At 34.1% G+C, this 72,089-nt stretch overlaps 4 protein-coding genes across 6 annotated transcripts in view; 2 read left to right on the top strand and 2 right to left on the bottom strand.

The window, feature by feature from the left end:
* The window catches only part of LOC124935183 (protein FAR1-RELATED SEQUENCE 5-like), a 2,425-nt gene extending 927 nt beyond the window's left edge, over positions 1–1,498 (bottom strand). The window contains exon 1 of the mRNA XM_047475633.1: positions 1–1,498. This exon is cut by the window's left edge and continues 665 nt beyond it. Within this exon, the coding sequence (XP_047331589.1) occupies positions 1–1,498 (1,498 nt within the window).
* A 4,777-nt stretch (positions 1,499–6,275) lies between these two features.
* On the top strand, positions 6,276–12,576 carry LOC124934996 (serine/arginine-rich splicing factor SR34A-like). Of its 2 annotated transcripts, none has more exons than XM_047475464.1 (12): positions 6,276–6,462; positions 7,377–7,493; positions 8,413–8,478; positions 8,561–8,635; positions 8,766–8,922; positions 9,039–9,085; positions 9,179–9,236; positions 9,401–9,450; positions 9,581–9,637; positions 11,148–11,215; positions 11,278–11,394; positions 11,496–12,576. In XM_047475464.1, exons 2-12 carry the CDS (start codon positions 7,404–7,406, stop codon positions 11,527–11,529), a joined length of 819 nt encoding a protein of 272 aa, XP_047331420.1. In that variant the 5' UTR covers positions 6,276–6,462; positions 7,377–7,403; the 3' UTR covers positions 11,530–12,576. The 2 variants fall into 2 exon arrangements, with proteins under 2 accessions (XP_047331420.1, XP_047331421.1); XM_047475465.1 differs by having other exon boundaries at positions 6,278–6,462; positions 11,311–11,394.
* A 33,366-nt stretch (positions 12,577–45,942) lies between these two features.
* On the top strand, positions 45,943–51,135 carry LOC124935862 (serine/arginine-rich splicing factor SR34A-like). 2 transcript variants are annotated; one of them, XM_047476295.1, is made up of 12 exons: positions 45,943–46,206; positions 47,129–47,194; positions 47,277–47,351; positions 47,485–47,641; positions 47,758–47,804; positions 47,896–47,953; positions 48,117–48,166; positions 48,294–48,350; positions 49,841–49,908; positions 50,004–50,087; positions 50,189–50,218; positions 50,887–51,135. In XM_047476295.1, exons 1-12 carry the CDS (start codon positions 46,117–46,119, stop codon positions 50,951–50,953), a joined length of 849 nt encoding a protein of 282 aa, XP_047332251.1. In that variant the 5' UTR covers positions 45,943–46,116; the 3' UTR covers positions 50,954–51,135. The 2 variants fall into 2 exon arrangements, with proteins under 2 accessions (XP_047332251.1, XP_047332252.1); XM_047476296.1 differs by lacking the exon at positions 50,189–50,218 and having other exon boundaries at positions 45,944–46,206.
* Positions 51,136–71,190: 20,055 nt separating this feature from the next.
* On the bottom strand, positions 71,191–72,051 carry LOC124935182 (keratin, type II cytoskeletal 1-like). Its single transcript, XM_047475632.1, has one exon. The coding sequence runs from the start codon at positions 72,049–72,051 to the stop codon at positions 71,191–71,193; it is 861 nt and encodes a 286-aa protein (XP_047331588.1).
* Positions 72,052–72,089: the final 38 nt, after the last annotated feature.

Genomic DNA, 72,089 nt, shown 5'->3' with positions numbered 1-72,089 from the left:
ACAATGGATGTTTTTTCAAAATTTGTGAAGGCTTACCATGACGACAACGAGTATCTTCGGTCTTCTCTTTTACCCGCCAATTATCTTCAATCTTTAGATAATTCATCACAAATTCATACAAAGAACTCATTTTATTACCTGCCTTTTTCAAAACCATATTTGTTACCTCGCTCCTTGAAGTAGCCACAAGTCCCGCACTGAACTTTTCATTACTAAACGCAGTAGCCCATTTTCTCCTAAGTTTGTATATTCCATTCAACCAATTATGATCATCTAGATGATATTTATCAATCATATATTTCCATATGGTCTCAAATTCAATTTCAGACTCACAATATGTCATGCATTTATGCCACAAACTTTTAAAAGCTCGATCACCATTTAAACTTCCAAAGTGTGAGGGCGCATTTTGATTTATATGCCATTGACATAAACGATGATGTGAATCTGGAAAAACTGTTTCAATGGCATTCATCATGGCTTGGCATTGGTCTGAAAAGATTGTTTGAGGTTGTTTGTCATTCATAGAATCAAGAAATGTTCTAAACAACCATTCAAAAGAACTTTCGGTTTCATCTGACATAAATGCCAAGCCAAACAAAACATTTTGCATATGATGATTTATACCAACAAATGGAGCACATATCAAATTATACTTGTTTGTTCTATAGGTTGTATTAATCGATAGAACATCACCAAAATATTCATAATCAACCGCACATCTATAGTCCCTAAAGAAAAAGTTCATCATCCTATCGTCATCATCCAATTGCACATTCCAGTAAAAGTAAGTCTCTTTATTCGCCTTACTTATAAAATATTGAATAAGTGCAGTAGCATCTCCATTCTCAACTTTCGTATGTCTTCTCAACCGATTCAAATGATCATATGCATCCTTTCTAACAAAACCTAAATTTTCTGGCCCACATGCTTCATTTTCCATAAAAGAAACAGCATTAGAGATAGATATTCCAGCATTTACCATAGCTTCTAGAGTAGACTTTTTTGCATATGATATATTGCGTGCTGATCTCAACAAATGAGTTTGATCAGGTGCAAACATCTCATGGTTATGCTCCATAACAAATCTACTCACCTTCCATTCACCCGCTTTCTCCCTTGTAATTTTCAATTTGGCTTTGCAGTTAGTTCTAGTGACCAATTTTTGATAAACTGGAATTTTATTACTAGACCTTTTTTCGTCTTTTAAACCTTCACATGAACAATTAAATTCCTTTGATTGAAGCTCGTTAGTATGAGGAAAACATCTTTGATCACTTTTTCTCACACTAAATCCTTTGGCATGTGCATATTGACAATATAATAAATAAACATCTTCAAGATTACTCACAATCGTACCCACTAATAGTTTACTCTCCAAAACATCAACAACAAAGTTCTCAGTTTGTTCTTCAATATTTTCTGGCATGGATAAATTTGAGGCTTCTTGACTATAGTGTCTCTCCAACTTTTCAAGTGACACTAAGTTATCTTCCATTTTAAATCAAGAAATCAATTGATTTTCTGAAATCATAAAAAAATTTAAAACATAAATACTTAAAATGAAAAAATTCAATCACATAATAAACAAGGTGTAAATTAAATCTAATTCAATTTTTTTACAAATCATATATGAAATTAACTAAAAACTTCATCACAAGGAGATAAAACTCATTCATTAAGACATTTAAGGATAAATAGGAATAAACATACTTTTCACTAAATGCCCTAAAGTAGAAATTCCTAAAACAGACAATAACATTAAATAACATTAAATTTTTTGAGATTATGAAACTAGTTAATTAAAAAACAATATTAAGAGATGATACGTACCTATGAGCTCTGTATTGATCATCATCTAGCGGTGTTTCGAAGACGATCGACAACGGACAACGATTCTATTGCAGCAACGAAGAATCCCGAATCCCGCTTCTGGTGCAGCAACAGACGGGAGACAGGTTAACTTATGACGAAGTCGATTCTAAAGCAGCTGGGAGGAGAGTAGCGGCGGACAGGAGCAGCAGTATATGCGGGGTTAGCCGAAGAAGAAGCAACAGCATAGGCAGGTTAGCTGAAGAAGAAGCAACAGCATAGGCGGAAGAAACAGCAGCATAAGCCAGTAAAAAGTTAATATTTACTTTTTACCTACTGTGGTTTAACTAAGAAGAAGACAAACTGTAGTAAAGTTAATATTTAACTTTACTTGAGATTTAAATGAGTAAAAGATAAACTATAGTTACTTTTTGTTTGGGTTAAAGGTTAAATATAATGTTACACGTGTCAGGTAATGAATGGAATGGGGCACTGCCCAGAGGGGTAGCGTCGAATGAACCCAGATTTGGTTAGGTCACCCATGATTTTTGACACGTGCCTTCTTTCTTGCCCCTATTACTAGGGTTAGTCAAAAAATCCGATCCGAACAAATTTGAATCTGATAGATCAGATTCGGATATTGATTTCATTTGATATTTTTATCGGATTTTTGGATCGGATACGGATCAGAAAAAAAAATTTAAATATTTGAGGCGATCCGATAATTTTTAAAATTTAAAAATAAAATAACATATCTATATATATATAATGATGTTTAATTTTTAAAGTGTCCGGATTGGCGGGTCGAGAGCTGTGGTTAATTTGGATACTTGGGTCGGATTGTGGGTTGACCCGTTTTTAAATTTAAAACGGTTAAAAATAAAATTAAAAATGCTAGAGGTATGTTTCGAACTTGCAACCTAACAAAACAAGTACAACTCTTTAACCAACTAGGCTACAAAGACTTTATATTTTAAATTCAACACCAAATTTGATAAACGCGGGACGTTTTAATATTAATATAAGTTCAACTTTTTAACTAACTAATCTATATATATATAATGATGCTTAATTTTTAAAGTGTCCGGATTGGCGGGTCGAGAGCTGTGGTTAATTTGGATACTTGGGTCGGATTGTGGGTTGACCCGTTTTTAAATTTAAAACGGTTAAAAATAAAATTAAAAATGCTAGAGGTATGTTTCGAACTTGCAACCTAACAAAACAAGTACAACTCTTTAACCAACTAGGCTACAAAGACTTTATATTTTAAATTCAACACCAAATTTGATAAACGCGGGTCGTTTTAATATTAATATAAGTTCAACTTTTTAACTAACTAATCTATATATATATATATATATAATGATGCTTAATTTTTAAAGTGTCCGGATTGGCGGGTCGAGAGCTGTGGTTAATTTGGATACTTGGGTCGGATTGTGGGTTGACCCGTTTTTAATTTTAAAACGGTTAAAAATAAAATTAAAAATGCTAGAGGTATGTTTCGAACTTGCAACCTAACAAAACAAGTACAACTCCTTAACCAACTAAGCTACAAAGACTTTATATTTTAAATTCAACACCAAATTTGATAAACGCGGGACGTTTTAATATTAATATAAGTTCAACTTTTTAACTAACTAATCTATATATATATAATGATGCTTAATTTTTAAAGTGTCCGGATTGGCGGGTCGAGAGCTGTGGTTAATTTGGATACTTGGGTCGGATTGTGGGTTGACCCGTTTTTAAATTTAAAACGGTTAAAAATAAAATTAAAAATGCTAGAGGTATGTTTCGAACTTGCAACCTAACAAAACAAGTACAACTTTTTAACCAACTAGGCTATAAAGACTTTATATTTTAAATTCAACACCAAATTTGATAAACGCGAGACGTTTTAATATTAATATAAGTTCAACTTTTTAACTAACTAATCTATATAGGTTTTGAGTAAATGGATACTTGGGTCGGATTGTGGATTGACCCACCCATAAACTTAAAACGGTTAAAAATAAAATAAAAAATGTTATCCGTAATTTTTTTTCACGATTTTTATATTAATACTCGTGCAAATGCACGGGAAAAATGCTAGTTTATAATAATTACAAATCCAAACAAAAATTTATCTTTTCCTTCTCGTTTCTCTTTACAAACTCAAACAAAAATATTATTAAATAATTATAAATCCAAACAAAAATCTCAATTCCTTTTGTTTTCTCTTGATTCCCTTTACAAACTCACAAACCCAAACAAAAATATATTTCTTCCTTTTGTTTTCCTTCCCGTTTCCTTTTATATCTGTTTGTAAATCTGTTCTCTTTAGATGGAGACCTAATTTTAGAGTTTAAATAGTCATTAATCATTGGAGGCTTGAAAGCTGGAGCTTATGAAAAAAAAATAGAAATATGAAGAAAAAAAATTAGAAATATGAAAAAAAAATTAGATCGGCGGTATCCGGCTAGCCGATCCGATCTGGTATTTTCGGATCGGATAGTGGTCGGATACTGGGTCAGATACGAATCGCAATTTAAAAAAAAAAATAGAGGCGGATATCCAATCTGAAATACCGAATCGAATCAGATCGATAAGTTTGTCCACCTCTACTACCGCATGAATGACCCGTGACAATAATAACCAAGTGAGGAAAACTATGAAGTAATCTTACAAATTTCAATCTCAAATGACAATCATAAAATCACCTCAAACTCTAAAATACTAATTTTTCTCTAATTCTTTTATAAATAAAATTAACTAAGAAATCGAAATGAATTTAAATTATTTGACCAAATTTAATGGGTTTAACTTTTGTTGATGAAGAACATGGGTACGGGGAGAGGAAACGGTGGGGGATAAAGCCATAGATTAAGAAACTATATAAGGAGGAAAAAAGAGAATTTATAAAAGTGAATAAAAAAAAACTACATCAATCATTATCATTAAAAAAAAAATCTCTCCTCTTTCTCTTTCTATCGTTTATCTTATTATTTTTTATTTAATTTTTAAAAATTAAAAGAACAAATTGAAAATAATTAAAATGTGATATATATTATTTTAAATTTTAATATATATATATATATATATATATAATTAATGAATGATCTAGATAGATTAATTCTTTTTTAAAATTTAATGAATTTTTTAATAAGAAAGGATAGTGTAACGAAATTATTGTAACAAAAAATATTTTATTTAGTTAATTTTTAGTTTAACTATTTACAACTTACCCAATTTATATTCATATTATTAAACATAATATTAGTCCATTAATATTATAAAATTACAGTTTTATATAACAAAATTATAAAAAATCACAATTTTTTTATTATATCCCAACAATTATTTTATTTAATATATATATATATATTAAAAATTAAATAATAAATTTAAATATTATTTAAAAAGATCCGTTAATGGGAAAAAAAATTTAAACACAACAAAAAAGAATGACATGAAAAAATAAGAAGAAGAAAAACGGTACTTAATAAATTATTGTGTTCGTAAATCCTCTAGTAGACGATTAATTTCCCGACAGACTTTTTAGACTTTTCTGAACTAATTTCTTGATAAAGCGTTATAATAATAGTATATGAAAACTTTTCTGAACTAATTTCTTGATAAAATGTTATAATAATAATAATATTATGAATGATAAGCATGGGACAACTATCATCATTGAATGTTCGATGATTTCTTTCCAACCAGATAATTCACCAAAAAATAATTAAGATAATAAATCAAATATGTATATCTGTCATATTAGCCATATAAATCCAAATTTTCTAGTAATTACCTAAAGACTCAGACATCACCCAATTAATCTTAGTAATACTCAACAAAAGACTTCAAATATTAGTCACCTCTAGTTAATACAAAAGTAAGTGAGTTGTGAATTCATCATCTTTATAATACAAACGATTAACTATAATATAACATTTTTTTATACACAGATTAGAATTGAACCATTAATATTACTCATCTAAAAAAATATATAAATTTATTAACCACTTTGAAAATAACATATTAAAAATACTTTATTTTATAAATTTAAATAAATTAACAATTATTTAAATATAATAAATTAACAATTATTTAAATATAATAATGAGTTCAGTTGAAATATTATAGTTTAATAATTTATTAGTTTTATTAAATTACTTTGTTGTCCAGTACTGTTTTTTTTTTAAGTTGTTATTTTGCGCGGGAACTTTTAATTTAATAACTAATGCCCTCCAATAGACATGACTTTGGATAAAAAAAATTATACTTATAATATTACAACGGTTATGGTTTTATAGATGATGAATAATTTAAAGAATTCTTCTTTAAATTCATGAATAAATATAATATTTATCTTATTTTTTTATATAAAACTTTCTTAAAAGAAAGAAAAAGTAGAAATAAAAAGTACTATAAAAGACAAATCTCTATCTATGTTTTCTAACCCATACTTATTGCCATCCCTAGGTTCATCATACCATGATGATGGTCTTCTTCTTGGCTTTTGAATAGATTAAGGCTGGTTTTCTAGTTCTCTCTCTTCCCATAGTTTAGTGTTATCCTCTCTTACGCCTGAGCTGCCGATTCTGTTGTTCCCGACGAAACCGCAACTTCTGGGTTTGCCTTTACTCCGGTTAGCATTTCCTCTTTGCGGTAAGCTCCATCTCCTAATACTTTTTTAACAGCTGAAAACAGTTTGCATGTAATCCAAAGTGCTCGCTGGATCTGTATTGTGACCGATTAATGATATTGGTACTGTTGTTTTAGTTAGCCGAGTATTAAATGAATGTGAAATTTTCATCATAGTCCGGTTCTATTAATGATCTTTGATTGGATGACCATTTGAAACTTTCTGTAGAATTATTCCATCACTGGTGATCTGGGTTTGTTTTTTTGGTTTAGATTTGTTGATTGCTATTGGGGTCCGATGACTTTGTTAACTCTTTTGTTGGATCACTAGAATTGTCATAAGTTCACTCAGGTCTTACAGATTCATACCAGCACCTGTGGCCTTCTATCCCCCAGGAGAGCATTTTCCAACAGAATCTACAAACGGGTCCATTTACAAACCTAGCCCATTGCTTGTAGGACCCAATCTGAACCTAGCTTAGACCAAGCTAAACCTGCTTCATTGAATAATAGAAGTCCTCCATATTCTCATAGCACATATGTTTGCTTGATGTTAGATGCCAAACGCTTGGGGAACAATGAGCTTTGGAGTAATGAATAGGGATGTAGTGTTGGTTGTTTGTCTATAGTTGAAGGTTCTTGCTCACTCCTACAAGATCTCTTCACCTGTCATAATTTAAAGATGATGAGGAATTCGATTTTTATTGACCAGCAACTTATAGTTGTAGAGCATCTTGGCAAATATTGCCAATGGATCTTGTGGAGTACTGCTCACTTAAAGGATTGCTTTCTTGGTTAGCTTCATGGTGTTTTTTTTTCTTAATTCTGTTATTTCAAAAAATTTACAGGGTTGCGATGATTGATCTTCATGATGTTCCAGGAAATTTAGAATTCTTGTTAGGTTTGGTTATTTATAAGGTTTTGAATTCTTTGTGCAGGTGTAATTACTTTCTCAACAACTGAAAATGAGTGGCAGTCGCTTTCCGCATATTATTTATGTCGGCAATCTTCCTATGAATGTTAAGGAGTGGGAAATTGAGGACCTATTTTACAAGGTTTTTGTCATACAATTCTGTTCTAGCACATTGTTTTGTTGTAATCTGATATTAGTCATGCCAAATTAATTGTATCATTGAACATGATGAAGTGGAAGCAAAGTAAGCCAGTAGCACATCATATAATATCTTAGTTTTATTCATTAATTATTAGCAGGAACATATATAATCGAATCCCTCTTGTATTGTTTCCATATGAACTATTTTATGATAATGCCGGAGCTAAGGATACAAGTAAGTGATTTTAATAGATTCTTGAATAGAGTATTTAGTATATTAAAATGTCTAAGTAACAAGTAGACTCATACCATTAACTTGTAACTATAATTAGGAAAGATCAATAAGAACCACAAATTATTGTGACATAATAAAGCAATCACTGAAAAACTTCACTCTATTAAGTCTTCATGTTCGAACGAATCACATTATAGTATTATACCTTATAACACTCAAAGCACCTTGATTGAAGTGGGGGTCCATAGGAGCTTCCTCTAGGGAATAAAGCCTGATCTAAAAAACAAAAAAGTATTATACCTTAATTCACCTCATTCCTCTGCCCATATAGTGCAGCAATTGTTAAAGTTTTATCTGAATTCAAATTAATTTTCTTAGGGTATACATATTTATGCTTTCATATAAATAATTTATGTCTTAACTGACACATATCCAATTAGGGGGTTATAAAATCATGTAGTTCTATGCTGGATAATTATTGTGAAAGAAAACTGGTTTCCCTAACCTTTATCCATTGCAGATGTCACATGTTTGAGAAAATGATGCATGATTTTGGAATTGAATTACATCTAAAAATCGGTTATGTTATGTACTGTTGGCAGATTGTTGTAGTAATTATTGGCTGATATCGGCTACTTGATTTTATATTTTTGACCTTCTATTTCCCCTTTCATCCGCCCTGCAGTATGGCCGTGTATTGGATATTGAACTCAAGATCCCTCCACATTCCCCTGCTTATTGTTTTTTAGAGGTATTTTTCTATGTATTTTATTTTACCTCTGGGATGCTTCAGTAGAATGTTTAGTGACCTGAGTTTGCTGATTCACTGGTAGTTTCAAAACTCCTGCGATGCTCAAGATGCTATTAGGGGCCGAAATGGCTACTATTTGGATGGTTCTTACTTAATGGTAATTAATGTGAATTATTTATTTCATTGTTCTTCTTATATCTAAGTCAATACTTTTGCATAATCAACTTTGACATTATTTCTTCGTTTCAAACTCTGTCTGGTCTTCCTTTAACTTCATTTTTCATTAGGTCGAGCTTGCGCATGGTGGTGGAGGGCCATCCTCATCAAGTGATCCACACAGCAACTATGGTGGTGGAGGGCCATCCCCAACAAATGCTCCACACAGTAACTATGGTGGCGTGGGAGGCCATTACGGCATTGAACGCCGCCAATCTGAATATCGAGGTGGAATGAATGCTTTTATTTCTGACTAATTTATTAGATATCATTCAGCTCCACTACTATGAGAATTTTGAATATTCCTTCTTATGACTTCAATTGTCTATCTTACCTTGAAATAGTTATTGTTCGTGGGATTCCTTCATCAACTTCCTTGCAAGATTTGAAGGTAAGACATTTTTTAGTTTGTCTATCTTGTATTTTTTTCATTAGTGAACCCCCCATGGAAAGGGTTCTGATGTGAATGGGATGATTATTTCAGAATCATATGCAAAAAGCTGGTGATGTGTGCTTTGCTGAAGTTTCTCGTGATAGCGAGGGTATGATTCACAGATTAAGACCTTTTGTAATTGCATTTATATTACATGATAGTAGTTATCTTATTCTGTCCTTTCTGTGGTATATATTTTTTGTTTACTGAAAGTACTTATTGGTGAAATATTTTTCTTTGAGCCTCATTGTTACATTTTCATGGATTTTCCAGGAACTTTTGGTATAGTTGATTATACTAATTATGAGGATATGAAGTATGCTGTAAGTTGCTACTGCTGTTAATTCCAGTCCTTGATTTGTCATGTTACTTATTTCCCCTTATTCTCTACTATGCCACTTGTGTGTGGTATTATAAACTATTAATATTGGTCCATTTTGGATGGTTCTTCAGATCAGGAGGCTAGACAGAGCAGACTTTGGAAATCCTTGGACAAGGACCTACATCCGGGTATTAAAAGATCTCACACATTTGTTTCACTGTACTTTTTCTTGAACTGTGTTTGTGATTTCAATAATTTGCCTTATATATTTTTTCCGAAAGAACGAAACATCCATATTTTTTCAAACACTGCAAAAATTGTGTTGAAAACAACCCAACCAAAACAATTCAGCAAAAGGGATGACCTGAGTTTTCATAAGTTACAATCGAGCAAAAAAACTCAAAAAGATGGTGACAAACAACATCAAACAACAGATGGCATCCAAAGACGCCAACTTCTAGAAGAGCTAGGCTACACCACCGACAACTCCTTCGTCCCTTCTCCCTTCACCTCTCTAGTCATAAACAAGAAAATCACAATTAATTCCGCCCACAGGGAAATTTGATTCTTCATGAATTCTCAATTCTCAATCCTCCACTAAAGGCAAAGAATTCCATTGATCTTCAAGAAACAGAACTTGCTATGAAAGTTAGATTTCTTCATGAATTCTTCATTCTCAATCCCCCAAGTTGCCTTATATTCTGTTCCAGCAAAAGTACATATGTAGGTCCAGAAAAAAGGTATTTAGATACTGTCCGGCAAAAGTACATACATAGTGTCTCTTATTGCTGTCATCAGTTTAGATGTCCGTACCTAGCAGCATGTTCAAAGTTTGAACTTTTCTAAATCTAATAGCAGATGGATTGTGTTGGATAAATATTCCCTGATCTTTAACCCCGTTAAGACAAATTTTAGCTAGCTAAATGCTTCACCCTCTAAACTTTTAAAGAGAAAAATGTATTCAAGATCCATGCTTTTCCAGACTACTTTCAGATTGAATAATAATTCAATCGAAAGTACTCAGAGAATATTTATTTGGTTGATAGTTGATTTAATTTAATATTAAGCGTAATAATGCAATAACGAGATGCACATTCTTAGATTTATTCTCAACTGTAAATTATAATGTAAGGTGAACTTAGTTGCATAATTTTTTGTAGAAACTGTAGTTTGTGATATATTTGACTAATAAAATCCAGTTTTTCTTGATGATTTCTTAGAGTGTGTAGTATTGAATCATTAATTTATTTTTTGGTTTTGCTTTAAGGAATTATTGTTCAAATTTTATTTTAGGAGCTCTGGTCATTTCCCATATTCTCCACGGAATGTGTTGGCTTCCTTGGAGAAACAGCTAGATAATCTTGATTAACTGAATTGGAGTTTGGTAGAATAGTAGATGTTCCTGTCAACAAAAAAGAATCTAAATTATAGTAGAAAAAAAGGTGTAGGGTAGAATTTCTCTCTTCAAGGTAAGTAAAAGAAACTAACAATCAATAGTGGGTTTGATTCTAAATTTATTGGATACTAGAACATTATACTGAATGTTTAGATGCTAAGCTTATATTTATTTCCCTGTTTCTTAAAATACAATGTATCCATCCCTGTGGTGTTAGGGAAAATATCTTCCAACGCGGAAGTGATTTCTTCAAAAAAATATCTTTGAATTTGAGTGTTTTTTTCTGTCTGCTGGAATAACAGGTGAAGATGTATGAGGGGAGTCCGTCAAGAAGCCAAAGCAGAAGCCGAAGTCCAAGGAACAAAAGAAGGTAAGGCATACCAGACTGAAGTTGCTGTTTTACTTTCTCAATTCTTTATGTTTACGTTGTAGCAAGTATCTGAATTTCATTGCAAACCCCTTCAGCTTATCTTTGGAATTGTCGCTTTCAATGTCACCATCAACATCAAGATCTAGGTCTATATCTGCATCTCCTGAAAAAACACCCATGTAAGATGAATGTTGTCATCTGTTGTCAACAATTAAACTTTTGCATAAGCGCCATTCTTGACTTATGTTGTCATTTTTGTTTCTTTACCTTGAATATGCAGAGACGAACAAGATGATTATCTCCTTGCGAGGTAAAGTTATTGTTTGAGTTATATAGAAAAAATGAGCATTGGTTGTTATAAAATCTAGTTTTGTCAACCCACCCAGGTTAGCTGAAGTGGTAAGAAAATTCATACTAAAAGTACATTGATTGAAGTGGGAGGCCATTTTGGTGGGATACTGCGATAGCCTCCTCTAGGGAAAAAACACTAGTCTTTAAAAGGAATATGGTCTTGTCGGATATCAGAAAACCTTCGCCCTATCTTGTTTAGGTTGGGGAATTAAGTCAAGTAGTGTGTTGATGAGTTAGATTCCAAGTTATAGTTTAAAATTAGAACTTGTCTCCTATTAAGTTGATTTCATAATTCTAATCAAAGTATTATCTTCAATCAAAGTATCCCACGATCCAACCTCTACGGGATTGATTATCTTCATTGAAGAAGGGGTCATCCCATCTGGTTGAACATATTATAATGAATTGTGATCTCTTTTCAAAGAAAGGTTACTCAGTACAGATCTTGAATTTGTATACAATGCTTCAAGCCATTATAAGTTTAAGTGTTTCTCCTTTTAAGTTGATTTCATAATCTTATGAACTTGATCTCTAAAATTTGTATTTGTTCTAAAATATGTATTTCTGTCCAACCAGCCTTTTACATTGTGTGGTTCTGAAAACAATCTTATTTCAGGCTGGCTCAGGCACTACCTAATATGCAAGCAAAGCATTTTACAGGAAGTGTCACAAAGGATTTGTAGAGAGCTTTGTTGGGATAACTTTTGTTCTAGACAGTTTGCTTGGAAGTAGTTTCAAAAAATACTTTTATATGTTGTTTTTGTGTCAAATGGAATCATAAAAAACTTGCAGAACAGATACTATGAAGTTTCTTTCCAACAAGCTAGTTTTTATCTATGTTCATTTGGCTTAAACTATGTTAAACTACTACTGTATTTCTTGCTAGTCCTCTTTGGTGTCTATTTGATGGGTTTCAACTTCCTTGCCATATACTTGTGGACAATTTCACTTAAAGAAGATTGTGCTTCGGCTTGATTTATTTGTTATCCATTGGATTGAATTTTATGCAATGATTTGTCGTTTTTCTTTTTAGTGTATAAAATTCTGGTTTTTAACCCACTGTCGTAATTTAAGTGGTAAGAATTATGCCTAAGTAACCAAAAGGTAAAAATGTCTTGTGTTAGTTCCTAAATTCAAATTAATAATAATAAATAAATTATGCTTTCTAATTTTAAGGGGAAAACAAAGTTAATTGAAAAATGTAATGAAACATTATCACGAAACAATGGTAATGCATTTCTTTTGAGGATAGGATATAGTTGTAGAATCCTCATCGTCCACATTGCTTGGCATACACCTGAAGTAGCTGTAACAAGTTTCACCTCAGTTGTAGATAGAGTCACAGTTGGTTGCTTTTTTGACGACCAGGTCACGACTCATTTCCCAACATAAAGACCTCCCAAAGGTACTTTTGATCATTAGTATCTCCGGCACATATAGAATTCTCAGTTCCAAGGTGCCACATATGTACCTGAAAACTATTTTGATTTAGTCAAGGTGAAGTTCTGTTGGTGACTCGCTGTACTTATTGTCCAGACCAACCGAAAACATAATATCTAGCCTGATAACAATCAAATATCTCAAGCAGCCTATCATTTGTTTGTAGCCGGTTGAATCTACTTTATTTCCTTCTTCATCCTTATTGTATTTTACTCCATGGATTCCTTACTGAATTACATACTCAGTCCAAATATTTCTAGGATTTCATTTGTATACATTTTCTGATTGATAAAGATTCCCTCTTTGTTTTGATTGACTTCAATCCCAAGAAAGAACTTCATAAGGCCGACATTAGTCATTTCAAACTCATGTTTCATATCTTATTTGAAGGTCTTTATTATCACTTCATTGTTGTCTCTAAAGATAACAAGTAAGTTCTGAAGGATATTTCTCGAAGTCCTGTTGAGTGAAGTATATCTCAATTCTTCGTGTACCATGCTCTTGGGACTTGTTTTAGCCCATATAAAACCTTTTCAAGTTTGTAGACTTTCCTTCTCCTTTTTTTTTCTTCTCAAAACCTCTTCGAGGCTCTACATATACATCTTCAAATAACTTTTTCATGAAGAAATACACTCTTCATATCCATTTGATTAATATTATAGCTTCTGTGAGCTGATGTAGCTATTATCATTTTAATGGTATCTCATCTTCATATCCAAGAATAATATAATAATTGAAGCACACTTGTGACGAAAAAAGGATCCGTTCTTCCAGCAAGTTTCAGTTCGGAAGGCGGTTAGGAATCCGCTTGGGCTCTCACTCATAGTCGACAGATAAACTCCTTTTCACAAGGCATATCTCTTTCAAAAACATTTAAGGAAGAAAGACTTGAAACCATTTTCTATCTATAAGCCCGACTGTTTGCAAATCAATCAAGCTTATGTTTTCAAGTTCACAAGTACGAAAAGACTTGAGAGGGAAGAGCTGCATTGAGAGTTCCGAATTATTTATCAACTAGGAGAGCGGTTGATTCTTTTTCTTTCTAACCACAGTTTGTCTTTTATCCCTAGAGAGTCACTTGTGCTCGGAAATGGAATGGAATGTTAACCGCAACCTAGCGCTTATACATCAAAAGGTTGATCAATTTTCTATAGAAATTAGTATTCTACTTTAGATTATGGCGCAAAAATTAGTATTCTACTTTAGATTATAGCGCAAGGAAGATGGTGAGCACAAATAATAACAAGATACTTTGGATGGTTGCCACTTGTATCTTTATTGTTGTAGCTTTGGCCTTTCATCTCTCTTTGGTTAGCTTTTCTAAAATTAATACCTTAAGTTCGTTTGGGAGATTGGCCGAAAATGCGAAGGTGACGAAGGGTTCTCGATCTTTTGAATAAAAGTGTGGAAGTTAGAGTTTAGTTCTCTATGAAATCTTTCATATGTTCAGAAGGAAAGAGTCGCAACAGTTATGTCGGCTCCAATAAAGTGCAAGTATAAATGGAAGAAAAACCCATTTTTTCCATCAGGCCCTGGGGTCTTGTCCGGGTCAATATGCTTTATGACAAAGTTTATCTCTTTCACGGATATCTTTGCAGAGATAATTTTTTATTTTGGGTTTAAAGAATAGTTCCGTTTAAATCAACAATAAATTTGATAGAATTTCTAGCCTGTTTAGTTCGTTCAGCCGTATTAAAGAATGAATAGTTTGAATCCCTGAGGTTTAGCTAGAGGCATCTTTACTTTTTCCTAAGAGCAGATCAAGTAGTCCCAGATGAACCACCGTATCCAAACGATATGCTAGATCCATATGATAATAGGTGCCTATCCATCTATTTCCTGGGAGTTTGCAACAGTAGAAAGCGTATGAAAGTCAATTGACGATAGATTGGACACTGAATTCAGTATCGTGGCTTGATGCCCCGAATGATTTAGGTTTTTCTAACCAAGCTTTGTCTCGCCTAAAAAGAGGAAGATAGATTCCTACTGAGCATTGAAAGGAATATCTCTGAAACTAACCCCACAACTGAACTTTAGCGAGAGTGGAGCTACGTTCATTTCTAACTTGCTCGAAAGAAAGACCCGACAAATAAAGAGAATACACATTTCTTTCTTCCTCTTCTTTGAATTCACGGTCCTAAGGAAGAGTGTAAGGAGGCACAATTATCCATACATATTAGTCAGTCGTTCTCTTCTCAGCCTACTCTGCTAACAGGCTATCTTTTAGGCGCTATGCTTCCCTCATCCGCGGGCAGATTTCCCCCCTCTCTATGCCGATGCTATTGTCTTTTCTAGTCTTTCCATTGTCGTATATTGATATTCCTTCTATCGATCCCTCAGAATAACCATAAATAGTAGTTACCACTGAAGTATCCTCACCCGTGAAAGAAGATATATTTGATTCCCACGGAGCGATTTTTGATTCAATCAATCGAGCCGATCTTGATTTTTTAAATTGTCGAGCCCATTTCAGAGTAAGTTGTTGGGGACTTTGTAATGGCTACAAAGCAACTTTTGAGGGTGTGTAAGGCCTCTATCGGGCATATGTTAAGGACTACTCTTGTATCCACCAAGCTCTTAGGAACGTGTTGTGAAGGCGCAATAGAGTTTGCCATTAAAATTATGACTTTTGGTGTTTCTAAGATTCAAGGGCAAAATGCTAACGAACCAGGTTACAACACCTCTTTATCCTGAATCCCCCTTTTCAGATGTGGGTTCAATGGGAGGACCTTGTCAACTATAAGAATGCCCGATCAACTTTAGCGAGCTACGTCCTTTAGTGCACTTGACTTAGATGATTACGTATACACTACTCATTGAACATACTTGATTCTAATTTAATTTATTTAAGAGATCTTGATCTTGTTACATTCGAGTTATACTCGAACGTACTATAATTGGCTTAGATCCTGATTATGGGTTGACTCCTCACCCTATAATTCGTTTCAGTCTAATAACTAGAAAATCGCAAGGCCATATGAACTTACAGAGAAAGGGAGAAGGATGACCCTTGGGAGACATGGCCCGTCTGTGTTAGCCCTCGATGTCGATGGATTAATAAAGGGTTCCATTTCTCTTAATGAAGATCCAAAGGTAACCGAGGGAACGAGGTTTGTAGGAAGAGAAGTGATCTACGAAGGAAGTGGGATGTGAGAGAAAGTCTTACGATCCAACTATTTATGGTACCCATAAGATCCTTGGCATAGAGGAGTCTGAATCTTGGCATCCAATACAACTCCCCATATTGGTAAGTTGTAGGTCGCTCTGATCACTGATTAGTTCCAACATGCGCATATCAAAATGAGTCTTGAGGTCTTAGGTAGAAAGACTGGGTTAGCATATCAAAATGAGTCTTGAGGTCTTAGGTAGAAAGACTGGGTTAGGGAGCAACAAGTATAAGAGTTGAAATAGGAGTAGAGAAGGGTGCGCCGGACGTTGTTTTGGTTTCCATAGAGGGTTATGAAGAGGCTATCACCGATATGTTGTGGGTAGACCCGGTAGCACATCGACTTCTTGAGCGATTGAGAGGGAATCGCATTCAAGAATTAGAATCGGATCTAATTCGCAATACTTTCTTATAGTTCATGTCTTAAAGTAGTAGTTTTAAATCTTTCTATGACTTTCTTCGATAAGGCGAGTTAACTCTTTCTTCTTCGTGCTACCGGATGTTGGCAAGAGTTCTTCCTTTTCTTCCTAACCCTATCTGTAACCTTATTAGTCATTACAACATGTAACACAATAAAAAATAAGACTACCGATAGAAAGACAACTACAAACAAGAAAGCCCATGGAGCGGTTACAGTTCCTGTCCCAAAAGCGGAGGTAATTCAATTAGTCCCAGACTAGTTAAACACAATAGGAGATCATGCTTCCGGGAAAATTAATTGCTCTTATATAGGTGTCCAACAGATCTTGAGTTCTTTCTAGTAGCTCTCACTCCTTTCTTAACTTTAAGTAAGGTTTTCACTAGTGACAGTGAAGAATGTGGAAATCTAGCCTTCAATAATTCAATAGTAAGAATCAAGTGAACCAGATTGAAAGTCAAGAGCTCTTGTTACCGAGTACATTAGCTTATCTATGTTCGTTTATACCTTGGCCTACCAAAGTTTAGACAAGAAGTGAATTGGCTAACTCATTAGAACGCCCTAGTAAAGTGGTACCTCCATGCTTTAGACTAATTCGATGAAAATAAGTACACACAACTAGACCTGTGAACTCGGATAGCCAAGAGCAGATGAAAATAAAAGAAAGATGATAATAATTTATGCACACACCCGATGAGAGATAATTTTAATGGATCCTTCCATTTTTTAAGAAAGATACAAAAAAAAGTAGCCTAAGCTTATATAAGGCTAGGAAGGAAGAGCACCTACTTCTTGAATAAGACAAGCCCGCATCCGTTAAGGCTAGGTAATTTTAGTGAATTGGCCCGAACTACCTCTCGGGTGAGTTTTTCTTAATGTTCAGTGGGGTGGCGGTCCATGACGTAGGCGCAAGCGGAATTATTGGGCACACCACTTAGATGGCTGACAAAAATATCAAAGAGAGTGGTGGCAGATCCAAGGAGGAAAGCAATCAACTTGAACAAAGTAATAAAACAGTTTAAATTATGAATGGAGAGACTAATTCTCATATGAAATTGGAAAGTCAAGTGGCTAAGACTAAGATGAGCAATGGTGTGCACCCTAATAGAAGAGTAGTGTGGGCTTAACACATCTTTCTGAGACAAATGGGATATATTGGTTCAAGGCAGGAAGACCCAGAAGAAGACTTGGTATCCGATAATAAAAAAGAAATATGGGAAGATATGGATGAAGAGTATTGTCCTTAGTTTGATAAGAGAAGAAAAAGTACAAGTCCCGGTTCAAAGGCGAATCCTTCATACTATATATGGTCGAGCTGCCTTGGTTGGTACAGTAAGCATATCGGCATATTGATTGTTCGGTGTGGTACACATATCTTTCAATGTCAATTAAATTAATTCATACCCCGGGTTGAGGAAAATGTGAAGAATTGTTATGAGCTTGTAAGGCCCGTTGAAGTCCCTAAATAAAGGAGAAAATAGGGCTATAAGTGGGCCATTTTCTATTGCTAGTTGAGATGCTCACCTTTATATGGTTTGGCTTCGCTATCAATCCTTTGTAGTGGTCGACTAAAAAAGTGGTATTCCTACTAGAAAGTTAGCTGGTTCTAGAAGCTTTACCAGAAGCAAGCAAGACGAGGGTGCTCTACTTCTCCGATAAGGCTCGCTCGTTCCATTCTGGACTTACGATCTCGTGTAGTACTCGCCTCTCCGGGCTTATGTACTCCACTTCTCGTCTAATAAACGAGCATTAGAGCGAGCGAAGTCTGAAATTCTTTGTCTTCCCCCTATTTTATCACCTCTCATATAGTCTGTCCTCTATTCTCATATTGTCATTTTGTCTCTAAGCTTCCTCAATTTAATTGGTTTGGAGGGTTAATTGTTTTTATACCCGATCACTATAATCTTTCCTAAGAGAAGCTTTCACGACGATAGATACATGTCAAGATTTTTTGGAATATATGTCTCTTGCCCTCCATACAGTATATGAGCCATTCCGCTAATACTGCTCACACTCCTAAATCTTCACAGCACTTCCTCTACTTGTGAGTTAGGAGCAACGGAGAAAGGCGGGGCTACTTATAAATTTGTTTTCAATAACACCATGAAAAAAGTAAAGGTTGTCCATTGTTCTTCTCACTCTTTGTCCCAACATACCATTCATTGGTAGATCTATGATCGCCCATTTTTATGATCTAAGAAACACTAGAAATTAGGAAGTTATAAGGGCTGCTACAAGAAAGAGAGCGGGCTCTCCTCTAGAAGGATAGACTCCTATAAAGACTCAAGCAAAGTAAAGACTAGCTAGAAGTCTTGCATTGGCGATCTCTTAAGAGGAGGGTTATGTGGTGCCCGCACCCTTAGTGACCTCAGCAGACACTTTACAGGTGATAAATATAAGAGGGATTCCTACTACTATCTCTTTTGGTTTGAGCTACGTGAAAAGGGAAGCAAGGAGAAGGAGAGTGAAACCAAGTGGTTCAACTCAGGTAAAGAAGACCCTGATGTTGATATGCTTCGGAGCTTTTTATTGACGAATGATTGTCCCACCCCGCAAGTAGCCAACACAGTTCATTTTTGGTCTCTAACGAACAAATAATAGGTTTGAGACTCGATGTATCCGATAATAAGAAAGACATAGACTATTACAAGCCGGGTAGAGAGGGAAGGATATGCAAAGAAAAGGCCTTCCTCAAAAAGTATACTTCAACTGCCACTGTTCCGGGATAAGCAAAAAGTATACCAACAATTACTATATGTGGATAGGAATAGGATCCGGGTACAAAGATCATGGAGGTCCTTCTTCCACCTCTGGATCCAGACAAGTCGAAAGCTCATCTGTTTCTTCTTCTACAGCGAATCAATACGAGGAGGCGTAGTCGCCATTACTGCTGGTAGCGCTAGTTACAGGCAGAGATCAAGGCGCTATCCTATACTTCTTGATTAGGCTCCTCTTCGGTAACCATAAAATTTCTTCTCATGCTCGGATAGCCCATGAGAATCTCTAGTTTAACACGACTATATATAGAGGGGACCCCATCTCAATCAGTAGGATGCCCTTTCCTGCATAAGGAGTGTCATCTGGGCATTTTGAAAAGAGGAAATAGCCCAAGGTCTGGGCTAGGTCTACGAACTTCTCCTTCAACTCATTCTTAGTTGCAAGTCAAAGTTAATTGAGTATTGAGATTATGAAATCCGAGGTGGACTGACCTCATCCGCGAATGAAGGTGCGCTTAAAACTGACCCTAATGTAAGAAAGGGCCTAGCCCATGTGAGAGAGAGAAGAGTGAATTCTAATTCCTACTATGATAATTAAAAAAGCTAGCCGATGTTGAGAGCTAATGTAATGGTTTAAGGGTAGACGTTGTATCGATCTAAGGTTTTAATTCGTTGACTGTCCTCTGAAGGCAGGTTGTAAATACAGTGGAAGGGCGGACAAAGACTAGGTTTTAGCTTCTCTAGATCGGATGGTCTTTCAAGCAACTCATCAATTTCATCTAGGAAGAGAAACCATAAATATAAAATAAAAATGTCATAATCCCCTAATTTATTAATTTTTCTTGATTTACCACAAAGATGTAATTTTCAGTTCACACACTATTTTTTACAAGCAATTACTGACATCATTAAACGCATTAACGGATCTTAGTAACCACATTAACGAGTAGAATTTCCCATATTCATTAAAGACACAGGATAGACCAAAACTACACTCGTCACTACGGGAACTTATTTGCGATATTGAGTGTAGGGACACCTGAACCATCATCCTCTTGGAGTGATTCATGGCTTGAAAAATAGATTAATATGGAGGGGGGATCTTCATCCCCCAACGATGAAGGTCAAGCGATTGGGGGTAGTAGGGCCTTCCAATGCCAGACTTTCTACTCAGGATTCGGGCGAGGACACAGGTACATCATCAAAACGACAAAGGGTGGATTCAGGACCAGACTCAAATAGTGGGCCGCAATACTTCAACGTATTTAATGATACAGAGGGAAGGGCCACCCTCGAGAAATGTCCCCTTAAGTCTCCTACCCTAGAGCTGGAACAACTTCAAAGGCCAACTCTTGAAGATTTTCGCAAACTGCTTATGGAAAATCATCCCCGTATTTCCGATACCATTAGAAGAATATTCTAATATCTTCATATGCGGGTACCTGCGGGGTTCCAAAGTGAACGTCTAACATAGATGTTAAAGAAGAATGCTATGGAGACAAAAGTTTGGGAGTGATCCTTCGGATCCTACAGGAAGAGGGGCACAACATGTTGTTCCTTTTTTCAAGAAGTCCAAATAGACTTTCAATATCTGAGGGACAACGGAGGCATGGAGGCTGCTTTAAATAAAGAGTAGCAGGGTCGTCGATCCTGACCAAGAGGAAAACAATCCAGATCGTACACTAAGGTCCCTAAGCAATCACTTAGTGGAAAAGAAAGTGACTAAGCGATGACAATCAGAAGGTGGGCTTAGAAGCAACCATCCTTTGAAGAAAGTGTAATAGCTCACTAGTCTATCTCCATGGCACCAAAAATGTATCATGGCTCAAGTGATTCACCGAAGCGACGAGACCTTGAAAGGAGTTATGTTCTATTTAGAATGATAGTTATATCTCTTATGAGGGATTCGTTGATCTATACGATCGACCCTAGACATACCCATTGGTTGGCAGCGACCGTAGGAAACCGAGTAACCAAAGTTACGATCAGTCTAAGGTTGAAATCTCGAAGGAATTTTTTGACACTTTGGTTCGATTCCAGATCGTGACAAAACCTTGGTCATATAGATTTTTATGCACAATTATTATGGTGAAAAACTTAACTACCTTGTGAAGCAAACACTTGTGAGAACAAATAGTGGTGGCAGAGCTTTAGTATTCTCAATGCCACTTGTAGAGACTGTGAGACTATATTTCACATATATCACAAGCCATTATAGATTCTAGGTAGCCCATAGAACACTAGTATACAAGTATGCCACATCATTGTAAGTAGTAGAGTGGATCATGTTTACGTTTGTGACCAAGGGCTTACTGTCATTCCATGCGAACGGCCCCAGATGTAGTCTGTGCTTAGTCTTGTTTTTCACCTTTTATTGAAGACGAACCGGGTAAACAAAAGTTACGATCAGTAAGGCTGAAATCCAGATCTTGCATCACATCTAGAGCACGCTGGTTCGAGCCCAGGTCGTGACAAGGCCTTGGTCATATAGATGGGTGGATGTCCATTTTTTATTTTTAAGTGCGTTGGAAATATGATCTTTATCTTCATGCCATGTAGTAACCCAAATTAGGTTTCGAATAATTGAACACTATTATAGGTACATTTAACATGCATTTTTCTATTCCATTCCAACAAATCCTCAGTCCACTTAGGGCTTACAATAATAGTATACGTCCAATATTTTTGGCTATTATCAATGAAGGTAATATATTTTATAAGAGTTGATTGAGTTATTAACATGGAACCTCTTATTACTTGAGCAAGTGGAATGCTATCCCATGTTTCTGCTATTTCTATCCTCTTTTTTTTTGCTTTTTTCTTCTGTCTGTATAATCCGAAATTCTCGATTCTGCATAGTGTCGTCTGGTCTGTCGGGACACATGATGGATTCAAAAGTCTTATGTGTAATTGGCTTGGCCAACCTACGAAATAAACGTTGAACCAAGACAAATACATTTATTCTTAACGGTCATTCTTCTCATCCGATCTCATTATCATCTTTCTATGAAAAGATGGGATGATTCGAGGGTAGCCTGAACGAGGAGATGAACGTAGGTAACCAGGGCGCTTCCACTGGATCTCTACCATAAGCACGTTGCAGTGATGAACTGTACTGCTTCCGGTGGATAGTATAGGCGACCGGAGGACTGGAGCCAGATCCAACAAATCCCTCTTTCCCTCTGGTACCTTTCCCGTCTCATCTCATCTCTCGTATCCTCTTGTAGCTGCCACAGCTGAGCGCTTTCAAATATTAAGTCAGTCATGCACGTCTAGCTCAGCCCTTAGAAGAAACTACACTATGAGATTTCCATTGGTGGAATACATCGCATCAACCTGGGAGCATTAGCCTGTTTTCACTCCTCCAGTTCGATTATTATATTATTCTTGTTTAAGGGTAAGGGCGGCACCCCGTTTTTCTGAGTGCCACCTTCACAATAATAAGCCGGCGGCCTACCCGCTTTCCTTTCGGTCAGCTGCCCCAAAACCCGTAACTGTCCTTTCCTGCTCAATGATTCTCCCCAGCTAACTATGAGGATCCCTCCTCTTTTATCGATACTTTCTTTGTGAGGAACCGGACCATCATTTTAGAAAGAGTCATCTACTGATAAATAAATAATTCAACTGAGTTCTTTTCATTTCAGATCCAGTGAATGTGAGAGTTGGCAATGAAGCATTCCTCTTCACTGATGATATTTCTGAGTATTATATAATATCACTATACGAGTTCTTATTCTAATAGTGTTTTTTTTATTTCTACTTTCTTGTTAACCAAGTTTTTATTATATGGAGTTAGAAGTTGGACTTTCTTCCCCTACTAATCCCTTGTAGGCAGTCCCCTGATTAGGCAAGAAGGTAAGATATTGAATTAATTAAATGGTAATTATAGAATAGCAGAAGAAAGTTGAACATAGTGTACATCTTTTTGCTTCACTGAAAATGCTTCTCGAACATCATGGTAGATTTATGTGTCTTCATACTCATATTTAATGTGTAATTTTTCTCAATATTAAAGTGTGAACAATAGGGAGACTGCTTGTGAGACATCAAATCTGTCCCGTTTAAGATAGATCTAAAGAAAGATGATAATTCTACATAGTTTGTGAATTTAAGGTCTAGTTCTAGATCTAGAGATGAAGATTTTGATGAATTGCCCCGTTTAAGATAGATCAAAAGAAAGATGATAATTCTACATAGTTTGTGAATTTAAGATCTAGTTCTAGATCTAGAGATGAAGATTTTGATGATTTGCTAGAATATTCAAAAGCTGATATGTGAAGATGATATATTCTTCCTAAGGTATAGTGGGGATATATTTATTTCCATTCTCTCACCAGTAGAAAAATAGGCAATCTCTATGTAAGTCAGTATTGACCAAGTTTCAGTCAGAATTATAATATACCGACCAATTTATATTTAGTCGCCGATAATTGGTAAGCCTCGCTCAAGATTTGGGTGAAGAGGTAATATCCTCTGAAATCTGATATTTATAGTTCGTAGAGATCCGATTGATAAGTTTAAGATCTGGCCAATCCCAGGTTGTTTGTTACGAAGGTTGCGGGGGCTGACTTCCTATAAAAAAAAGGGTCGCCTTCGTTGGCAAATCCCTGGCCCCTTTCTTTCAACTACCCGCTCTAGCTCTAAGACAGAAATTTCACCCCTTCCCTAGTGGTGTTCAAGAGAAAATATAATTTTACGTCCAAAGTCAGACCATGTAAAGTATGATTGGTAGTTTGAAGCCACCAACTAGTAAGATGTTGCATTTATTTCTACACAGTGATGTGGCATACTTGTATACTAGTGTTCTATGAGGCTAGAATCTATAGTGGCACGTGATATATGTGAAATATGGTCTCACAGTCGCTGCAAGTGACATTGAGAATACTGAAGCTCTGCCATTACTGTTTGTTCACCCAGGACGTTTGCTTCGCAAGGTAGTTAGGTTTTTCACCATAATAATTGTGCCTAAAAATTTATATGACCAAGGTTTTGTCACGAGCTAGACTCAACCAAAATTTTTAGTGTGTATTAATCAATATCCACTGAAATTTTTTAATATGTATTGATTAATACCATCTAAATGTGTTTTTGTGAATTATTAATACTCATCAATTAATCTCTTTTAAAGTATTTTTTTTGGAATGGTATCTTATATTTTGAGATAACGATAGTTTATTTTAACTTTGTTTCAAATTCTTAGATGGCTCCTTAAAATGATTAGCATCTCATTTTGCTATCTATACTTGTAATAAAATCTGAATCACATGTTTTTGCTCACATTAATAGGCTACGTAATAATGATATGGATATTTTAATAAAAAATAATAATTATTCATGTGATATTTTTAATTTTTATTATATATATATTTTTAAACTTCGAGTTGGATATAATATTTTTAAACTTTAATTATTTTTATATAATTTTATATATATATTTTTTATTTTCTTTCAATTTTGACGGATTTTTAAAATTTATTTTATTTAATATTAAATATATATATAAAAAAATTAATTCCTTTTACTTAACAATAATAAATAATTTTAAAATAATAACTTAACAGCTACAAAAATATTATAAACCTATATAATAAACAAAAACATCAAATCCAAAAACTAATTACTTTATATAACCTCTTAAATTTTTAATAAAAAATATAATATTTGATTAATTATTATAAATTTGAAAGTGCAATTAAGTTACTATCATGAATTGAATAATGTAGTTCATCTCATTGATAGTTGTTCTCCTCAAACTCCTACAATGTGATGAAATGACCATAATAATGAACTTAATTGCGCAAATGATCAGCGCTTAATAAAAATTAAGCAAATGATTACTTCCCATTTTTCGGTCGAAAATAACTCCGTCGCATGACGCGACGGAATCCTAATTCGCTATATAAGTTCGTTTTTTTTCATTTCTTCATTATCCGTTCTCTCTTTTCTCTCTCTTCTCTGCAAACCCTAAGCGACGACCAACCCTCGCGAATGACAAACGACTATCGGCGAACGACGAACACAACGATGGACAAAACTCGTTCTAATGTCATGTGATTTATGTTTTTATTTTCATTATAGCTGAATTTAATGTTTTTGTGTTTAATTTTGAACACATTCGAGACTTGATTCATGTGATTCGAGATATTGTTGGTTGTTATTGCACTTTATAAGTTGTTGGTTGAATGCAGATGATAATATTGCTACACTTTTTAAGTTGTTGGTTGAATGCAGATGATAATATTGCTACACTTTTTAAGTTGTTGGTTGAATGCAGATGATAATATTGCTACACTTTTTAAGTTGTTGGTTGAATGCAAATGATGATGATGAGGTTGGATGCGCTTTCACGTTGATTCGGTCCCGTCTCGTGATTCATGTGATTCGGTCTCATCTCGCGATGGTAAACTCATGATAGTTGGTCGCGCTATGGCACGATTGCAGCAGCGTGGAAGGCAAAGAGGCAGCACGATTGCAGCAACATGGAAAGCGAAGTGGCGGCACTATAGCGGCACACGAAGCATGGAAGGCGAAGAGGCGTAACAGTCTCAGCACGGTTGATCGCGTCTTGCGATGGCGGTCGCGTCTCGTGATGTCACAGTCAATTCTTGCGACGACACGATCGCGACACGCTTATTTTAAGATCTGCTAATTTTTTTTTAATTCTCTTGAATATGTTTACCGTTAGTTTCTATTGAACAATGAGTTTGGTGTGTGAATGTTGATGCAAATTAATTCATTTATTTTATTATCTATCTGATTATTAGTTATAATAAGCAGTTGCATTCCCTAATCATTTTCTGTTGTTATAATTTAAAAAACACCTGAATTTGAAAGTTTACGTGGAGTGAATGTAAAAAAATATGAAGCGATCATTTCCGCAATTTTTATTAGGGCTGGTCATTTACACAATTAAGACGATGAACAGAATTATTACACCTAATTTTCTCTTATATTGTGGAAAACTAAAATATTCCAACCTAATATAATATTAATAAACAGAATTTATTTTAAATAAATAATATTATAAATTATAAAAGAAAAAATATTAAATTCTATCCTTATTCATTGTTTTGTGTGTTGGTCATTCTGTCACTCAATTAATACTCTTGTCATTATACTATAAGATTTTGTTTGGTTATAAATGAATTTTTTACACGTGACCTTCTTTTTTGCACCTAGTACGCATGGATGACCCGTGACAATAATATGCATTTGGACTATTTTGATGTAACAGTTCTTATGAGTTTTCTCAAAATTTTATTTTAAAATTCATCAATCGCCTTTTCTTAAATCATTTCAATGATCTAATATTCCTTTATATATTTAAATATTAAACTTATTCTTTATTTAATTATATAAAATTAATTTATTTTTAAAAAATAAAATATTTTGACCTTTAAACATAATTTTTTTTTTTTAAATTTAATTAATCAAAAAATTTAAAAAAAAAAACTATAAAAAATCCCAATAACCACTGCATCTAACTAGTCTCAAAGTAAGCATAGCTAGTAAGTAATCTTTCAAACTTAAAGCTCAAATGACAAACATAAATCACCTCAAACCCTAAACTATTATTTTTTCACTAATTCTTTTGTAAATAAATTTAACAAAGAAAACCAAATGAATTTAAATTATTTGACCAAATTTAATGGGCTTAACTATGCAATCCAGATCTTCTGCTACCGATTGCTGTGTTCCCCTGTGGCGGACCAATCAGATTGCAGCATTAATATTTTAATAATAAATCAATATGGGGAGGAGACGGAGGGAGGGAGAATCCGGAATCCGGGTTTCGTCCCGGGTTCACACAAGACGTCGTTAACGGCAGGGCCTGTTAACGCCAGGAAATAATATAATATTCATATAGCACACAGATAAGATATCTTCGCTCAGGGCACCGTGTTAGAGGGAAGGGTGAGATGCGATGGGAGCGAAGATTTACACGCCCGTTGCCCTGACCCTCATGTAAACCCCCCATACCCACCCATGAGAAGACCGCTTGCCGTTCATGAAAATACACTTACACGTCTATGTAAAGACCAAAATGACAGGGATTTTATATTTACGTTTATTAAATATTAATTTAATTTATTAAAAAACACATGCAGCGATATAATATTCGCTTCAAGTAATTCATTCATTTTTTTTCATTCAATTTTTTTGGCCTTCAGACACTCGGGAGCGAAGATATATTTGCTTCAATTAATTTTAATAATAACCTCATGTAAACCCCCAATACCCACCAATGAGAAGACCGCTTGTCTTCCATGAAAATACAATTACACGTCTATGTAAAGACCAATTTGACAGGGATTTTATATTTACGTTTATTAAATATTAATTTAATTTATTAAAAAACACATGCAGCGATATAATATTCGCTTCAAGTAATTCATTCATTTTTTTCTAGTAATTTTATTTAATTTTTTATTTCATTTTTTCGGCTTGGAGACCCTCAGGAGCGAAGATATATTTGCTTCAATTATTTTTAATAAAAACATCATGTCAACCCCCCAACCCACCCATGAGAAGACCGCCTGCTTGCCATGGAAAGACACTTACCCGTCTATGTCAAGACCAAAATGACATGGATTTTATATTTCCGTTTATGAAATATTAAATTAATTTATTAAAAATCACATGCATCAACCGAACAAATCTTCGCCTCAATTACTTGGCTATTTTATTTTTATTAATTTTATATTTCATTATTTTTGCCTGGAGACCCTCATGAGCGAAGATATATTTGCTTAAATTAATTTTAATGAAAACATCATGTAAAACCCCCATACCCACCCATGAGAAGACCGTTTGCCTACCATGGAAAGACACATACTCGTCTATGTAAAGACCAAAATGACATGGATTTTATATTTACGTTTAATAAATATTAATTCAATTAATTGAAGATGACATGCAGCAACCGAACAAATCTTCGCCTCAATTCATTGGCTATTTTTTTTTTTTGTTAATTTTAAATTTCATTATTTTTGCCTGGAGACCCTAATGAGCGAAGATATATTTGCTTAAATTAATTTTAATGAAAAAATCATGTAAAACCCCCATACCCACCCATGAGAAGACCGCTTGCCTACCATGGAAAGACACATACCCGTCTATGTAAAGACCAAAATGACATGGATTTTATATTTACGTTTATTAAATATTAATTCAATTAATTGAAGATGACATGCAGCAACCGAACAAATCTTCGCCTCAATTCATTGGCTATTTCTTTTCTTATTTTTTTAATTTCCGTTTATTAATAAATGTTAATTCAATTAATTTAAAATGACATGAAGCGATATAATATTCGCTTCAATTAATTCATTCCTATTTTATTTTTTTTAATTTAATTTTTTCGCTGGTAGAGAATATTTGTTCGCCTAGAACATGTTCCATGCAAAATGGATTGAATAGTCGCTTCTCGAGAGAACACTTCTTCGCCCCTGGTCCCTGTGTCATGTGACATGGAATGAATAGTCGCTTTTCGAAAGAAGACATATTCGCGCCGGTTACATTAATATATATACCCCTAATATGATTATTTTATAATCATTTCCGCCCGATTCATCTCTCTCTCTTCCTGCCTCCTTTCACGGCGATTCGTAACCGGCTCCCCGTCGACCAAACCTGAATCCACATCTTCACGACTCCACAATGGTACGTATTCCTGAATAGTAACTTTTCATATTTAGGATTATGGAACTACTAAACTAGATTCTGTTATGTGATGTTGTTGTCTCTTTAATATTTAGGAAACCCTATTCTCAAAATGTCACCTTCAATGTAAATCAATGTTATTTAGGAAAAAATACCTAGTGTTAGGTTTTGGGATATTATTTCCATGAAACCCTAGTACATACTAACAAAGACCGTTTTTTTTCATGCACGTGCAGGCAACCGCCTCAGCATCCGTCCAAAACTTTGGCAAAGACTGGATTTTATGCCCAAATCAATTAACAAGTGAAGAGATAGTACTCTTCGTGACATTTCTCCCTTTTTTCCATATTGTTTAAGTTTTCATCCTATTTAACTGAAATATTTATGATTGTTCTTAAACAGCACTTGATGCAACAATATGCTAACACATGTGGTGCCACCGGCCACGGTGACAATGAGGTGGCGAGACGATGTGACCCACGTCATAGCATCCACCGATTCTAATGGTGGATGCGGTCGCACTATCAAAGTATTGAAGGGCATATTGAACGGGAGTTGGGTCCTTACCATTGATTGTGAGACTCTGTTATTCTTAACCCTTTACTGTTAACTCAATATTCATTTTCACATATATGAAACTAAAAATACATATTGCTTTTATACAGGGATAAAATCATCAATCAGATTTAACTGTTATGTGGACGAGGAACCATACGAGGTGCAACGAGATAATCATGGGACTGTGGGCGGTCCAAGAGCTGGCAGAATGCGGTATTTGAACAATGTAAATTTTGTCTTATTCCTACTCCTCCATATGATATTCAATTCTCCATGATTACTAAAAATGTTTTGTATTTTCTTTCAGCTGCCGAAACTCTTCGACAGTTACACCTTCATATTTGCAGGGGAATTCATCCCGGCTTACAAACTGGATCTTATGAGGTTTGTAATTGCTGGAGGAGGTACAACTAAAGAAATGGAGAATCCATTTGTCGAGCCCGAGGACAACAAAACTATAGTTGTATACGACAAGTCTCGGCACGATGTTAATGAACTTGTTTGGGTATTTGAGGTAGAGAATCCTTTGAAGACATATTTGGATGTGTTTGGTGTTCCTCACACAAGTTTGCTAGAATCCATTGCTGCTTGTGATTTGCAGCCTTTGTTTTTGTAATAGACATGTGTTGGTTGAATTTGTTACTGAATATTTGAATATTTTGCATTCTTGAAAATTCAATGTCATATTTGATTTCAGATTTATCTTTTTTGTTCTTCGAATTGTTTTTTTTAAAACACCAGCCTTATATTTAACTAAATCTTGAAACATTAAGAAATAATGTATAACTTGAAGTATAAATTTGATAAATAATTAATATTTTTTAAAACAACTGTCAAAATAATATTTCTAAAACAATTGTCAAAATAATAATGTGAAGAAATCTTCGCTTACTGATTGATTGATTGATTTATTAATTTTAATTCATAATAATTTTTGTCATTTAATTATTAAAATGAAATAATTTTTTTAACAAGTCACCTCACCGCCACCTAACATCTGCCACCTTTTCATTAAATGCTGCATGCAGCAAGTCATGCTGCTAAGCTAGACAAAGTTTGTACTCTTCTCTCTCTCACCTGTACGACCATTTCTTCGCTGGAGTTATACTACATTGTCTACCATCGACCTCTCCTTCGCCGGAGACTTCATTATAATATCAATCCATCTTCCTAAATTATAAAATGGTATGTTTTTGAATGTCATCTATACCTTCTTTACTTTTCGTCCCAACCTTTTCTATGTTTTTTGAATACTCGACATGAAATGTTCTGTTCTGTTTGATTATCAGGAAGGAACACATATCAGCGAGAATGATATGGACGAGAATGATATTAATGATTTAAGGTAACATTGTTTAACTTCTCCAATTTTTTTAGTGCACATGTAAGCGAAGATCTCTTCACTAATATATTTTTAGATAATATCTTATAAAGCGAAACTCTATTCGCCTAATATTACAATGTTCATAATGTTGAAGTGAAGCTCTCTTCGCTTATATTGTCTTCATTTTAAAATAATCTACAAGTTCTGGTTAGTTGAACCTCTTTTTTCCACGTGTTCCAATTGAACAGCGAATCTGCTACTTGTCGACGTCAATTGAATTTCGATGGCAACGGCCAACCTTTGGAGGACATCGAAGCCAACTCAATTCCACATTTAGGTAGGGAATTTGAGAGTGAAGAAGAAGGCTACGTATTCTACTTAGCATACGCTAAACTAATAGGATTTGGTATAAGGCGCAGTTCAAAACATGTAGACAACGATGGTAAAATACTGGATAGAGTTTTTTGTTGTAGTGCACAGGGTGAACGGGGAAAAGACAAACGTGATGTCTATGTGAGACGTAGCCGTTCTGTGACGAGGTTCGGTTGTGAAGCGAAATTGAGGATAAAGAGGTCAGACAATGGAAAGTTCCAAGTGGTAAATTTTATTAGTGATCATAGTCATCCTCTTGCAAGTCCAAAGAAAACTCACCTGTATAGATGCCATAGGAATATTTCTGCAGTTGCAGGCTTACATATCGAGATGGCCACTAACGTGTGAATTCCTCCTAAGTCATCACATGCTCTAATGTCTAAACAAATCGGTGGAAGGGAGAATCTAGGTTTTCTTCCTGAGGATTACAAAAACTACCTGCGCACGAAAAGAACCAGAGAGTGTAATTTTGGGGAAACAGGGGGTGTATTAGAGTATTTGCAGAAAAAACAATCCAATGATCCTGGTTTTTATAATGCTTTTCAACTTGATGCGGACGATTTGATAACGAATATTTTTTGGTGTGATTCCAACATGCGGTCCGATTATTCATACTTCGGAGACGTTGTCAATTTTGACACCACATACAAGAAGAATAATGAAGGTCGTCCAGTTGCGCTTTTTGTAGGTGTCAATCATCACAAACAATCCATTATTTTTGGAGCAGCTCTATTATACGATGAAACTGCGATGACTTTTGATTGGTTGTTTGAGACTTTCACCAAAGCTATGCGTGGGAAAAAACCAAAAACCATTCTTACAGATCAAGACGCGGCCATGGCTAAGGCCTTGGCGTCTACATGGCCCGAAACAAATCATCGTCTCTGTATTTGGCACATATTTCAAAATGCAGCCATACATCTTAGCTCCGTGTTCCATAATTACAGAGAATTTTCTAAGGATTTTTCTTCTTGTATATATGATTTTGAAGAAGAGATAGAGTTTGTTGAAGCTTGGAATCAAATGTTGACAAACTACGGGCTTGAAAACAACGACTGGTTGAAACGCATGTTTAGCATTAGGCGAAAGTGGGCATTAGTCTATGCACGACAAATGTTTTGTGCTGATATGACGACAACACAGAGAAGTGAGAGTATGAACAGTTTGTTGAAAAGGTACTGCTCCTACAAACACAAGTTTTTAGAATTTTTCAAACACTTTGAAAGACTAATCGATGAAAGAAGATATGATGTGTTGAAGGCTGATTTCAAATCAATTACCAGCCAACCAAGTCTTAACTATCCAGTTTTGATCTTAAAGGATGCCTGCAAAGTTTACACCCCAGAGGTCTTTAAGTGCTTTGAACAACAATGGTTTATGTCGCATGATTGTGGTGTAGAAATGTTAGAGGATGTCGACACACACAGAAAATATAAGGTAACACCCCACACTAGGAGATGCTCTCATACAGTTACAGTTCATAAGAATGATGATAAGAATATCGAGTGTAGCTGCTGTAAATTTGAATTTGGAGGGATTTTGTGTGCTCACATCCTAAAGATTTTCACAACGATTGACGTGTTGAAGATTCCTCCGGCGTTGATATTGAAGAGGTGGACAAGAACAGCCAAAGATGGAATATTTGGAACTGATCCCATCGTGGACAGTAGTAATGTTGATCCGAGTGAACTTCATAACATAAGATACAGAGATTTGTGTGGCTTGTCCATGCATTTATATACCAAGGCAGCCGAAAGAGATGACACTTATAAGCATGTCAGGGAAATTATGCTTAGCCAGTGTACGTTTGTGGATAAAAAATTACAGGAGAGTATCAATATGCAAACTCCACCAACCGGTGTATCATGTTCTGCCGCGGGTGCCCCTATTCAAGCGAAAGGAATCAAAACTAAGAAGCCAACAAAGTCTGGTAAGAGAAGGAAAGGTGGACTGGAGAAGAACTCAAGAAAAAGAAAATCAACAAGAATAACTAGCGAATCAAAGATTCCGGTATGAATTTGCTGACTTACCTTCTTAGTTTAATAATTGGGTTATTAATATTCATATAATAACATACTTTTAAATAAATTTGATATTCATTTCCAGCCATCAAATGCAATGCCAACGACAACTCCTCAGTTCTCAACTCCTCAACAATGGGACGAAAGTTTCAGCATGGACGCCAATACTCCCTTCACTGTTCTTTTGTCATCTCAACTATCGAATTCCAGTTTCATGTGAAATCTGATATGTATATAGTATTGTATGTACGTTGGATTTGAGAATATGAAACATAAAACTGAGGCGAATATGCATTCGCTTCAACCTCAACAAGTCTCTGGGGCGAATATTTATTCTCCTCATATTTCTTTGATGAAAATGATATTTATGTGGAATTTTGTATTTACATGTCAGGGTAAGTGTAATGACATGACAAGTCATCCCGCTTCTCATGGTTGGGGTGTGGGTTTTACATTAACAATTATTTGAGGCGAATATGTATTCGCTTCATAGAAAATAAGTGTTTGAGGCGAAAATTTATTCTCTTCATATTTCTTTCATGAAATTCGAGTCTTCACATATAAATTTTATAAAAGTATATTAAATGAAGGAAAAGTATTTGAAGCGAATATTAATGCGCCTCATGTTTCTTTCACTTCATTTATTCATTTAACACATAAATGAACAAGTATTTGAAAATCAAATTTCATAAAAAACAATCTGCATGCTACATGTTCATTATTGTCAAGATGTGAAGTAACATTTTTGGAGAATGTAAATTACACCACATATTCTTTATTGTAACAATAAATGATTAAAATTATATGAATAGTTTAAATTACCCAATCTGTCTGCATCTTCATTATTGTACTCATGTCCACTAAAATTCTTTGTAAAATTTAATTACACAATATGTATACATTTCCTAATTCATGTACTTATCCATTTACGGCAGGAATTGTAGACCTTTCTCCTGGCATTGTTGAGCTCCGAGCCAATGACACGCCAACAATATTCCATCCTCAATGTCTTTATTTCGTTCCTTACATTTCTTTTAACGCCAAAGCCAGTTTTCCAACTCTTAACCTCACCTTCATACGTCTCCATGTGTCTCATGCAAAAAATGTCGCAGTCAGTGTAATTCTTGTAATCCTGCCATGGCAATTTCAAACATATCTTTTCCAAACCGCCATACTTTTCAGCAAGAGCGGGGTCTACGTCGTTCATATATTGTTGAATGTAGTCATCCTGATACATCATTACAAACAACATGATGTAATGTATTTTAGTGCTACTAGAATTCCAAAATTTAACTATTTGAAATTTTAATTGTAGTCATACCAAGATTTGTGCATTCTTATATCTTGTTTCGAAGGGCGATTGCATAGGTGACTGCCTGTTGTCAATTACTTGAAATTGCCTTTGTATGAAGTTATAGCAAACCAAGTAGAAATGTTTGTCATCAATGATTGGAAAATTTCAAAGAGACGAAGAAATGTCCGTTCGATTTACTAATTAGATACAATGTAATGAAGCGAACAACCAATCGATGGATCAATGTAAGGGGTTTACATGAACACATCAGTTGTTTTACATTATACTTTGAATTGATCATGACATCCAAATTGCAATCAAAGAATCAAACATAACGACAATGATTCGATTTATATCACTCCAGAATAAAGTAACTACATAATGTAAAATATAACTTCAGACTATAATCAAACATAACTTCATAATATTGTTGAATACACAAAAACCTTCCATAATCCTTTACATAAGTACTGCACAGATTAACAAACAAAATAGCTGTTCAAAAATACAAATGAAGCTCTAGTCTGATTCATGAGAGGATGACTCGTCAATCGGTCCTGTCAGCGACACGACCTCATGTTCGATGACGGGTGGAATGTATAGCTGAATGGCTTCGTTCACAGCATTGATCCATCGGTTGGGGATTAAAACCGTCAAAGAATTTTCAATTATTGATGCGTACTCTAGGTAAAGATGGTGAGGAGTAAGCATGAAGTCCTCCGGAGGATTGAGTCCATTCGAAGGTAGGGGATTCCGTAGGCCAAATTGTCTGTATATGACAGTTGTGCAGTAGGAGGTAGTTCCCTCAAGGCCCAACAAAATGATGAATGGAGAACCCCTCATCTCGTACATCATTACAGTAAAGAGATACCACGGAACAATGAACCTAATTGGGTGAATATCCGAAATAAAATTCGGAGGCACGAGTCCATTGACCATTTGCACTTGTAGATTGGCAAATGAAGTGTAGGGAATTCAAGGACAGGGCAACCAATGCAACTTGTCTAACAACCAGAGGTAGAGAACCAAAGGTGATCCACGGCGAGAATAGTTGTTTTCCTCTAGAACAAATTCGTTAAGACCAAGTAATGTCTCAGCAAGTACCAGGCTAGCCAGGTTTGGGGCGTTTCCCATCAGTGCAGGAACTACCTGCAGGATCCTTTCCGAAGGCCGTCGTCCGACAGCCGGACATAAAAAAAATGAGCCAGAACCACAAGCATGATCAGTTTGCTTTGTGTGTGGTTGATGGTCCTCTCAGCTCCCTGGACACGCCAAATGTGCTCGTCTATGTTTGTCATATTGAGAAATCCATGTTGGAGGGTAAACAAAAGAGCATCAAACATTGTACATCCATAGAAGCTGTCGCAAATGTGGACGGCCATATGAGGATCTTGATTGACAGGCAAAATCATGAGTGCAAGACTACCACATCTAAGGATTGAAGCAAAGTCCTCTATCGTCGGGAATATGTGCATTTCCCCAATAACAAAAGAACGAGAGTCCATATTCCATATGCTTTACATGTGGGCCATCAGTCCGTCGTTAACGTTTATTCGTAATAGAGGTAGAATCTCATCTACATGATAGACACTAAAAGGGACAGGGTCAACGTTGATCAGACTTAAGTATCGCTCCAGCTGTTGCTGCGATAAAACAAGCATGTCTGGGTCCATCTCTACATCCATCTTATGAGTTTTACACTAAATGACTGAAGGAAAGACACCGGTAGATAGAGATTTGGGAAGGAAAGGGTCAAAACAGAGAGAGAGGTGAGAGTGAGAGTGGAGTGTGAGAGTGAGAGTGAGAGTGAGGGTATGAGAGTGATGATGTTGATACAGCAGTAGTTGAAGTAATAAATGAGTTTTCATTCTTGAGTTGACATCAATACATAACTCGGGTAGGGGCATTACATAGTGCGAAGATATCTTCGTATTGTAATTCTTAGTTCATGTAGTTACGAAGATATATTCGTCTAGGAATTTGCAAACATATATTGAAGAAGATATCTTCGTCTTTTAATTTCAAAATATGGATTACACCAAAAAAGAACATAAGAAGATATCTTCGTTTAGAAATTTGAAAATTTATAGTTAAGAGGATATCTTCGTTTAGGAATTTGCAAACATATATTGAAGAAGATATCTTCGTCTCTTAATTTCAAAATATGGATTACACCAAAAAAGAACATAAGAAGATATCTTCGTTTAGGAATTTGAAAATTTATAGTTAAGAGGATATCTTCGTTTAGGAATTTGCAAACATATATTGAAGAAGATATCTTCGTCTCTTATTTTCAAAATATGGATTACACCAAAAACAAACATAAGAAGATATCTTCGTTTAGGAATTCGAAAATATATAGTTAGGAATAGGGGCACAAGATGGCATAAGAATATATCTTCGTTTGTGGTTTTAGAAATATGGGCACAAGAAGACATAAGAATATATCTTCGTTTATAAACTTCAAAACTAGAAGTTAAGAATATATCTTCGTTTAAGAATTTTAAAACATACACTTACAAAATTAACCTCGTTTGTGATTTTAAAAGTATGGGTACAAGAAAACATATCAAACATCAATACATTATAAGTTATAATTACATATCAAACATCCATACATTAAAAATATCTCAATTGACCTGTGTAAACATAAGAATTACTGTATAAGTATAATTCCGTATAACACATACAAATCTCTAATATCTTGATCTAATTGCAGCCTTTAACTTAAACCTATTGACATTGTGCTCCGATATAAGAATTCTGTATAAATATTTTATTCTCAATGTACTCAAAGCTTCTTCGGCCTTCAAAAGAACAAGAGAAAGTATAAGAACATTTCAAATTGTTAAATGTCAGAGAATAACATATGGTATAACACTTACATTATTATCGTTGATGTCAATAGACCAACCCTTCGTCACTCCTCTATATGTTTCCATATGTCTCATTAAATATACCCCACAGTCTTTCTTGTTGGTTTGGTCTTGCCAAGGCAGCTTTGGGGCCATGATCCTGTATTTCTTAACCTTTTCCGCCATTCTTTGTATGCCTTGCCTTTCCAAGAAAGTCGAAAAACCTTCTAGTTGTCTACTCAACTGTACATACTTGTCCAAAATTTTCATTCGAGGCGGACGACCGGAGTTGTCTAGTACAGTGATGTTGGAGTTTTTGATATTCACACACACAAGAAAGAAATGTCGGTAAATGACGACAGGTAGGAGTATCTGCAAAAATAACATAAACATTTATTATTTTATGGCATTCTCGTTACTTGGAATTGAGGGATATGTACATATCAGGTCAGCGAATATGAGGTCTTCTTTTGTGACATGGTAGTTTCTCATGTCTTCTTCAAGGGCTTGGAAAAATAAGAGAATATCATGCTGCAGACTAACCTGTAAAATAAGGGTGGAGACTCAAAGTCATGAACATTGAAGGATACATAGAACAAAACAAGAGAAGCACTTACATGTGAAATGGATGAAAAACAAATTATTCGTGGTTCATGCCTTGGCAACCTACGACATTTGGAGTGCACAATTATGGACCAAGCGTCCAACACTTCGCTTGCAATTTCTTCACCCATTTTCATTGTACGAAATAGCTGACGGGTGATATTACCCGGTGCACCTTCGTACAGAACGTCACTGCAAAATAGATTCAGTTAGAAGACCATAACTAACTAATTTCATATTTCAAATTTCTAAAAGCATGCTAAATAACTTACGATGGAGGCAGGTCTTGATCAAACACAAAATCGGCGAATCTCTGTTCCTTGTTGGTTATTTTGTGGTCCAACATATCCGCCACCTCTTTCATGTAAGGGGATCGAAGGTGCACAGGAATTTTCGAGATCTTCCTCTTAGGATATTCTCTAATGTTGATGCGTCCCCCCCATCATCTTCATCTTCATCTTCAGAAGATTCAACGGCCTTAGAAGCCTCAACCGGTTCCTTGCCTTCACCCTGATCATTTGGTGCAACAGACTGAGCTTGGGGTTCTGCAACATGTTCCTTCCCTTCACCCTGCTCATTTGGTTCAACATGCTGAGCTTTGGGTTCCTCAACCTGCTCCTTCCCTTCACCCTGATCATCGTCTTCAACAGTGGGTGTCTGCACTTTCTCTACCTCATCCGGTTCCTTCCCTTCACCATGATGATCAGTTGGTTCAACAATGGGTGAGTCATCTTTGTTGGGCAGAACTGCATCCTCAGGTTCGTCTTGTTGAGCAGGGGGGACTGGGCTTCAATGTGCTCAAATGCAGCGTCTACATCTGCCTGTTCAACATGTAGTGATTGATATTCAATGTCCTGACCTACCTCCTCAATATCTTTAGGATGAACAGGGAGTGATTGAGCTTCATTGGGCAGAACGGCATCATCGAGATCATTCAGTTCAACGTGTGCTGGTGGATTGTCTGCATTGTCCTCCACGACAGTCTCACATGTGTAATCAACCCGGGGACTATTGATTTTCAAGCCCGCACACTGTAAAGTGTCCCCAAGTGCCTCCCTTGGAGGATCTTCCACACCTACAAGAACCTCACCATCGTTCACCAACTTCACGTGTTTCATGAACCCTTCAGACTCTTTGAGGTTTAGGAACCCGGCCTCAAAAAAGGGCTTCGGATCGATGTTGCGTTTCTCCAACTCCCCTGATAGGTAATTCAGCTGTTGGGCTGTATCTTTAAAAGTTTGCAGGATTTTGGATGTCAACATCTGTACATTATGAAAAACAGATTTCATTAATCTTGAAAATAGGATAATAAAGAACAATGAGAGTCAATTTATTGTTTCCACATACCTCATTATCGTCTTCTTTTACTTCAACCGAGTCAACTGGATTCTCGGGTTGTTTAACTGCTAAGCGCGCCCTTGCCCTGCCCAGCCCAAAACCACCGGCACGAACTTCTAGGTTGGTGAACTCTAAAACGGTTACGTCATCCCAACAAGAGATTATTGGAAATTTTCTTTCATAGGGGATACGTTCGCCTTCCACAAAAACACCATCTAGGTAGCAAATCTGGAGTAAAGGAATGGGAAACATGTTAGAAAATATTACATATCTATAAATTATATATAAGAGAGGCAACAATACTTACCGATAAAAGGGTTATAGGTCCATCGAAATATGGATTTTTATCTTTACTTGCTTTTTCTTTCCAACTTCTTACACTGTCAAGCAATCGTTGTAGTGTGAAGTGGCACCAGTTCAGTTCCTTTATGTTATCAACATCCATTAAGGATTTGAGAATTTTGAACCTGAAATGAAAAAAATACATGTGTTAGTATTCACAAATACAATTAGATATATAATAGGTTTGAATACATGTTTACCTTGCTCGTGAATTTTGAACTGGACATAAAAAACTTGAGACAACAAAGACAACGAAGTCGATTTTGAAATCGTTGTCTGCACTTGTGTTACTTAATATCTTGGGGATCATAGAAAGTGTTTCGGGAGGTTTTGAGTCTTCCCCGGTCCATCTAGTCTTCCAATCCCTCAAGAAGTTAAAATAATCAGGGTCCTTAGTCTTGTCCCCCCCAACGGACTCGACTATGTTCATTGCCCCTCTAGGGAGGTTCATCACGAGCTGTACCAGATCTTCATCAATAAGGATCTCATCACCGTTGGCCAATACCAGAGAACTCTTATCCGGGTCAAAACATTGGATTACGTGTCTAGAAAAATGCGCCAGGCACTTGGAGACGCCCATTGTAAGAAGAGAACCAAACCCGATTTCCTTCACGGCTTCCCTCTGTTCTACGCTCAATTTAGGAATCAGTTGAGCGAGGCCATGAGGTGATGATCTTGTTAGAAATGTCAGTTTACGTTTCTTCATGGTTTTGGTTTTTTGGGGAGATGGTGGTAACTCTTCATCGAATGGGGTAGTACACGGAGAAATATTAGTGGTTTCTGGGGGTGGTTCTGGTAAATCTTCATCGACTGTTGTCGTGGAGGTAGGAATAACATTGAGTTTTTTTTTAGGGGGAAAAGGTGGTGGTAAAATATCATCAAAATGGGAAGTACCTGCAGCAACATCAGTAGCTTCGACAGCAACTGTGGAAACTGATTCAGCAGTCGATGACGACCTAGTATTCGTCTTCGGATTTCTCTTCCTCTTCCTTTCATATGTAAAGTTATTAAACCTCGAAGTCATTATTTTTGGTGGGATAGCATAAATCAGTATTCAACGAAATAAATTGAATAAACATGTGTAAAATTAGTATAAACACAATAAGATTAACATACCTCTCTGGTTTATTGCTGGGATTGACGTTGGATGCAGGAGTTGGGGCAGTTTCGTTTTCGTTTATGCTCCTACAGACTTCCAAGACGACCTCTTGGGAGTCGATGGTATCCACTTCCATGTTGTTGCCTTGGTTCCCTGACATCTTCAGAAGAAATCCTTGTAGAATAAAAGAAATATCTAGGGTTTCGACGTTGATTGTTTGGATTATCACCGGGAGATAGAGAGAGAAGAATATGAACAGTTGCTTATGAAAATGAAAATGATGGAGAGTGGGATTGTAGCGGGAAATTGAAATTATATCAACTAGTAATGGAAGCGAATAAATATTCGTTCGATATCGTAACTTCTTAAAAAAATTCAAAAATAAAATTGAAAATAAAAACTGTTAATCGAAGCGAAGATTTATTCGCGGGATGTAAATGCACGGGTAAGTGAATTTACATGACAGGCAAGTTGGCTTCTCATGGGAGGGGAGGGTGTTTTACATGAACGTCAGGCTAAAAATAATTGAAAAGAAGAAATCTTCGCTTTCAATCGTCTCCTCGAAAAACAAAATTAAAGCGAATATTTGGTCGTTTACTGCATGTCATTTTAAATTAATTGAATTTACATTTATTAATAAACGGAAATTTAAAATTAACAAAAAAAAAATAGCCAATGAATTGAAGCGAAGATTTGTTCGGTTGATGCATGTGATTTTTAATAAATTAATTTAATATTTCATAAACGGAAATATAAAATCCATGTCATTTTGGTCTTGACATAGACGGGTAAGTGTCTTTCCATGGCAGGCAAGCGGTCTTCTCATGGGTGGGTTGGGGGGTTGACATGATGTTTTTATTAAAATTAATTGAAGCAAATATATCTTCGCTCCTGAGGGTCTCCAAGCCGAAAAAATGAAATAAAAAATTAAATAAAATTACTAGAAAAAAATGAATGAATTACTTGAAGCGAATATTATATCGCTGCATGTGTTTTTTAATAAATTAAATTAATATTTAATAAACGTAAATATAAAATCCCTGTCAATTTGGTCTTTACATAGACGTGTAATTGTATTTTCATGGAAGACAAGCGGTCTTCTCATGGGTGGGTATTGGGGGTTTACATGAGGTTATTATTAAAATTAATTGAAGCAAATATATCTTCGCTCCCGAGTGTCTGAAGGCCAAAAAAATTGAATGAAAAAAAAAATGAATAAATTACTTGAAACGAATATTATATCGCTGCATTTGTTTTTTAATAAATTAAATTAATATTTAATAAACGTAAATATAAAATCCCTGTCATTTTGGTCTTTACATAGACGTGTAAGTGTATTTTCATGAACGGCAAACGGTCTTCTCATGGGTGGGTATGGGGGGTTTACATGAGGGTCAGGGCAACGGGCGTGTAAATCTCCGCTCCCATCGCATCTCACCCTTCCCTCTAACACGGTGCCCTGAGCGAAGATATCTTATCTGGGTGTTATATGAATATTATATTATTTCCTGGCGTTAACAGGCCCTGCCGTTAACGGCGTCTTGTGTGAACCCGGGACAAAACCCGGATTCCGGATTCTCCCTCCCCCCGTCTCCTCCCCAGATTGATTTATTATTAAAATATTAATGCTGCAATCTAATTGGTCCGCCACAGAGGAACACAGCAATCGGTAGCAGAAGATCTGGATTGTTAACTATGGTTGATGAAGAACATGTGTAGGGTGGAGATGAAACGGTGGGATAAAGCCATAGATGAAGAAACTCTAGAGAGAGGAGAGAGAGTAATGAATGGGGGAGAAAGAAGTTGTGTGCAGTGATTATTAGTTTTTTATTTTAATTTAAAAAAATTAAAAGAATATTTTTATAAATAATGTGACATATATTGTTTTGAATTTTAATATATATATATAATTTTAATTAATGAATGATCTCGATAGATGAGTTTTATTAATTTGATGAAATTTTTTAATTTTATTATATATAACATAAATATACATTTAGAATGGACTAAATTAATAAAAATAGTAAAAGTTATAAAAATGTTAAATAAAAATATTTAAATATATATTAATAAATTTAAATTATAGAAATAATTAAAATATAATATTTTAATAAATTATTTTTTAGTTTAACTTTTTAAATCATAAACTATCGATATTAATAATAATATTAATAATAATTAGCATGTAACTCGTTTAAAATGCACGAGTAATTATATAAAAAATCGTGAAAATAATATTACAATAAAAATATGATAGCATTTTAATTTTATTTTTAACCGTTTTAAGTTTATGGGCGGGGCAACCTACAATTCGACCTAAGTATCAATTTACTCTTACATATATATCCAAATTAACCACAGCTCTCAACCCGGCAATTCGAACACTTTAAAAATTAAGCATCATTATATATATATATAGATTAGTTAGTTAAAAAGTTGAACTTATATTGTTAAAATGTCCCGCGTTCATCAAATTTGGTGTTGAATTTAAAATATAAAGTGTTATTAGCATAGTTGGTTAAAGGGTTGTACTTGTTTTGTTAGGTTGCAAATTCGAACCATATTTATAGTTTTTTTAATTTTATTTTTAACCGTTTTAAGTTAATGGGTGGATCAACCCACAATCCGACCAAAAAATCTATTTACTCTATCATATATATCCAAATTAACCACAGCTCTCGACCCGTCAATCCGGACAATTTAAAAATTAAACATCATTATATATATATATATATATAGTTAGTTAGTTAAAAAGTTGAACTTATATTGTTAAAATGTCTCGCATTCATCAAATTTGGTATTTGGTATTGAATTTAAAATATAAAGTGTTATTAGCCTAGTTGGTTAAAGGGTTGTACTTGTTTTATTAGGTTTTAAGTTCGTACCATACTTATAGTTTTTTTAATTTTATTTTTAACTGTTTTATGTTTATGGGTGGGTCAACCCACAATCCGACCAAAATATCCATTTACTCTAACATATATATCCAAATTAACCATAACTCTCGACTCGGCAATCCAGACACTTTAAAAATTAAGCATCATTATATATATATATATATATATATATATATATATATATATATATATATATATATATATATATATATATATATATATATATATATATATATATATATATATATATATATATATATATATAATAGTTAGTTAAAAAGTTGAACTTATATTTTTAAAATGTCTCGCGTTTATCAAATTTGGTGTTGAATTTAAAATATAAAGTGTTATTAGCTTAGTTGGTTAATGGTTGTATTTGTTTGTTATGTTGAAAATTCGAACCATACTTATAGGTTTTAAATTTTATTTTTAACCGTTTTAAGTTTATGGGCGGGTCAATCCACAATCCGACCTAAATATTCATTTACTATCAGATATATATCCAAATTAACCACAACTCTCGACTCGGCAATCCGGACACTTTAAAAATTAAACATCATTATATATATTATTCAATCAATATTATAAAATTACATTATTATAAATAATAAAATTAAAATTTAAGTAAAATGATTAGAAAAATGATTTTAGAAAGAAGAATAAGTGTTTCTCTCTATACTCTCTTTTTATATTTTCTTATATTTTTTCATTTTCCAACAAATAATTTATATTTACGTCATTCTTTCTCATTTTTTTTTTAATTTTTCTTCTCATATCACTTTTAAAAAAATAAATCCAAATGTCTATTTAATTTAATATATATATTAAAATTTAAAATAATAAATATAAATTTATTAAAAACTTTAAAAAGAACATATTAAAAATATTTTATTTTATAAATTTATATAAATTAAAATTATTAAAATATAATAAATTATATTATTTAAAAATGAGGTCAGTTGAGATATTATAATTTAATAATTTAATAATTTTATTAAATTACTTTGTTGTCTAGGACTTCTTTTTTAAGTGGTTATTTTGGGCGGGAACTGTTATTTTAACAATTTTAATTACCAACTCCCTCCTTCCTTGGACATGACCTTTTATAAATAGAAATATTATACTTATAATACTGCAACTGTTATGGTTATACATATTTATAATATATATATATATATATATATATATATAAATTATGGATAAATGAAAAAAAAATTATTTATGCATTTTTTTATATAAATTTTTCTTAAAAAGAAAGAAGAAAAGATAGAAATAATAAAGTAACCCATACTTGTTGCCATCCCTAGGTTCATCATATGATGATATTCTTCTTCTTGGCTTTTGAATAGATTAAGGCTGGATTCTCTCTCCCATAGTTTAGTGTTATCCTGATCTGCTGAACTGTTGTTCCCGACGAAACCGCAACTTCTGGGTTTGCCTTTACTCCGGTTAGCATTTCCTCTTTGCGGTAAGCTCCATCTCCTAATACTTTTTTAACAGCTGAAAACAATTTGCATGTAATCCAAAGTGCTCGCTGGATCTGTATTGTGACCGATTAATGATATTGGCACTGTTGTTTTAGTTAGCCGAGTATTAAATGAATGTGAAAATTTCATCATAGTCCGGTTCTATTAATGATCTTTGATTGGATGACCATTTGAAACTTTCTGTAGAATTATTCCATCACTGGTGATCTGGGTTTGTTTTTTTGGTTTAGATTTGTTGATTGCTATTGGGGTCCGATGGCTTTGTTAACTCTTTTGTTGGATCACTAGAATTGTCATAAGTTCACTCAGGTCTTACAGATTCATACCAGCACCTGTGGCCTTCTATCCCCCAGGCGAGCATTTTCCAACAGAATCTACAAACGGGTCCATTTACAAACCTATCCCATTGCTTGTAGGACCCAATCTGAACCTAGCTTAGACCAAACTAAACATGGTTCATTGAATAATAGAAGTCCTCCATCTTCTCATAGCACATATGTTTGCTTGATGTTAGATGCCAAACACTTGGGCAACAATGAGCTTTGGAGTAATGAATAGGGATGTAGATGGGGAGTGGGAAAGATCAGGGTATAGTGTTGGTTGTTTGTCTATAGTTGAAGGTTCTTGCTCACTCCTACAAGATCTCTTCACCTGTAATAATTTAAAGATGATGAGGAATTTGATTTTTCTTGACCAGCAACTTATAGTTGTAGAGCATCTTGGCAAATATTGCCAGGATCTTGTGGAGTACTGCTCACTTAAAGGATTGTTTTATTGGTTAGCTTCATGGTGTTTTTCATTTTTTTTTACTTAATTCTGTTATTTCAAAAAATTTACAGGGTTGCGAAGATTGATCATCATGATGTTCCAGGAAATTTAGAATTCTTGTTAGGCTTGGTTATTTATAAGGTTTTGAATTCTTTGTGCAGGTGTAATTACTTGCTCAACATTTGAAAATGAGTGGCAGTCGCTTTTCTCATATTATTTATGTTGGCAATCTTCCTATTGATGTCAAGGAGTGGGAAATTGAGGACCTATTTTACAAGGTTTTTGTCATACAATTCTGTTCTAGCACATTGTTTTGTTGTAATCTGATATTAGTCATGCCAAATTAATTGTATCATTGAACATGATGAAGTGGAAGCAAAGTAAGCCAGTAGCACATCATATAAAATCTTAATTTTATTCATTAATTATTAAGAGGAACATATATTATCGAATCCCTCTTGTATTGTTTCCATATGAACTATTTTTGTGATAATGCCGGAGCTAAGGATTCAAGTAAGTGATTTTAATAGATTCTTGAATAGAGTATTTAGTATATTAAATTGTCTAAGTAACAAGCAGACTTATACCATTAAGTTGTAAATATAATTAGGTAAGATCTATAAGAACCACAAATTATTGTGACATAATAAAGCAATCACTGAAAAACTTCACCCTACTAAGTCTTCATGCTCGAACAAATCACATTATAGTATTATACCTTATAACACTCAAAGAACCTTGATTGAAGTGGGGGTCTATAGGAGCTTCCTCTAGGGAATAAAGCCTGATCTAAAAAACAAAAAAGTATTATACCTTATTGCACCTCATTCCTCTGCCCATATAGTGCGGCAATTGTTAAAGTCTTATCTGAATTCAAATTAATTTTCTTAGGGTATGCATATTTATGCTTTTATATAAATAATTTATGTCTTAACTGACACATATCCAACTAGGGGGTATAAAATCATGTAGTTTTATGCTGGATAATTATTGTGAAAGAAAACTGGTTTCCCTAACCTTAATATCCGTTGCAGATGTCACATGTTTGAGAAAATAATGCATGGTTTTGGAATTGGAATTACAACTAAAAATCGGTTATGTTCTGTACTGTTGGCAGATTGTTGTTGTAATTATTGGCTGACATCGGCCACTTGATTTTATATTTTTGACCTTCCATTTCCCCTTTCTTCTGTCCTGCAGTATGGCCGTGTATTGGATATTGAACTCAAGATCCCTCCAAATTCCCCTGCTTATTGTTTTTTAGAGGTATTTCTCTATGTATTTTATTTTACCTCTGGGATGCTTCAGTAGAAGATTTTGTGACCTGAGTTTGCTGATTCACTGGTAGTTTCAAAACTCTTGCGATGCTCAAGATGCTATTAGGGGACGGAATGGCTACTATTTGGATGGTTGTTACTTGATGGTAATTAATGTGAATTATTTATTTCAATATTCTTCTTGTTATATCTAAGTCAATACTTTTGCATAATCAACTTTGACATTATTTCTTCGTTTCAAACTCTATTTAGTCTTTCTTTAACTTCCTTTTTCATTAGGTTGAGCTTGCGCATGGTGGTGGAGGGCCATCCTCATCAAGTGATCCACACAGTAACTATGGTGGTGGAGGGCCATCCTCATCAAGTGCTCCACACAGTAACTATGGTGGCGCGGGAGGCCATTACGGCATTTCACGGCGACAATCTAAATATCGAGGTGGAATGAATGCTTATATTTCTGACTAATTTATTAGATATCATTCAACTCCACTACTATGAGAATTTTGAATATTCCTTCTTATGACTTCAAATGTCTATCTTACCTTGAAATAGTTATTGTTCGTGGGATTCCTTCATCGACTTCCTTGCAAGATTTGAAGGTAAGACATTTTTTAGTTTGGTTATGTCTTGCATTTTTTCATTAGTGAACCCATGGAAAGGGTTCTAATGTGAATGGGATGATTATTTCAGAATCATATGCAAAAAGCTGGTGATGTGTGCTTCGCTGAAGTTTCTCGTGATAGCGAGGGTATGATTCACAGATTGAGACCTTTGTAATTGCATTTATATTACATGAAAATAGTTATCTTATTCTGTCCTTTCTGTGGTATATATTTTTTGTTTACTGGAAGTACTTATTGGTGAAATATTTTTCTTTGAACCTCATTGACACATTTTCATGGGTTTTCCAGGAACTTTTGGTATAGTTGATTATACTAATTATGAGGATATGAAGTATGCTGTAAGTTGCTACTGCTGTTAATTCCAGTCCTTGATTTGTCATGTTACTTATTTCCCCTTTTCTCTACTATGCCACTTGTGTGGTATTATAAACTATTAATATTGGTCCATTATGGATGGTTCTTCAGATCAGGAGGCTAGACAGAGCAGACTTTGGAAATCCTTGGACAAGGACCTACATCCGGGTATTCAAAGTTCTCACACATTTGTTTCACTGTACTTTTTCTTGATCTGTGTTTGTGATTTCAATAATTTGCCTTATATTATTTTTTCCGAAAGAACGAAACATCCACATTTTTCAAACACCGCAAAGTTGTGTTGAAAACAAGCCAACCAAAACAATTCAGCAAAAGGAATGACCTGAGTTTTCATAAGTTACAATCGAGTCAAAAAACTCAAAAAAGATAGCGACAAACAACAACATCAAATGGCATTCAAAGACGCCAACTTCTAGAAGAGCTAGGCTATGCCACCGACAACTCCTTCATCCCTTCTCCCTCCACCTCTCTAGTCATAAACAATAAAATCACAATTAATTCCACCCACATGGAAATTTGATTTCTTCATGAATTCTCCATCTCAATCCTCCACTAAAGGCAAAGGATTCCAATATTATTCAAGAAACATAACTTGCTATGAAAATTAGATTTCTTCATGAATTCTTCATTCTCAATCCCCCAAGTTGCCTTAAATTCTGTTCCAGCAAATGTACATATGTAGGTCAAGCAAAAGTATTTAGATAGTGTCCGGCAAAAGTACATACATACTGTCTCTTATTGCTGTCATCGGTTTAGTTGTCCGTACCTAGCAGCATGTTCAAAAGTTTTAACTTTTCTAAATCTAATAGCAGATGGATTGTGTTGGATAAATAATCCCTGATCTTTTACCCTGTTAAGACAAATTTTATCAAGTTAAATGTTTTACCCTCTAAACTTTTAAAGAGAAAAATGTATTCAAGATCCATGCTTTTCCAGACTACTTTCAGAAATTGAATACTAATTCAATCAAAGGTACTCAAAGAATATTTATTTGGTTGATTTAATTTAATATTAAGCGTAATAATGCAATAAAGTGATGCACGTTCTTAGATTTATTCTCAACTGTGAATTATAATGTAATGTGAACTTAGTTGCATACTTTTTTGGAGAAACTGTAGTGCGATAGATTTGACTAATAAAATCCAGTTCTTGATGATTTCTTAGAGTGTGTAGTATTGACTCATTAATTTGTTTTTTGGTTTTGCTGTAAGGAATTATTGTTCAAATCTTATTTTAGGAGCTCTGGTCATTTCCCATATTTGCCACGGAATGTGTCGACTTCCTTGGAGAAACAGCTAGATAATATTGATTATCTGAATTGAAGTTTGGTAGAATAGATGGTCCTGACAACAAAAAAGAGTCCAAATTATAGTAGAAAAAAATATGTAGGTGAGAATTTCTCTCTTCAAGGTAAGTAAAAGAAACTAACAATCAATAGTAGGTTTGATTCTAAATTTATTGGATGCTAGAACGTTATACTGAACATTTAGATGCTAAGCTTATACTTATTTCCCTGTTTCTTAAAATACACTGTATCCATCCCTGTGGTGTTAGGGAAAATATCTTCCAACGCGGAAGTGATTTCTTCAAAAATATCTTTGAATTTGAGTGTTTTTTTCTGTCTGCTGGAATAACAGGTGAAGTTGTATGAGATGAGTCCCTCAAGAAGCCAAAGCAGAAGCAGAAGTCCAAGGAACAAAAGAAGGTAAGGCATACCAGACTTAAGTTGCTGCTTTACTTTCTCAATTGTTTATGTTTACGTTTTAGCAAGTATCTGAATTTCATTGCAAATCCCTTCAGAGAATCTTTGGAATTGTCGGTTTCGAAGTCACCATCAACATCAAGATCTAGGTCTATATCTGCATCACCTGTCAAGTCACCCATGTAAGATGAATGTTGTCATCTGTTGTCAACAATTAAACTTTTGCATAAGCGCCATTCTTGACTTATGTTGTCATTTTGGTTTCTTTAACTTGAAAATGCAGAGACGAACAAGATCCATATCTCCTTGCGAGGTAAAGTTATTGTTTGAGTTATATAGAAAAAATGAGCATTGGTTGTTATAAAATGTAGTTTTGTCAACCCACCCAGGTTAGCTGAAGTGTTAAGAAAATTCATACTAAAGTACATTGATTGAAGTGGGAGGTCATTTTGGTGGGATACTGTGATAGCCTCCTCTAGGGAAAAAACACTAGTCTGAAATGGAATGTGGTCTTGTTAGATATCATAAAACCTTTGCCCTATCTTGTTTAGGTTGGTGAATTAAGTCAAGCAGTGTGCTGATGAGTTAGATTCCTAGTTATAGTTTAAAATTAGAACTTGCTTTATTCTTAAAATTTTTATTTAATTTGATGCTTGCATTTTCTTCAATCAAAGTATCCCATGATCCAACCTCAACGGGATTGATTATCTTCATTGAAGAAGGGGTCATCCCATCTGGTTGAAGCATATTATAATGAATTGTGATCTCTTTTCAAAGAAAGGTATACAATACATATTATAATGCAGATCTTAAATTTGGTATACAATGCTTCAAGCCTTTATAAGTTTAAGTGTTTCTCCTATTAAGTTGATTCCATAATCTTATGAACTTGATCTCTAAAATTTGTATTTGTTCTAAAATATGTATTTCTGTCCAACCATCCTTTTACACTGTGTGGTTCTGAAAACAATCTTATTTCAGGATCGCTCAGGCACTGCCTGATATGCAAGCAAAGCATTTCACAGGAAGTGTCACAAAGGATTTGTAGAGAACTTTGGTGGGATACTTTTGTTCTAGACAGTTTGCTTGGAAGTAGTTTCGAAAAATACTTTTATATGTTGTTTTTGTGTCTGAATGAAATCGTAAAAAACTTGCAGAACAGATACTATGAAGTTTCTTTCCAACAAGCTAGTTGTTGCTTTTAATATCTATGTTTATTTGGCTTAAACTTCTGTATTTCTTGCTATTCCTCTTTGGTGTCTATTTGATGGGTTTCCTTGTGCTTTGGCTTGATTTATTTGTTATCCATTGGATTGAATTTTATGCTATGATCTTTCTAATAATTTATATAATTATTTGTTTTTCTTGTAGTATATAAAATTCTGATCCCATTAAAGTAATTTAAGGGGTATGAATAATGTACAAGGAGGTCTTAAATTAAAGTGGGATTATGAATGTTGGTTTGTGTTGGTTTCTAAATTAAAAATAATAAGGAAAAAAAGTTAATTAAAATTTAACGACTAACTATCCACTGCTTTTAATTAATGCATCAAATGAGAGTTCAAATGTGCTCGACTCAATTTTGTATTTATTAGCTCCACTCGAGTGAGTTTATAAAATCGAACTTGACTCAATTATTTTTCTACAAACTCGACTCGAAAAGTTTGAATTAACATTAAATTTTCAAATTCTTGTTCGAATTTAAACCAGAATTTATTTTAAGTGAAATATCAAACTTTGTATATGAAAATTTGATCTACCCTATTTTATAAAAAAAAGTATTATTATTTTATAATAATATTTAAAAATTTAAAATTTAAAATAATTAAAAAAAGATTAAAAATAAAATTAAGGATAATTCTTTTGATAATTAAACCATTAGAAAATTTAAAAAAAAAATTCAAAAAAAATTTAAAGTTAAAATATTATATTTATTTATTCAAATAAAATAAAAAATAGGTTGAAATAATTTAATTATAATTTTAAGCATAAATTATGTTTAACTTATGGCTTAAAACAATTAAATAAATACTCAAAAATTTCCAAAAATAAAAAGAATAATCATAATTTTTATTATATTTCCAAAAATATTATTTTTTGGAATTTTTGGAAAAGAAAAATGCAAGAAGAAGATTAAAAATAACTCTTTTTATTATAAATTCAACTAATAATCAGGTGTAGCCAAAATTATATTCAATTTTTGCAGTAGGAACTTGGCCATCGAATTAGCGCTAGATTTTCATCTAGCGTCCAGAAAAGCGCCAAGCAGCCCTCTGTAACGGAGTCAACGCGCACCCTCTCCACTAGATTAACCAATGGGATGGTTAACCCCATTAGCCTAGATCCTTTAGACGCTGACAAACACTAACAGAACGCCAAACGGCGCCACAAAACGATGTCGTTTTGGGTCTTCTTCTTCGTTGAGCAGGGACGCTCGCCGGAAACACGACAAAAACCGAAAGTTCTTCTAGAAGCTCCAGTTCCAGTTCCAGCTCTGCTTACACTCAACCTTATCCCTTCGTTTTTCTTCCTACGTGTTCGTCTTATCCTCGCCTACAATAGCCCTAAACCTATTAATCCTACCTTATCCTAGAAATAGGTTGCCACGATTTAGATAATTTTAGGGATAAGAACTTCGATCATCAATTTGGAGTTGATGCCATTGAATCAGCGCTAGATTTTCATCTAGCATCTAGAAACGGCCAAGCAGCCCGCTGTAACGGAGTCAACGCGCACCCTCTCCACTAGATTAACCAACGGGATGGCTAACCCCGTTAGCCTAGATCCCTTAAACGCTGACGGACACTAACAGAACGCCAAACGACGCCACAAAACGACGTCGTTTTGGGTCTTCTTCTTCGCTGAGAAGGGACGCTCGCCGAAAACACGACAAAAACTGACGACTCTTCTAGAAGCTCTAGTTCCAGCTCTGCATACACTCAGGGCCGGCCCTGAGGTAAGGCAACCAATGCACTTGCATAGGGCCCCCCTCTTTTATAGGGCCTCCATTTTTTTTATATTTAATAATATTATATTATTAATATAATTTTTTCCTCTTTTTTCTCCTTTAATATTAAATATATATTATAAAAATAACTTTTTTTTATCTCCTTTTCTCGTATTATAATATATTAATTATTTATATTTTATTTTATTAATTAAAATTATTATTTTTTTACTATTTTAGGGGCCCCAAAATTTAAATTTGCATAGGCCCCCAAAATCTCAAGGCTTCTCAGGGCCGGCACTGCATACACTCAATCTTATCCCTTCGTTTTTCTTCCTACGTGTTCGTCTTATCCTCTCCTACAATAGCCCTAAACCTATTAATCCTACCTTATCCTAGAAATAGGCGGCCACGATTTAGATAAGTTTAAGGACAAGAACTTCGATCATCAATTTGGAGTTGATCCATTCTTCTTCTTCAACCGACCTAGATCGGGTATAAATAGTAACTCATCATTCTTCTATCAATCCATCAAACAATTATCGAATATTACAGTCCAAATTGAAGATCCAAAGAACTCCAACGAATTGTTTTTTTGAAAACTTGCTCTGACGATCCAAGCTTCGATCCAGGCTTCGGGAAAGCTTCCAACACATCCAAGGAGTGTTCTCCAACTATTGGTATGCTTCTAGATCATTTGTAAATCGATTTGTGATTGAAGATTTGAGTTTTTCAAAATTTTCAAGTTTGACCAGTTTGATTTGTTCAAGAGATTAATTATGTGTGTTCTTTGCTTAGAATCACTCCATATATCGTGTATGAACTTTGCGTTGAAAGAGAATGGATCAAATCAACCTATACAAAATTTTCGAAAAATTAGTTTGAAAATCTAGATTTTTTAAAATTGATGTTCTGGAGCTTTTAGGCTTGAATTTTGATTCAAGTAGTTGCTAAACATGTTTGTGAATATGTTAGGATGAATTCCAGATAACTGTAACATCATTTCGATCATGTTTAATCAAACTGTATTTTTGAAATTTTTGAGTTTGAATTTCATATTCAAAAATTGTTATAGTGATGTTTTGATGTTCTTGTTTTGGTTGTGTTCAACTATATTTATCATTTCAAAGCTAATGGAACAAAAACCATACATTGAAACGACATAATTTGAGAGATCCTAAATTTTGACATAAAAATAGTTTTTTTAAATTGATCTTTGTGAAGATCGAATGATCGTGATTAGTGTTAGGGCTTTGTTCTTCATAATCATATGAATAACTGTAACTTACAGATAATAATTCTATGATCTGAATCAAAAGTTATGAGACCTACAATTTCTTCTTACCAAATGAAGAACACTCGGTTCTAGGATTGATTCCTATAGGACCAGGACCGAGAAACAAGACCGAGACCAAGGACTAGTGTTCTTGAGTTAGGACCAAGACCGAGTACCGGTGTTCTTGAGTTGGGATTGAAACTCAAGATCGGTGTTCTTGAGCAAGGACCGAGGAACCCGACTAAGGTTTCTAACCTTGGACCGAGAAGTCCGACCTAGGACCGAGCCTCCCAGTTCCAAGACTGATAAAGCCTAGACCTGGGACCGAGCTTCCCAGACCTAGGACCGAGCATCCTAAACCCTAGGACCAAGCCTCTCTGATCCCTCGACCGAGCCTCTCGAACCCAGGACCAAGACTTTCGGTCCTTGACCTATGCTCCCGAGCCCTAGTCTAGACCATCCCAGTCTAGACCGAGCCGGTTCGAGTCCAAATCACTAAAACCGAACACATACCCTAAAACTTCGGTCCTAAGGCCTGTTTGGTTTCACTTTTCAAAATCTAATTTTTTTTTATAATGTTGGAACCCCAATTTATTTTCAAATAATCCCAAATGGGTTTTTACTCAGTTTTATATCAACGCATTTATGTACGCCCTTTTAAATAATTTTGTATAATTATTTACGCAATCTAAACTTATCATTGTTTAGGACTCCCAGATTACTAATTAAAGAAAATAGATGTTATAAACAAATCTTAAATACCTAGAATTTTATTTACTTTAAATTTAAAACTGTACTTTGACGAGCGCATAGGATATAGCGCGGAAGCCATTTCCCGAGCGTAACCAAAATACGAATCCCTTATAGAAATTCTGTTATAAATACATTTATACACGTATCATTTTATTGATTTTCAAAGCTCCAAGGTATTATTTTAAAAATCTTTTAAAATCATGTTTTATTTTAAAAGAAGTCTGACACACAAACCAATGTTGAAACGCATCGAACCTCGAACCTCCCCACGATATTTTCTCGTATTTCCACATGTCATCCAAACATGTGAAAAGTTGCGAGGGAAGCGAATTCGTGGGTTTACAACTTTCTTGGCGACTCTACTGGGGATCGATTTAGTTTTAAAATAATAAAATAAACAATAACTCTAACTATATAAATTTTTTATTTACAACATTTATAGAACCTTCACGATAGTCCACCTTATAGGGTCTATCACCCCAAAAGGTATCTAGGCTCTATCATAATAACTTCTAGAAACCTCAAAACGAGTATATCACCCGGGATTATGTGAAGATGTACTGGATTGAAATTATGTACTTCTACGAATTACGTGAACACCGATAATACCAATTTGTGATCGAGAGATGTTGCGAGAAGAAAAACTAGGAACCCATAATGGATCCCCATGTCGGCTTTGATACTTCCGCTAGGATGCGACCTTAGCGATGGTGGGGAGAGATTCTAACACAAACCTCAATAGAACCTTAGCACACAAAACTTAGTTACTTTACCCAACCGTTGTTTGACGTGCCCAAACAACAAAGCCTCGACAAAGTCAAACCTATACGTGATTATTTATTATACATGCATACATCAATAATAAATATAATGAACACCTATAAGCATAGTTGTTTTTATTAAATTCAAATGACAAGTTTGTCAAGTTGGTTATAGATTGCATAATATCTCACCTAGAAAACGAAGATTTGTTCTTCTAGAGCCATAATTTCCACAAAAGGGAATGGTACTATCGAGTTTACGATTTCAGTACCACTCTCAAATACACCCACTTCTGAATCCATCATAACTTCATGATGGAAATGCAACGAAAATGGGATCTGGTACTCAGGGCCTTCATGTTAGAAGATTGCCAGATGTTTCCGACCATTGAAGAATTTAAGGTCATTATGATGATCGATAACAAGAACATCATAAGACTTAAACCCTACATGGAATCCATGTCCCTCCAACGTATACTCAATGAGGAATTCAGGTATACGAAGACTACGTCAGATAAAATTCTGGCAAGAACCTACTTGGATCATCCACAATGGGTAAATTGGCCACTTAGACTAGAGAAATCCCACTCAATTTCACTACCTCCCTACTTACCATCACAATCATGATGGCTCACTTTCCCCTCACTCCGACATGCAGTTGTGCGCTATCCTTCAAAATACTAGAAGTAGCTTACCATCTTAGGGCAGGAGATAAGGATCCCACTAACATCATCTTAGTTGAAATGCTACTAGGGATAAACGAATCCTATTTCACCTACTACCTCAATAAGAGAGGAGATATAATCATCATCTACATTTGGCTCCTAGAAAAGATGAAATGTATACCTCCTTTACTTCCTGGAAATATGATGAGCGCTTCCCTCCAATGCCGACACATCAGGAGCGCCAAGTCGGAAATACCCGTCAACAACATCTCCATACGTGAGCTTCTGCCCTGGTATGGTATTAAGAAAATGGTATACCTCATGGATGATCAACCCATGATCAAGCTTATGAATCTCGAATGGATCACTTCTTACTACACCAACGAGCTCTTTAAGTAGTTCAGGTAGGACTACATGACTCATTGTCATGGTTGCGTGGTCTTTATAGATAGGCCCACTGAACATAACGACTTTGTACACTACCTTGATTTGTGAAATGATGTAGTAAAGATGGGAAACTCGAAAGATAGGAAGAACTATATCGACCAGATCATCGAGGAGTTCCGAAATCAGCTAGAGGAGGAAGTAGAAAGTGAAGGCTCCGTCACCTATATATGTTGTAGCCGAACTCGCTCCCCTTAAAGAGGAGCTCTAAGTTTTATCCTTTTTGTATAAACAAAAAAATTTAGAAAGCCTAGTATAATCAGCTAGCAAACCCTAAGACTACGAAATTTTGAAATATGTAAAATCAGAATTTCTTTTAAGAGAAAGTATATAAAACCTTATGAGATATTTATCTATAAGTCATATTATTTACATTTGCATTTTGCTATTGTTTATACAATTGTAATTTTCCCCCATGTTATAATCTCAGTCATCCATGATGTCCATGCTGACGGATATCGAACTGGTCCATTAGGTAAATAGATTCCACGCTAATCGACGACACTTTAAAGATTACGGCCTCAACCCCATCATGAGATTCATAAAATACGAAGTAAACTCCAACTTAATGATGGAGATGCAACAAAGATGAAATCCTGACAAACGAGCATATTCCCTCGGTAGTAGGATTATATGCCCAACCATAGACGAATTCTGGGCTATCCCGATGATAGATAACAAAAACATTATACATCTAAAACCATTTATAAACTCAATGTCTATTAGAAAACTTTTGTAAGAGGAGTACCACTACTCCAAAACAACGTTTGATGCTATCATTGCTGGCATGAACATCAATTTCCAGGCTTTGGCCGAAATGGATATAAAAGATGGAGAAATACCTATTAGAGCAGGATCATCTATGATCACAATGTCAGTCCTACTGGCTCATTTCTTCATAACTCTAGCAAATGATAAGACTTTCTCAAGAATCATTGAGGTAGCACACCAACTGCAAAAGGGCACTAAACATCCTTCTGGTATTAACTTAGAAAAATTACTCATGGGCTTGAACAACTCACATGGATCTTCCAGTATGAGTAAAAGGGGTTCCCCTTTAATCCTCTACATTTGACTTCTTGACAAGCTCAAGCGCATACCGCCAGTTTTGCCTGAAGGTATCATGTCCCCTTCATCCAATACCAAAGAATGAGGGAAGCTTTTCCCAAACTCCCGATACAAGACGATGATGAAATATGGTACATTCTTTCTTAGCATCCCATCAAGAAAATGACTTTCATGATGGATGACAAGTCAATCGTTCTACTCATGAGTTTGGAATGGGTTACCTACTACAATACCGATGACCTGTTTAGGCAATACAACTATAGCTACATTGAAGCTATTGTCGCGATAGATAGACCTATAAAATGAAGGATCTATGCATAATACCTCAGAAGAAGGCATGATGCCTTCCAGATGAATGTCCAGGCAAAATGAACAAAATATCTAGAGCTTATTTACAACCAGTATAAGAAATCTTAGCGAGCTAAAGCGGAAGAAGATACTAATATCGAAGCAGACTATGTCTGGACCTATTTTTTTTACTTTTTAAGCACTTTTTTTCCCTTTAGATTCTTTTTTAAAATATTAATTAAAGAGTCTCTATAAAAAACATTGCGAGTATGTTTATATACAAATCTATATTTGTTTATCTAATCGAATCATGAATGAGATCCTTACTCTCTAAGATTCATATCTTGTGTTTTTACATTTGTATTTTTTTACATCTGCAAAAATCTTTGTCTCTCTCTTCATAATCTCAGTCCGCCAGTCACTCTGAACAAGTACGGCTCCACGAAAAAGAGATCCAAGAACTGGACGTTTTATGCCCCAAAAAATGGCCGAAGAAACTTCGAAAAATGATAAGGATATGATATCTCCAATTGAGTTTGCTAAGGTAAAGGCTACTATGCAACAAGTAACAGAGCAACTAGCAATATTAACAAGCTTGATGACCAAGCCTGTTATTCATGTTCAGGAGCAGTCATCCTCGTCACGACAGACACCATAATCTATACCTATTGTAACTCCGATTAGGATTAACCTTCGAACGCGTTGTAACGTGGAAGAAATCTCTCTTTATGAGGAACCTCCTAAAGATTATAATAGGTAAACAAGAACCCAACCAAAAGCCGTTGATAACCCCAACGATCAAGAAGGCGCAAACCCTACGATCATTCCCCCTACGGAATACGAGGTCCAAATAGCTCAATTAAATGTCAATCAAGCCAAGTTTAAAGATCAGCTCAATCAGTTGACCAAGGGTAGAATTGATGAACACCATGATTGGAAAAAATGCTATAAAAACTTCCGAACGAGCAATCATCCTATTTGGGATAAAATTAGCCTCTCTATCAAAGTACGTAGGCAAAAGTGACCCTACTACTTTCTTCCAGATATACACTATGTCTATGACACCTTTGTATTTGGGAGTACCAACAGTCCTCCATCTATTTCCACAATATTTAGATGGTGCGGCCTTATGTTAGTATCACCAAAAGAAGATAGTTTATCTTTATACTATCGATGAGCTCGCATCAGCGTTTATAGAATGTTTTAGTATGCATCTCAGCTTAGAATGACCCAAGAAAAATCTTAAGAACATAAAACAAGGCGAGAATGAGAAATTCATGGTTTTCATCGAAAGGTAGAAGGCTGTTGCTGAAGAAATCGAGTCTTTACCCAGCGAACAAAGACAAATCGACATGATTTTGGACAATATTAACAACCGATATTCTATTGGATTTGTCGTCAAAACATTCCAAAACATGAATAATCTCCTCAAAACGGGTAATAACCTCGATGAAGTCTTTGATAAGAAATGAAATGAGGGTAAAACCATAAAGACTTATATTTCCCCTCCTCGACTTTAAAGGAAGGATAAAGAAGAAGTCCACCAGGTCACAACTACTTGGCAAGCTCCAGCCTCTCCTAAGCCAAGTCCAAGCAAACCGGTGTTGGATAAAATAGATCTCCCGACGATATCCAAACCGCCAATACTCAGGGTCCCAAGGCCTCCCAAAACTTTTGATGATTTGGGTATGACCTTGAGTCTAGCCCTTACTCTCCACCAACACAAGAATCTGATGAAACCTTTGACTCCATGAGAAGGTAAAGAGTTCCTTGGAAAATTCGAAAGTGTATGGTGCGCGCACTATCAGATGAAAGGTGACTCTACTTATAATTTTAATGCCTTTAAGCATTAGTGTCAAGACCTAATCGATCTAAAGATCATTCATAAACCTAAAATCGCGAAGAATCTATTAATTGATCATCAGGTGAATATGACCTCCATGGACGAACCTATTGATGGCCTCAAAGTCAATATGGTTAATCCATGGCCTAAAAAGGAGGATCGACGAATTCCACCTCCACCACTAGTATCTAGAAATTGGTGAATTCTTGATAATTATAGCACTAATTCTCTAAGAAGAGGTGTGCCAGATATCTTAGCAACCCAAAGCGGATTAGACTTCCAACCTAGTTTCAAGAAAACAACCCTCGGCAATACGGTTAATCTCCCTAGATCATCTAATGACCCAAGAAGGGAAAATGAGCCCATAGCTTAAAACCCGGGCAATAGTCTTTTTACTTAACTTAAGAAGACCAATATCAACATTTCCAACTAGAATATCCTGATGTATTCTATAGAACACAAGCAAGCTGTTTTGAATGAACTCAATTAGGATAGTATACCAACCAACATAACTCCTGAAGAGTTGGTTGGAATCATTTCGACAAATCCACAAATACACATGATATGTTTCGAAGACAAAGATCTACTTGTTCCTGACAAAACCCATGTTAAGGAACTTTATATTTCTTTAAAGATGGATGATAAAGTCATTCCTATGACTCTAATAGACAATGTTTCAAAATTAAACATATGTCCTTAAAATACTCCCTAAGAAATCGACATTTTTGCTGATAAAGTTCTTCCATAAGACATGTGTGTCCAAGGCTTTGATAACCCTTCTGTAGATCTATATGTTCTCCACGACCATCACAGGAGTACTCCTCGTCCTCTAGAGCTCCAATTACACTAACGATGTATCGAAGAGAGCGTCTGGAACGTCGTTGAAGAACTGGCCAGTAGTTCTTCCTTTGTCAACCAATGTTTGAAGATTCTGGAAACTTTTAGAACTAATAAATGAGGCTAGTCATGACTTGGCCTCTTCCTAACTAGACTCAATCTAATCTAGGGACTCTAAAAGCTATGTTAACCAAGAAATCAAACAACATTCAATAAACAATTCATCAATTAAATATAAACTAAAATTTAATTAATTAAACTACAAGGAATCAACATAACGTAGACGTCGATTAACAAAACTAACGTATTGAATGAATTAAAATTTTATTAGAACAAAGAGACCTACCTGAAGAAGACAACAAAACTAAAGAGACAAAGTTGGACTTAGACTCACTTGAAAAGAAGGAAATCTCGCCGAAATTGCCTTCTATGTGTTCAATTGGTTGCTTTTCTTCAAGATTACTCTCTCTCTCTTGTCTAAAGTGTAAACTTATCAAATTAATCTACCATTGACAAATTAATGGGATAACATCCTTAAATACCCTTAGACAAGGGTGACTTTAGGATTTTAGTTTTTTAGGAAAACCGATAACTCGATTGGCGAGTTAAACCAACCTATATTCCTCCTAAACTACGTCTGCGCTGTTTTTATATTTGTAGGTAACTGGACATGCTACATTTCGAGCTTTTTTTTAGCCCAATGGTCAATTTTAGGCTAAGTTACACATTTTTGAAGTTATGTCTTTTCTAGTTTCAGTTTTAAGCCAATATTGATCAATTAAAACTCTTAATGGTCATAACTTTTGACTTAGACCACCATTGAGGCTGAGCTAGGGTGAGTTGGAAAGGTGATCCTGTTAGCTTCCAAATTTATGCTGGAATAAATCTTTCAAATTGGTCGCAGGTCTATGCAATTCTCGATTGAGCGTCGATGGTCTCAAAGTGAACAGTTTGGCTTATGGATAACCTAGCGTGGGCTGTAGGTCAAAGCATGAATGTTACATGGTATCAAATAAAATCTAACTCAAAGGACTATACAAATGTATATTGTTTTCTCAAAATGGTTGAGCCAACAAAATATATGAATTTCTAAAGCCACCATATGCTTTAGTTCGCTCTAGGAATGAAGTGGGTGAGCTTGCTTCAGATTGTCGAGCTAAATTGACCACTTTATTCGTTTAATGGAGATACGGGAATGGTTTAATTCGAATGGGTTGCATCTTATCTTTCCAACTATAGGTCTCCAAAAACTAAGTATTATAGTCTTAGTTACGAATTAAACACCGTGGGCATGTTCAGTTTAATCTCATCTTGGTCAAATCATCTTGTACCGCAATTCCAAGGGGTTAAGAGGCTCAAAATCATTTTGAATACAAACGAACATCATAGAGGATTCTTCAAAATTTCTAAAAAATCCAAGAAAAACTAATTTTGTTGAGTATAGAGACCTAGGTGATTTTTCCAAGTTGAGAGTCCCTTCAGGATTTTCTAGTGAAAAAACACTCCAAATGTACCAAATTTGTGCATATTTTCAAATAATTCTATACCTAGAATCAGCACGACGTCAGAACACACATTTGTTTTTTAATTCTTTGGCGCGCAACCTGGCATGTTGACTGTTGACCCACCCTAGACACTCCCAGTTCAACTCGAGTTTTGACGATTTTGCCCTTTTAAAGACTTTCTACACAAAATTGTAAACTGTAACATTATACTCAAAATTCATAATTTTTTGAACTAGTTATTCTGAACGTTTCTGGTTTCCCGAATTTTGACTCTTTATGAAAAATGATGTTTGGACACACAAACAAACCATAAACTTGTTGTTTGGTACATTTTGTCCAACAACAATATTATACTCAAAGTTCATGATTTTTCAAGGTCATTCTGAACGTATGAAGCTCAAGTATTTTTGGAAGTGGTGTTTGAATCGTTACTCGAAGGACACTCTGAGCCAAATTTGAAAAGTAATTTCTAATTTTTGCTCTCGGTCTAATAATTAAGTATGAACATCATATTAGACCGGACAATTTTATTTTAATTTTATGATGTAAAAATTGAGTGTCTATAATATATATTATATATAATATGAGGAGCGAAAAAAATTAATTTACAAGATTAATAGATTATTGTTATACTTTCAACCAAATAATTCAAATATATATATGTATATTAATATTTAATAGAAAACAGACCGAGTTAATAAATCAAAAACACTATTTATGTAATTGATGTTAGATAATTTTATGTCTAGATATATTAAAATTCACCTGCCTTGACATCCTTACTTGACATCTCTTCTCCAAACCTAGATAATAAGCCATTATAAAAATGTATATTTTGTTATAATCTTTATCATAATTAAATAATAGTAAAGTAGAAACTAAATTTATTTTATTTTACATAACATTTTAATAGAATGATTCAAAAATTTGGATTTTGACCTAAAGATTTATCATGATCAAGTGTTTATGACAAATAACATATTTATTTAGTTGACATTTTAGCAATCCTTAGGAGTTTAGTGGCTTCAGAAACAACATTTAGTATTGGGACAAGAGTCATTAATTCTTATCGTTCATCACTATCTACGAATACAATGAAATCTCTATTTTGTAGGGGTGATTAGCTTTGACATATAAATATAATAAAAAAATAAGACTAAAGTAAGTTTTCATTATTAATTTCTTATATTACATATTGAATTTTATCACTTATTTCATTGATTTTGTATTTTTTTTAGAAAGAAAAGACTTACCATAATATTTATAATAATATCTACCTCTTAAAGTAAGTTAAATTTTAGTTATTTGTTAACATGTATTTTTTATATTAATTATATTTAAGATTAAACACTTCATATTATTGAATTAGAGTAGTTGTAACTGTGTTATAATTTAAGAACATGAGCTAAAAAAGATTAATATATTGAATGTTCAAACAATTTATATAGTTTGGTACTTTTATTTTAAAATTTTATGTTTTGGAATTTTGAATAGTTATGATTGTTTCATATTTTATTTTAAAATATCATGTTTTAAATGTTGAATAGGTATGAAAGTTTGATATTTTATTTTGAAAATAAATTTTAGTCTAAGTTCGAGCTCGAGCTTAAGTTTGAAAATTTAATTTTAGTTCAAATTTTTCAAGTCGAGCTCAACTTATAGGTAAATAGTCGAGTGAAGTCGAGATCGAGCTCAAATTTATAAATTCTTTTGAGCTTGACTTTGAGTCGAGCTAATAAATACTAAATCAAGTCGAACTCATGCTGGTTAGAGCTCAGTTCGGCTCATTTGTAGCCGTAAATCGGTCAATGACAAAATTCAATATTGCTCAGAATATTTTGTAGAGATTGTTTCGACACTATTTGATTGGTTTTTTCGGCTTTCTCTACTTCATCACTCATCTTTACAGATCTTTAGAGTCACCCTTAAAAAATTATAAGATTGTCCAATCTTTATCATTAGAATTTTAATTATTACAAATATGTTATATTATTTAACACCTAGATTTTTATTTAGTTGTTTGGATTTTATTGACATTATTCTGTAATTTAATTTTCTAGATGTAACTCCTTGTTTGAATTAATAAAAAAACTTTTAGCATGGTAAAATTAAATTAAAGGAAGAAATATATCTCATTTATGTATTAGGAACACATAACACATTATATTGACTATTTAATTATGATATTTTTAGGAATAATTTATTTTTAAATTCATACCTTAAAATCCAAAACACAATGTTATCTATATATAACTAATGATGCTTAATAAATAAAATATAGGGTGATATTCACGCTCTCACCATATCTTACCTAGGCTTATTATATTTTATCCACATCTCACCTAGACTTATTATATTTTATAATCATAATTATCTATTCATAATTACTAATTTATCTCTCATACCATAATTATTAATTTATCTTTTTTAATTAAATTTTATTTTATTTTACTAATTTTTCTTTCTTAATTATATATATTATTTTTCTTCATTAATTTTATATAAACTTATATTTAATATTATATATATATATATATATATATATAATATACATAATAATACTATATATAATATATAATATTGTTTAAATGATTTATTAAACTTAAAATAAAATTACAAATTTCTCTTTCATATTTATAATATATCTTTCCTAATTAATTTTTGTTTTATAATACTAATAATTAATTTGTTTTTTATTTTCTTTTTCCTCATTTATATATATGTATATATATTTCATATTTTCTTATACATAATTTTTATATTTTTTTAATAAAATAAAAATTTTAAAAATTTTAATTTATTTAAAAATTAATATTAATGTTTCTCTCTCTCCTAAAATCTATATATGGTATATTTTATCATTAATTTTATATAAATATATTTTTTTTCATATTTATTATTTATATAATTAATTAACTAATTTTCTTTTATTCATTATTTATTTTATCTATTATTAATTAACATGAATTAAATATTTATACATACATACATACATAAAATTTTAAATTAAATTTAAAAAGCACAAGTGGTCTAATGGTTAAAGTGTTCACATTTCATATTAGAGACCAGTGTTCGAATATCAATTTATGCGAATTTATAAATATGTGATTCTGCATGTGGGTATGAGTGGATGAATTTATGGTCGATGGGGATGGCATGTGTGAGTCCTTACGTAGTGGGTATGAGTGCTCAAACGAAGATAATATAATGATGTTTAAAACTAAAAATTTAGGGTAATATTTACACATTTTATATGAATTTCTCATAAATTCTCGCGGTACAATCGTCTCTCTTTTATTTTAGGTTTAGGTCTTTCTTCAATCAACTCTCATTTCTCGGGTATAGTTAACACGAGAATAGGAGGTGAGCGTCGACAACGGAAGAGAGACCAGAGGAAAATATTCGATCTTGATTTGAAAAAAAAAATGGGAAGCTAATGAATACGAGGATTCGAAATTAAAAGGAAGCCGAGGATTCTCTACCTCCGTGGATTTTGAAAAGTTTTTTTAAAAATTTAAAGTTAATTAATTTTTTGTTTTTACACATTTTATTTGAATTTCTAATCAAATTTTCACAATTTATCAAATTCTCGTGTTACATTCGTCTCTCTTTTCTCCTTAGGTTTAAGTCTTTTTTAAATTGACACTCATTTCTCTTTAGGTATAGGTAGCACAAGAAGAGGAGGAGGGCGACACCGACGTGACGGAGAAGGGAGACGATGACGCAACAGAGGAGGGCGAAAACGACGCAAGAGAGACACAGGAAAATATTCGATATTGATTTGAAAAAAATGGGAAGTGAATGAAAACGAGGATTCGAAATCAAGAGAAAGACAAGTATTCTCTGTCTCCGTAGATTTAGAAAAGAAAATAATTATTTTTTTTATTTTTACACATTTTATATGAATTTCTTATCCGAGGATTCTCCACCTCTGTGGATTTTGAAAAGTTTTTTAAAAATTTAAAATTAATTAATTTTTTATTTTTACACATTTTATTTGAATTTCTAATCAAATTTTCACAATTTATCAAATTCTCGTGTTACATTCGTCTCTCTTTTCTCCTTAGGTTTAGATCTTTTTTAAATTGACACTCCTTTCTCTTTAGGTATATAGGTAGCACAAGAAGAGGAGGAGGGCGACACCTACGTGACGGAGAAGGGCGACGATGACGCAACAGAGGAGGGCGACAACGACGCAAGAGAAACATAGAGGAAATTATTCGATCTTGATTTGAAAAAAATGGGAAGCAAAAGAAAACGAGGATTCGAAATCAAGAGAAAGACAAGTATTCTCTGTCTCCGTAGATTTAGAAAAGAAAATAATTTTTTTTTTTTTTACAAATTTTATATGAATTTCTTATCAAATTTGTCTCTCCTTTCTCCTTAGGTCTAAGTCTTTCTTAAATTGACTCTCATTTCTCCTTAGGTATAAGTAGCACGAGAAGAGGAGGTGGGCGACGACGACGCGACGAAGGAGGGCAAGGACGATGTAAGAGAGACCTAGAGGAAAAAATTCGATCTTGATTTGAAGAAAAATTGGAATGAAAAGAAGACGAAGATTTAAAATCAAGAGAAACCCGATAATTCTCTACCTCCAAGGATTTAGAATTTTTAAATTTTTTTATTATTATTAATTTTTTTTCTTCTATAACCAAACCTAATAAGATATTTTATAATAAAACTATAAATAAAATTGAATTTTAATAAATAATATTAATATTTTAATTATTTATATATATATATATATAATACAAAAATATAATAAATAGATTATATATATATATAAATAATACAAAAATATATTTAACTCTATATTTTGATATGTTTTAAATAATTGATAAATATTTAATAATTTAATTTATAATATTATTATAAATATATATTTTTTATATAAAATATTATAAAATTGAATTATTATTTTTTTTAATAAAAATAATAATTATTGTTATTATTTAACCAAAATAAAATTATAAATATAATAACACTTATATTTATATATATATATATAGTTTTTAAACCACGGTGTTGACATAAAAAAGATGGTTCAATATTATTTTATAATAGACATTTTACATATATTTTAATTAATATTTTGACTTTTAATGTATAATAAACTGTTTTTGAAATTTTTGAAAGGATATAGTAGAAGATGAAATAATTATGTACAAAAGAGAAAAAAAATACAAACATATTTTCTTCAAATATTATTTTCACCAATTTAAGACAGTGTTATAATTCACGTTAATAAAAAGAAAAATTAAATTTAATTAATAGAACGAAAAAAATAAAATTTTGAATAAATGACCATATTTGTATTATTTTATTTTAGTTGTATTTAAAAAAAGTTTTTATAAAGAAAAATTATAATAAATTTGAGATTAGATAACTTCACAAAATATTAATAAAAATAGAAATGTGAAAGAATATATACACAATATTAAAATTTCTCAAACTTATATATTTAATATATATAGTGTAATAATTATGATATTATAAAATTAATGTCAAACACAATTTAATGGTAAAATTTATGTAATAAAATGTAAATAATTATTAATTTATTATAATTTACATGTAAAGATGTAAATATAAAAATGAAACTTAAATGTGTCAATTTTTATATAACAAAATTTAATTAAAGTGAAAATTTATGTTTATTGTATTTGATTAAATATTTTTAAACTATTAAATATAGCAACTGTTAATATATTATAGAGTGTGATTCAATTTTTTTTATATAGAAATTATGATTTTTTTATATATTTGTCCGTTTGCATTGCACGGAAATCATGCTAGTACTTAATTATGTTGTTTGAAATTAGGCCTTTTCTGGTTTCAGTTTTCAGCCAACATGGATCAACCGAAATTCCTAATGGTGATATCTTTTGACATAGACCTCCATTGAGACTAAGACAGGTTGAGTTAGAAAGGTGAGCATGTTAGATTCCACATTTCTGTTGGAATAAATCTTCCAGACTCGCCACAGGTCCATAAATTCTCGATGGAGCGTTGAGGGTCTCGAAGTGAACAGTTTGGCTTACTGACAACTTAGCGTGGGCTGTAGGTCAAACCGTGAGTGCTACATGGTATTAAATAAATATAACTCAAATGCCTTTCCAAATATATCTTTTTAGCTCAATATGGTTGATCCAAACAAAAAATATGACTTTTTAAAGTCACCCCATGTTTTAGTTTGCTCCGGGAATGAAGTGGGTGAGCCTGCATTAGATTGTCGAGCTAAATTGAACACATTAGTCGTTGAATGGAGATACGGGAGTAGTGTCATTCGAACGGGTTGCGTCTTAGCTTTCCAACCATAGGTCAAAATCTAAAAACCAAGTACTATAAACTTAGTTATGAATTAAACACTGTGGGCATGTCTAGTTTGATCCCATCTTGGTCGCATCATCTTGTACCGCTGATTCCAAGAGGTTAAGAGGGTCAACATCATTTTGGATACAAACGAACATCATAGAAGATTTTCAAGATTTCTAAGACATCCAAGAACATCTAATTTCGTTGAGTATAGCGACTTGGATGATTTTTCCAAGTTGAGAGTCCCTTTGGGATTTTCTAACGAAAATCACTCTAAATGTACCAAATTTGAGCGTTTTTTCAAATAATTATATGTTTGGCATCAGCATGATGTCAAAACACGCATTTTTTTAATACGATCTGGCCCGTTGATATTTGTTGACCCACTCTTGACTCTCTCGGTTTAACTCGGTTTTTATCAATTTTTTTCTTATGAAGGCCTTCTGCACAAAATTGTTAACAATAATAATATACACAAAATTCATAATTTTTCACGTATTCCGACTCTTTATGAAAAATGACGTTTGGACACACAATCAAATTTTGAACTTGTTATTTGTTACATTTTGTCCAATAACAATATTATACTCAAAGTTCATGATTTTTCTAGACGGTTATTCTGAAAGTATAAAACATATGAAGCTTCAGTAGTTTTGGAAATTGGCATTTGGATCGTTACTCGAGAGTCACTCCGAGGCAAATCCGAAAAGTAATTTCTAATTTTTGCTCCCGGTCCAATAATCAAGTATGAACATCATATTAGACCGGACAGATTTATTTTTATTTTGCTGTATAAAAATTAAGTGTCTATAATATATATATATATAATATGTTGAGAGAAAAAAAATTACAAGATTAAAATATATAATGATAGGATCGACTTAATCAATAGAGACGGGGTTTGGCGATTGATGAAGGCTTAAGAAAAACGATTTGAAAGAAATCTTGTTAGGGATTTAATTAACTTTCTATTCTACGCAAACCTTGTAAACACTTGAAACAGAATCAAGTGCGGAAATATTTACTTAGGTTTGAAGCTTAGGATCAAGAATGAGATGATGACAGAAATAAACAACACAGCAGTTTGTTTATGGATGTTCGGAGCAAACTCTCCTACGTCACCCCTTCTGCCACCCACCAAAGGATTCACTATAATGTGCTTTGAATCAAATACAGTTTGCACGAATAGCTAACTGTTGAACAGAACAAACTCTATTCAACTTACAATATGATGAAGAATAACACTCGGCTAAAACGATGCTTTGATTCTAACTCTCTCTTGATTAACACACAGTAAAGCAAAAACGCAACTAACAATTTCAGTAATCTGGATATGAAATGATCGATTGAATTCACTCTCTGTAATTCCGGCAGTTCGTTCAAATTTCTAGCAGTTCGTCTGTTGTCCTTTAGAATCTTTAAATAGGAACAGGTACCAACGGTCGAATCTTCACAATGACATGTGGCGAGCTTCCATTAGAACGCCTCCATAGTACATAGCAGATTCTGAGTACAAGGATCGTGGCCGTACACAACTGGTAGTGCGCTGAATATTCTTCAAAGATGTACCTGCAAAACAAGTAGTGGGAAGGGTATTCGCTTACGTGGCATTGGTTGATTGGTTGCAGTTGGTTGTCGTACTGATCTTCACTAGAAAGTGGAGTAGGAGTAGCGTACAACTAGAGCACATGGGTATGCGGGTGTTAGATTCAAGCAACTGCTTAAGCATGGCATTAGACGTATTTCAATTAGACTACCACGTCTAATGAAATCAGACGTCCCCGTCTAATAATAGGATCCATTAGACCACCTAGTCTAATAGGATTAGACTACACGTCCAATTACAGTCACTTCAGACTAATCTGAAGGAGTTAGACTACACGTCTAACTTTCACCAGTTAGACTACACATCTAACTTTCACATTCCATTAGACTGCACGTCTAACTCCATGAATTAGACTGCACGTCTAAATGTCACATTCCATTAGACTGCACGTTTAACTCCACGAGTTAGACTGCACGTCTAATTACGAATCCCTTCAGACTAGTCTGAAGGAGTTAGACTGCACGTCTAACTTTCACTAGTTAGACTACACGTCTAACTTTCACTTTCCATTAGACTCCACGTCTAACTCCACGAGTTAGACTGCACGTCTAATTCAACTAGTTAGATTGCACGTCTAACACAGCTTAGTTAGACTGCACGTCTAACTTCCACAATCCATTAGACTGCACGTCTAGCTCAAATCGATCTAATGAGCCTCATTAAAACCAAGTCTAATATTCTCTTGATTCCGATACACCTGCATCAAAAACAATTAGACGCATAGATTATCCATTCATCATCAAAATTCCAATAGTCAAACTATTTCAACACTTAGTCAAAATAATTTGACCCAACAATTTCCCCCTTTTTGATGATGAGATTGAAACATTTGTATAGATAACAAATTAAGCATTCATCATATAAAATGTAGGGTAAAACTTGTTCATCCATCTTACACAACCACTTTCAAAAACCAATATTCAATAACATAGTTAAAGAAACAAAGTTTAAAAGTTAACAAAGTAGGAGAAAAGAGATTACTGTTCTTCCCTTTTCACTCGAAGATCGATAGGGAAACGAGTTCCTTCATAGCTCATCCCTTCACCCGTAATCTCTTGACCGGTTAGCAAATTGCAAAAAGGAGGAAGAGCGCGACCACCACGAGCGGCTCCATCACTTCGGCCTCCTCGATCACTACCACTACTTCGGCCTCCTCGATCACTACAAGGTCGCTCACCATGACCACCACCACTACTTCGGCCTCCACGATCCCCACCGCTTCGACCTTCGCCTCTTTTAGTTGGCCTTAGATTTTTATCATTGGTTGATGGTCGCTTAGATCTGGTGCTGGTTGATACACCGTCACCTCTTCTTTCTCTACGAGGCTTACCTTGAGTGAAACGATTCTGTTCTTTCTCAGCACCAACTTTCGCATTCTCTTCAGCTTGAAATTTTCTTGCAATGGAGTCGACATACTCCAATCTTTCAGCATCTATTCTATTCATGCTGCCTTGAATTTCAACTAGCTGATTCTTAAACAATTCCATTGTTTCCATAATCTCTCGTTGATTATCAAGATTGATTTGTCTTTCAAGGCTCATCATTTCTGATTCATGACTGAAGAACTGCTTTTCAAATCTGGAGAAATTTGAATTTGAAATATGAGTCTCATGCGTATTCTTCTTCAGTGTATTATCCAATTCATTAAGGATTTTGACATGTTCAGCAAAGTCTTTTCTGTCCTCTTTCTGGGTCTTCAAGATCTTTGCCATATTCGATCCCAGAGTTACCACATTCTTCTGAAGAGAGGTAAGCAGAGATGTCATCGACTTCAGAAGCTTGGTAACGTCAGTAGAAGATCTTTCATTGGATGAATTATCTTGAGATTCTGCTGCCATGCTCTGAATAGGGTTAAATTGCGTGTAAACCTGCAGGG

The sequence above is a fragment of the Impatiens glandulifera genome, chromosome 4, assembly GCF_907164915.1.
Source record: "Impatiens glandulifera chromosome 4, dImpGla2.1, whole genome shotgun sequence".
NCBI lineage: Eukaryota > Viridiplantae > Streptophyta > Magnoliopsida > Ericales > Balsaminaceae > Impatiens > Impatiens glandulifera.
This window is presented reverse-complemented; position numbering and strand designations above follow the sequence as displayed.

Coding starts and splice junctions, on each gene's coding strand:
- LOC124935182 (XM_047475632.1), bottom strand. CDS start 72,051: ATGGCAGCAGAATCTCAAGATAATTCATCCAATGAAAGATCTTCTACT.
- LOC124935862 (XM_047476295.1), top strand. CDS start 46,117: ATGAGTGGCAGTCGCTTTTCTCATATTATTTATGTTGGCAATCTTCCT. Junction 48,351..49,840: donor GGACAAGGACCTACATCCGG/GTATTCAAAGTT, acceptor CTGGAATAACAG/GTGAAGTTGTATGAGATGAG. Junction 50,219..50,886: donor GATCCATATCTCCTTGCGAG/GTAAAGTTATTG, acceptor ATCTTATTTCAG/GATCGCTCAGGCACTGCCTG.
- LOC124934996 (XM_047475464.1), top strand. CDS start 7,404: ATGAGTGGCAGTCGCTTTCCGCATATTATTTATGTCGGCAATCTTCCT. Junction 8,923..9,038: donor CCGCCAATCTGAATATCGAG/GTGGAATGAATG, acceptor ACCTTGAAATAG/TTATTGTTCGTGGGATTCCT. Junction 9,086..9,178: donor CTTCCTTGCAAGATTTGAAG/GTAAGACATTTT, acceptor TGATTATTTCAG/AATCATATGCAAAAAGCTGG.